General features: G+C 48.9%; 1 protein-coding gene and 1 long non-coding RNA gene across 9 annotated transcripts; both read right to left on the bottom strand.

Annotated features, from left to right (window-relative positions):
* Positions 1–22590: 22590 nt before the first annotated feature.
* Positions 22591–67748, bottom strand: LOC125721539 (NACHT, LRR and PYD domains-containing protein 3-like). 7 transcript variants are annotated; one of them, XM_048997469.1, is made up of 13 exons: positions 67580–67748; positions 63311–63429; positions 62709–62810; positions 62066–62179; positions 56659–56722; positions 56247–56475; positions 53615–55325; positions 42156–42329; positions 41741–41914; positions 41124–41297; positions 25005–25178; positions 24844–24890; positions 22591–23235 (listed from the first exon to the last, which is right to left on the bottom strand). In XM_048997469.1, the coding sequence occupies exons 3-13, from the start codon at positions 62768–62770 to the stop codon at positions 22718–22720; spliced, it is 3441 nt and encodes a 1146-aa protein (XP_048853426.1). In that variant the 5' UTR covers positions 62771–62810; positions 63311–63429; positions 67580–67748; the 3' UTR covers positions 22591–22717. The 7 variants fall into 7 exon arrangements, with proteins under 7 accessions (XP_048853426.1, XP_048853425.1, XP_048853427.1 ...); XM_048997468.1 differs by lacking the exon at positions 63311–63429; XM_048997470.1 differs by lacking the exons at positions 63311–63429; positions 67580–67748 and adding an exon at positions 66671–66918.
* On the bottom strand, positions 27561–29543 carry LOC125721567 (uncharacterized). 2 transcript variants are annotated; one of them, XR_007385827.1, is made up of 3 exons: positions 28741–29543; positions 27811–27934; positions 27561–27686 (listed from the first exon to the last, which is right to left on the bottom strand). It is a non-coding gene; the product is annotated as an uncharacterized LOC125721567 (long non-coding RNA). The 2 variants fall into 2 exon arrangements; XR_007385828.1 differs by having other exon boundaries at positions 27873–27934.
* Positions 67749–72089: the final 4341 nt, after the last annotated feature.

Genomic DNA, 72089 nt, shown 5'->3' with positions numbered 1-72089 from the left:
GGGGTGGGGGTGGCAAGGCTGCCTGGGCACCTGCCCGTTCTGTCCGAAGGGTCATAACCAAACCTTTTACAGTGGGGTGGGGGTGGCAAGGCTGCCTGGGCACCTGATCGTTCTTTCCGAAGGGGTAAAACCAGACTTTTTACAGTGCGGTGGGGGTGGCAAGGCTGCCTTTGCATCTGCCCGTTCTGTCTGACGGTGCATAAGTAGGCCTTTTACAGTGGGGTGGGGGTGGCCAGACTGCTTGGGCACCTGCCCGTTCTGTCCGGCGGAGCATAAGCAGACCTTTTACAGTGGGATGGGGGTGGCAAGGCTGCCTGGGCACCTGCCCGTTCTGTCCTAAGGGTCATAACCAGACCTTTTACAGTGGGGTGGGGGTGGCAAGGCTGCCTGGGCACCTGCCCGTTCTGTCCGACGGGAGCATAACCAGACCTTTTACAGTGGGGTGGGGGTGGCAAGGCTGCGTGGGCACCTGCCCGTTCTGTCCGACGGGGGCATAACCAGACCTTTTACAGTGGGGTGGGGGTGGCAAGGCTGCGTGGGCACCTGCCCGTTCTGTCCGAAGGGTCATAACCAGACCTTTTACAGTGGGGTGGGGGTGGCAAGGCTGCCTGGGCACCTGCCCGTTCTGTCCGACGGGGGCATAACCAGACCTTTTACAGTGGGGTGGGGGTGGCAAGGCTGCGTGGGCACCTGCCCGTTCTGTCCGACGGGGGCATAACCAGACCTTTTACAGTGGGGTGGGGGTGGCAAGGCTGCCTGGGCACCTGCCCGTTCTGTCCGACGGAGCATAAGTAGACCTTTTACAGTGGGATGGGGGTGGCAAGGCTGCCTGGGCACCTGCCCGTTCTGTCCGAAGGGTCATAACCAGACCTTTTACAGTGGGGTGGGGGTGGCAAGGCTGCGTGGGCACCTGCCCGTTCTGTCCGACGGGGGCATAACCAGACCTTTTACAGTGGGGAGGGGGTGGCAAGGCGGCCTGGGCACCTGCCCGTTCTGTCCGAAGGGTCATAACCAAACCTTTTACAGTGGGGTGGGGGTGGCAAGGCTGCCTGGGCACCTGACCGTTCTTTCCGAAGGGGTAAAACCAGACTTTTTACAGTGGGATGGGGGTGGCAAGGCTGCCTGGGCACCTGCCCGTTCTGTCCGAAGGGTCATAACCAGACCTTTTACAGTGGGGTGGGGGTGGCAAGGCTGCCTGGGCACCTGACCGTTCTTTCCGAAGGGGTAAAACCAGACTTTTTACAGTGCGGTGGGGGTGGCAAGGCTGCCTGGGCACCTGCCCGTTCTGTCCAACGGGGCATAAGTAGGCCTTTTACAGTGGGGTGGGGGTGGCAATACTGCCTGGGCACCTGCCCGTTCTGTCCGAAGGGTCATAAGCAAACCTTTTACAGTGGGGTGGGGGTGGCAAGGCTGCCTGGGCACCTGCCCGTTCTGTCCGACGGGGGCATAACCAGACCTTTTACAGTGGGGTGGGAGTGGCAAGGCTGCGTGGGCACCAGCCCGTTCTGTCCGACGGGGGCATAACCAGATCTTTTACAGTGGGGTGGGGCTGGCAAGGCTGCGTGGGCACCTTCCTGTTCTGTCCGACGGGGGCATAACCAGACCTTTTACAGTGGGGTGGGGGTGGCAAGGCTGCCTGGGCACCTGACCGTTCTGTCCGACGGGTGCATAACCAGACCTTTTACAGTGGGGTGGGGCTGGCAAGGCTGCGTGGGCACCTGCCTGTTCTGTCCGACGGGGGCATAACCAGACCTTTTACAGTGGGGTGGGGGTGGCAAGGCTGCCTGGGCACCTGACCGTTCTGTCCGACGGGTGCATAACCAGACCTTTTACAGTGAGGTGGGGCTGGCAAGGCTGCGTGGGCACCTGCCTGTTCTGTCCGACGGGGGCATAACCAGACTTTTTACAGTGCGGTGGGGGTGGCAAGGCTGCCTGGGCACCTGCCCGTTCTGTCCAACGGGGCATAATCAGACCTTTTACAGTGGGGTGGGGGTGGCAAGGCTGCGTGGGCACCTGCCCGTTCTTTCCGACGGGGGCATAACCAGACCTTTTACAGTGGGGTGGGGGTGGCAAGGCTGCCTGGGCACCTGCCCTTTCTGTCCGAAGGGTCATAACCAGACCTTTTACAGTGGGGTGGGGGTGGCAAGGCTGCCTGGGCACCTGACCGTTCTTTCCGAAGGGGTAAAACCAGACTTTTTACAGTGCGGTGGGGGTAGCAAGGCTGCCTGGGCACCTGCCCGTTCTGTCGGACGGGGGCATAACCAGACCTTTTACAGTGGGGTGGGGCTGACAAGGCTGCGTGGGGACCTGCCTGTTCTGTCCGACGGGGCATAATCAGACCTTTTACAGTGGGGTGGGGGTGGCAAGGCTGCGTGGGCACCTGCCCGTTCTGTCCGACGGGGGCATAACCAGACCTTTTACAGTGGGGTGGGGGTGGCAAGGCTGCCTGGGCACCTGCCCTTTCTGTCCGAAGGGTCATAACCAGACCTTTTACAGTGGGGTGGGGGTGGCAAGGCTGCGTGGGCACCTGCCCGTTCTGTCCGACGGGTGCATAACCAGACCTTTTACAGTGGGGTGGGGCTGACAAGGCTGCGTGGGCACCTGCCTGTTCTGTCCGACGGGGGCATAACCAGACCTTTTACAGTGGGGTGGGGGTGGCAAGGCTGCCTGGGCACCTGACCGTTCTTTCCGAAGGGGTAAAACCAGACTTTTTACAGTGCGGTGGGGGTGGCAAGGCTGCCTGGGCACCTGCCCGTTCTGTCCAACGGGGCATAAGTAGGCCTTTTACAGTGGGGTGGGGGTGGCAATACTGCCTGGGCACCTGCCCGTTCTGTCCGAAGGGTCATAAGCAAACCTTTTACAGTGGGGTGGGGGTGGCAAGGCTGCCTGGGCACCTGCCCGTTCTGTCCGACGGGGGCATAACCAGACCTTTTACAGTGGGGTGGGAGTGGCAAAGCTGTGTGGGCACCTACCCGTTCTGTCCGACGGGGGCATAACCAGATCTTTTACAGTGGGGTGGGGCTGGCAAGGCTGCGTGGGCACCTGCCTGTTCTGTCCGACGGGGGCATTACCAGACCTTTTACAGTGGGGTGGGGGTGGCAAGGCTGCCTGGGCACCTGACCGTTCTGTCCAACGGGGCATAAGTAGGCCTTTTACAGCGGGGTGGGGGTGGCAATACTGCCTGGGCACCTGCCCGTTCTGTCCGAAGGGTCATAAGCAAACCTTTTACAGTGGGGTGGGGGTGGCAAGGCTGCCTGGGCACCTGCCCGTTCTGTCCGACGGGGGCATAACCAGATCTTTTACAGTGGGGTGGGGCTGGCAAGGCTGCGTGGGCACCTGCCTGTTCTGTCCGACGGGGGCATAACCAGACCTTTTACAGTGGGGTGGGGGTGGCAAGGCTGCCTGGGCACCTGACCGTTCTGTCCGACGGGTGCATAACCAGACCTTTTACAGTGGGGTGGGGCTGGCAAGGCTGCGTGGGCACCTGCCTGTTCTGTCCGACGGGGCATAACCAGACCTTTTACAGTGGGGTGGGGGTGGCAAGGCTGCGTGGGCACCTGCCCGTTCTGTCCGACGGGGGCATAACCAGACCTTTTACAGTGGGGTGGGGGTGGCATGGCTGCGTGGGCACCTGCCCGTTCTGTCCGACGGGGGCATAACCCGACCTTTTACAGTGGGGTGGGGGTGGCAAGGCTCCGTGGGCACCTGCCCGTTCTGTCCGACGGGGGTATAACCAGACCTTTTACAGTGGGGTGGGGGTGGCAAGGCTGCCTGGGCACCTGCCCGTTCTGTCCGACGGAGCATAATCAGACCTTTTACAGTGGGGTGGGGGTGGCAAGGCTGCCTGGGCACCTGCCCGTTCTGTCTGACGGGGGCATAACCAGACCTTTTACAGTGGGGTGGGGGTGGCATGGCTGCGTGGGCACCTGCCCGTTCTGTCCGACGGGGGCATAACCCGACTTTTTACAGTGGGGTGGGGGTGGCAAGGCTCCGTGGGCACCTGCCCGTTCTGTCCGACGGGGGTATAACCAGACCTTTTACAGTGGGGTGGGGGTGGCAAGGCTGCCTGGGCACCTGCCCGTTCTGTCCGACGGAGCATAATCAGACCTTTTACAGTGGGGTGGGGGTGGCAAGGCTGCCTGGGCACCTGCCCGTTCTGTCTGACGGGGGCATAAGTAGGCCTTTTACAGTGGGGTGGGGGTGGCAAGACTGCATGGGCACCTGCCCGTTCTGTCCGACGGGGGCATAACCAGACCTTTTACAGTGGGGTGGGGGTGGCAAGGCTGCGTGGGCACCTGCCCGTTCTGTCCGACGGGGGCATAACCAGACCTTTTACAGTGGGGTGGGGGTGGCAAGGCTGCGTAGGCACCTGCCCGTTCTGTCCGAAGGGTCATAAGCAGACCTTTTACAGTGGGGTGGGGGTGGCAAGGCTGCGTGGGCACCTGCCCGTTCTGTCCGACGGGGGCATAACCAGACCTTTTACAGTGGGGTGGGGGTGGCAAGGCTGCCTGGGCACCTGCCCGTTCTGTCAGAAGAGTCATAATCAGACCTTTTACAGTGGGGTGGGGGTGGCAAGGCTGCCTGGGCACCTGACCATTCTTTCCGAAGGGGTAAAACCAGACTTATTACAGTGGGGTGGGGCTGGCAAGGCTGCGTGGGCACCTGCCCGTTCTGTCCGACGGAGCATAAGCAGACCTTTTACAGTGGGATGGGGGTGGCAAGGCTGCCTGGGCACCTGCCCGTTCTGTCCGAAGGGTCATAACCAGACCTTTTACAGTGGGGTGGGGGTGGTAAGGCTGCCTGGGCACCTGCCCGTTCTGTCCGACGGGGGCATAACCAGACCTTTTACAGTGGGGTGGGGGTGGCAAGGCTGCGTGGGCACCTGCCCGTTCTGTCGACGGAGGCATAACCGGACCTTTTACAGTGGGGTGGGGGTGGCAAAGCTGCCTGGGTAGCTGCCCGTTCTGTACGACGGGGTATAACCTGACCTTTTACTGTGGGGCAGGGGTGGCAAGGCTGCCTGGGCAACGCCCGTTCTCTCTGACGGGGGAGAAATCAAACCTTTTACAGTGGGCTGGGGCTGGCAAGGCTGCGTGGGCACCTGCCCGTTCTGTCCGAAGGGTCATAACCAGACCTTTTACAGTGGGGTGGGGGTGGCAAGGCTGCCTGGGCACCTGACCGTTCTTTCCGAAGGGGTAAAACCAGAATTTTTACAGTGCGGTGGGGGTGGCAAGGCTGCCTGGGCACCTGCCCGTTCTGTCCGACGGGGCATAAGTAGGCCATTTACAGTGGGGTGGGGGTGGCAAGACTGATTGGGCACCTGCCCGTTCTGTCCGACGTAGCATAAGCAGACCTTATACAGTGGGGTGGGGGTGGCAAGGCTGCCTGGGCACCTGCCCGTTCTGTCCGACGGGGGAATAAGTAGGCCTTTTACAGTGGGGTGGGGGTGGCAAGACTGCCTGGGCACCTGCCCGTTCTGTCCGACGGGGGCATAACCAGACCTTTTACAGTGGGGTGGGGGTGGCATGGCTGCGTGGGCACCTGCCCGTTCTGTCCGACGGGGGCATAACCCGACCTTTTACAGTGGGGTGGGGGTGGCAAGGCTCCGTGGGCACCTGCCCGTTCTGTCCGACGGGGGTATAACCAGACCTTTTACAGTGGGGTGGGGGTGGCAAGGCTGCCTGGGCACCTGCCCGTTCTGTCCGACGGAGCATAAGCAGACCTTTTACAGTGGGATGGGGGTGGCAAGGCTGCCTGGGCACCTGCCCGTTCTGTCCGACGGAGCATAATCAGACCTTTTACAGTGGGGTGGGGGTGGCAAGGCTGCCTGGGCACCTGCCCGTTCTGTCTGACGGGGGCATAAGTAGGCCTTTTACAGTGGGGTGGGGGTGGCAAGACTGCATGGGCACCTGCCCGTTCTGTCCGACGGGGGCATAACCAGACCTTTTACAGTGGGGTGGGGGTGGCAAGGCTGCGTGGGCACCTGCCCGTTCTGTCCGACGGGGGCATAACCAGACCTTTTACAGTGGGGTGGGGGTGGCAAGGCTGCGTAGGCACCTGCCCGTTCTGTCCGACGGGGGCATAACCAGACCTTTTACAGTGGGGTGGGGGTGGCAAGGCTGCCTGGGCACCTGCCCGTTCTGTCCGAAGGGTCATAACCAGACCTTTTACAGTGGGGTGGGGGTGGCAAGGCTGCGTGGGCACCTGCCCGTTCTGTCCGACGGGGGCATAACCAGACCTTTTACAGTGGGGTGGGGGTGGCAAGGCTGCCTGGGCACCTGCCCGTTCTGTCCGACGGGGGCATAACCAGACCTTTTACAGTGGGGTGGGGGTGGCAAGGCTGCCTGGGCACCTGCCCGTTCTGTCCGAGGGGTCATAACCAGACCTTATACAGTGGGGTGGGGGTGGCAAGGCTGCCTGGGCACCTGCCCGTTCTGTCCGACGGGGGAATAAGTAGGCCTTTTACAGTGGGGTGGGGGTGGCAAGACTGCCTGGGCACCTGCCCGTTCTGTCCGACGGAGCATAAGCAGACCTTTTACAGTGGGATGGGGGTGGCAAGGCTGCCTGGGCACCTGCCCGTTCTGTCCGAAGGGTCATAACCAGACCTTTTACAGTGGGGTGGGGTTAGCAAAGCTGCCTGGGCACCTGCCCGTTCTGTCCGAGGGGTCATAACCAGACCTTTTACAGTGGGGTGGGGGTGGCAAGGCTGCGTGGGCACCTGCCCGTTCTGTCCGACGGGGGCATAACCCGACCTTTTACAGTGGGGGTGGGGGTGGCAAGGCTCCGTGGGCACCTGCCCGTTCTGTCCGACGGGGGTATAACCAGACCTTTTACAGTGGGGTGGGGGTGGCAAGGCTGCCTGGGCACCTGCCCGTTCTGTCCGACGGAGCATAAGCAGACCTTTTACAGTGGGATGGGGGTGGCAAGGCTGCCTGGGCACCTGCCCGTTCTGTCCGACGGAGCATAATCAGACCTTTTACAGTGGGGTGGGGGTGGCAAGGCTGCCTGGGCACCTGCCCGTTCTGTCTGACGGGGGCATAAGTAGGCCTTTTACAGTGGGGTGTTGGTGGCAAGACTGCATGGGTACCTGCCCGTTCTGTCCGACGGGGGCATAACCAGACCTTTTACAGTGGGGTGGGGGTGGCAAGGCTGCGTGGGCACCTGCCCGTTCTGTCCGACGGGGGCATAACCAGACCTTTTACAGTGGGGTGGGGGTGGCAAGGCTGCGTAGGCACCTGCCCGTTCTGTCCGACGGGGGCATAACCAGACCTTTTACAGTGGGGTGGGGGTGGCAAGGCTGCCTGGGCACCTGCCCGTTCTGTCCGAAGGGTCATAAGCAGACCTTTTACAGTGGGGTGGGGGTGGCAAGGCTGCGTGGGCACCTGCCCGTTCTGTCCGACGGGGGCATAACCAGACCTTTTACAGTGGGGTGGGGGTGGCAAGGCTGCGTGGGCACCTGCCCGTTCTGTCCGACGGGGGCATAACCAGACCTTTTACAGTGGGGTGGGGGTGGCAAGGCTGCCTGGGCACCTGCCCGTTCTGTCCGAGGGGGCATAACCAGACCTTTTACAGTGGGGTGGGGGTGGCATGGCTGCGTGGGCACCTGCCCGTTCTGTCCGACGGGGGCATAACCAGACCTTTTACAGTGGGGTGGGGGTGGCAAGGCTGCCTGGGCACCTGCCCGTTCTGTCCGACGGGGGCATAACCAGACCTTTTACAGTGGGGTGGGGGTGGCAAGGCTGCCTGGGCACCTGCCCGTTCTGTCCGAGGGGTCATAACCAGACCTTATACAGTGGGGTGGGGGTGGCAAGGCTGCCTGGGCACCTGCCCGTTCTGTCCGACGGGGGAATAAGTAGGCCTTTTACAGTGGGGTGGGGGTGGCAAGACTGCCTGGGCACCTGCCCGTTCTGTCCGACGGAGCATAAGCAGACCTTTTACAGTGGGATGGGGGTGGCAAGGCTGCCTGGGCACCTGCCCGTTCTGTCCGAAGGGTCATAACCAGACCTTTTACAGTGGGGTGGGGTTAGCAAAGCTGCCTGGGCACCTGCCCGTTCTGTCCGAGGGGTCATAACCAGACCTTTTACAGTGGGGTGGGGGTGGCAAGGCTGCGTGGGCACCTGCCCGTTCTGTCCGACGGGGGCATAACCCGACCTTTTACAGTGGGGTGGGGGTGGCAAGGCTCCGTGGGCACCTGCCCGTTCTGTCCGACGGGGGTATAACCAGACCTTTTACAGTGGGGTGGGGGTGGCAAGGCTGCCTGGGCACCTGCCCGTTCTGTCCGACGGAGCATAAGCAGACCTTTTACAGTGGGATGGGGGTGGCAAGGCTGCCTGGGCACCTGCCCGTTCTGTCCGACGGAGCATAAGCAGACCTTTTACAGTGGGATGGGGGTGGCAAGGCTGCCTGGGCACCTGCCCGTTCTGTCCGACGGAGCATAATCAGACCTTTTACAGTGGGGTGGGGGTGGCAAGGCTGCCTGGGCACCTGCCCGTTCTGTCTTACGGGGGCATAAGTAGGCCTTTTACAGTGGGGTGTTGGTGGCAAGACTGCATGGGTACCTGCCCGTTCTGTCCGACGGGGGCCTAACCAGACCTTTTACAGTGGGGTGGGGGTGGCAAGGCTGCGTGGGCACCTGCCCGTTCTGTCCGACGGGGGCATAACCAGACCTTTTACAGTGGGGTGGGGGTGGCAAGGCTGCGTAGGCACCTGCCCGTTCTGTCCGACGGGGGCATAACCAGACCTTTTACAGTGGGGTGGGGGTGGCAAGGCTGCCTGGGCACCTGCCCGTTCTGTCCGAAGGGTCATAAGCAGACCTTTTACAGTGGGGTGGGGGTGGCAAGGCTGCGTGGGCACCTGCCCGTTCTGTCCGAAGGGGGCATAACCAGACCTTTTACAGTGGGGTGGGGGTGGCAAGGCTGCCTGGGCACCTGCCCGTTCTGTCCGAAGAGTCATAATCAGACCTTTTTCAGTGGGGTGGGGGTGGCAAGGCTGCCTGGGCACCTGACCATTCTTTCCGAAGGGGTAAAACCAGACTTATTACAGTGGGGAGGGGGCGGCAAGGCTGCGTGGGCACCTGCCCGTTCTGTCCGACGGGTGCATAACCAGACCTTTTACAGTGGGGTGGGGCTGGCAAGGCTGCGTGGGCACCTGCCCGTTCTGTCCGACGGGGGCATAACCAGACCTTTTACAGTGGGGTGGGGGTGGCAAGGCTGCGTGGGCACCTGCCCGTTCTGTCCGACGGGGGCATAACCAGACCTTTTACAGTGGGGTGGGGGTGGCAAGGCTGCCTGGGCACCTGCCCGTTCTGTCCGAGGGGTCATAACCAGACCTTTTACAGTGGGGTGGGGGTGGCAAGGCTGCCTGGGCACCTGCCCGTTCTGTCCGACGGGTGCATAACCAGACCTTTTACAGTGGGGTGGGGGTGGCAAGGCTGCGTGGGCACCTGCCCGTTCTGTCGACGGAGGCATAACCGGACTTTTTACAGTGGGGTGGGGGTGGCAAAGCTGCCTGGGTAGCTGCCCGTTCTGTACGACGGGGTATAAACTGACCTTTTACTGTGGGGTGGGGGTGGCAAGGCTGCCTGGGCAACGCCCGTTCTCTCTGACGGGGGAGCAATCAAACCTTTTACAGTGGGGTGGGGGTGGCAAGGCTGCCTGGGCACCTGCCATTTCTGTCCTACGTGGGAGTATCCAGGCCTTTTACAGTGTGATGTGGGGGGTCAGGGATCCTGGGCACCTTCCCGTTCTGTCCGACGGGGCATAACCAGACCTTTTACAGTGGGGTGGGGGTGGCAAGTGTAGGAATTATTAGCTCAGGTAAATTTTAATATCTCCACCAATATGTTTTGAAATTAATTAACTTTTAATTAATTATTATTTAATGCTGATTATTAACCAATTGTTATGCCGAATGGTCGGCTCCTCCAAACTCAATTGCGAATCCCCGATATCTGTTAATGTGAGACTTAAATGGGATTCATTAATAACCAGTATCGCTCAATAACCTGGGTTAGTAGGCTCGTCCAGCGAGCTGCGTCACCAGGTAATGTAAACGATCGGTAGCGAAGCTCCCCTCACGGCCGATGAGAGAGAGTCTCGCGATATTTCAGGCGAGTTTAGAGGTTTCAGAGCGTAGTAGCCAGATCGCACAGAGGCAGGGACTATTGTGAGCACTCAATGACGGAGGCTGAAGTTGTGTAAAAGACATGCATTTATTCCTACAACTAACAAAAGACAGACATTACACCTAACAAACAATAAACATGAAATAACGGAATAGACACAAACGATGTAATCATGAAAATGCAATGACCAGATTTAAAATGATTAACCTAAAAAGGGAAAAACTGTTCTGCACAGCAAGCAGTCTGTGGAAATACGACCCTCAAGGAATATAGCAGGTTAATAGGACAGTTTAGGTTATTAGAAATGAAAGGAAGTTGGTTTACTTGGATGCAGGAAAGGGGGGGGGGTCTTTACAGTTGGTTGCAGTGGCTGATGGGTGATGGCTCTCAGGGAGGCGCGGTGTCTGCAGCGGTTGTTGGAGTGGAGTCCCTCTGGTTCTTTCTTCTGGTGAAGCTTGGTCTGAGTTGCAGTTCTTTGGGTCTTCACCGACGGGCTTCAAGAACGCTGCTTGTTTCTCCGTTTTCTTCCCTGTTTCTCCCCTTTTCTCCGCTGCTTTGTTCTGAGGTGCCAGGTTTTATAGTATAAGGTTCGTGATTAGGAGTGACCAGGAATTTGAGTCCTGGAGAAATGGCTGACCATCCATTTGGCGGGCTTTCGGAAGGGGGTCGGTATCAGTCCTTTTGGGATTTATGACCAGACTGACTTCTCTGGTAATGGTGATTTTCATTAGGCTGGTGTAACTTTTGATATGTCCACTTTTGTGGTAACCACTGACCAGATTTGGAAACTGGAGTGATTTTCCTTCGGTTTGATACCAAACCTGCCGTACCAGCCTAGCGGTTCACACCAAATACCATCTGTGATGATTAATTAATGATTACTTATATTATGCTATTATGTTATGTTCTATTACTCACACCAGTATGTGGTATATATGGTATACAGTATAGGTTACACCTCAACAGATGTATACCCTTTATACAGACATTATATGACATTGTCTTGTCATCAGCACATCTTACCCTTGGATAGGTATGGTGAAATACAAAGATCAGATAAGGGTTGCTGAGGAATGTGGCAAAGCAAAAAGGGGGGGGGAAGGTTTGTCAGACAAAGGAAAAGAATCTTCGAAAGTTAGGGCACACTAAGATCCCTGGTTGGACTATTCAATTTCCAAGATTATTCTGGTATAACATATATGCAGTGGTAGCTATACCTATTTATTTATTCAAATTTATACAAGTACTTAAGTGTGAGGGGTAAAATAATAGACACGCTGTGAACATGGTTATAAGGGTGGCACACAAAACTGAGACTGTCTAAGGACACACACACACAAACATGATTTGCATATTGAGACATAAGCATCATACTACACAGGGTATACAAAACCAAACTTAACAGAAACTTTCTGTGGGGTGCTGGGTGAGTGGTATGTAAGGCAGGATGTCGGGGGATGGGGTTGTGTGCCAAGTCGAGGGGCCCCTGTCCCCTGGGGATCCACTGGGGATCCAGGTCATTAAACTTTGAGCAATAAAAGTTGGAGTGCTGGCCTCCCTGGTTATCTATGTGTGTGGGGTCACAAACCCCCCTTTGGGGCCTAGGTCGATGTGTGCCTTCTCGTACCAGGGTAGGCCTTGTCTCAGGCCACCTGGAATTTAAGCTTTGTGATATGTGCATGTGTGATCCTACATATCCCCCCTTTCGGCTGATGATGGCATTGCCATCATTCAGGCGACGGAAGTTGAAACAGGATCATCCACATGCAACGAGGCACATGAAAGTTCCCGTTGTTCGGCACTCTGGGTGGTACAGTGACTGGATGGACAGGGAGGAGGCGCAAGGGCTGGCCCCTGGCTTCTGGGACAGCAAGGAGTGGTGAACTCTCTGTTGAACAGGGTGCTGCAGCTCCCAGCAAGGCGTCCAGGCAGTCGATTGGACTCAGCTTGGTTCACGGTCATTGGGTAACTGCTCCATCATGTGGGTAGTGTCCACGGCAGCATGATGCATGGCATCCTGGGTCCATCGGACACCTGTCTCACTAGTTTGGCGTCTCTCATGGAGGTAATGGGCTCGGTCGACATCGTCAGACGAATACTCGCTGTATGTGGGTACAACAGTTAGTAATCAAGAGACCGGGCTGTTCCCGGAAGACAATGCCTGACGGAGGCCCAGGGGATGCCCTCTTGGACTGGGGCCTCACCCCTCCTGGCTGAGTAACGCTAGTAGCAGGGCAGCGTCATCCTAGTGGTAAGGGGATAGAAAATAAGTACCGGATTAGGAGTGAGGGGGTGAGTCAAGACTGATTCGGAGTGTGGTGCACCCTTGTGCAAAGGGGACAGGAAAAAGATATAGTGGCAACAATTCTCGGCCAGAGGACAATTGTAAAGAAACAAACGTGACAAGAAAATGCAAAACTGGATCCTCTTCAGTAATTTCCCGGGCACGCGTGAGCCACCCCAGGTCCTTACCAAAAACAACAACCAAAGAAAATGAGAAGTTATCAAAACAAACAAACAGATAAACAAAAACATCAAGATCACCCAGATATCAGTAGTCAAGCCCACCACATTGGTCTACCCAATCTGTGACCTTCTCTCCTTCCCTTCCTCTTTGTTCTTCTCTCTTGGGGGTTTTGGGGAGATTTGAACTGGAAAAGTTGTCCTTCTTTTGGTTGGAATTGGCAGCAGACCAGACATCCTTTCACATATTCCGTCACATCCTGTCGCATGTTAGGCCAGTAGGCTACTTGACTAAGTGCCTCATAGGTTGTTTTGGCATTGCGGTGGCCTGCACAGGGTGCGTCGTGGGCGTACAGTAGCATGACCCCCCTTTGTGCCTGAGGGACCACGAGCCGTGGTGAAGTGTGGGCATCAGGGACATGAAGAGGTACGCCTTCGGCAAGATGAAAAGAGGATAAAGCCGTCATCAGGTGATGGAGGTCAGGAAGGGATTCTTGGTCAGTTGTGGAGATCGAGTTCGCAGCGGAGTCGCGGAGGTGATCGAAGACCGTGCTGAGCACAGCATCAGTGGGCTGGAGGGAGACGATGTCAGAGTTGGAAACCTGAGGGAAAAGTTTCAACAGTGAAATCGTTGGCGGTGGGGCAGATGCTCGGCTGTGACTGCGGGTGACGATCTGGACAGCGTGGGTGGGTGGGAGGGGACAAAACTCCCATGAATCACCGTGCAGTGCTCCTGCTTTGGGAAGTGCATCCGTGTGGTCATGGTGTTTGACTGGCTTGTTCCCTGATGTCTTGAAGCCATTCTGTGTCCAGTGAGGGAGATAGCACATGAAGCTGAGACGTGTATAGCTGGAGTCTTTGCAGATCAGCAGGTTCTCTACTCCATGTTCGGAGGCCACCTCCCGGGCGATTAAGATTGTTGCCAGCTTCGCATACTGCGATGTGTGAGGACAGAGCTTGAGCTGTTGTGGTGGGACGAGGTCGTCATTGAGCCCCAGAATGCTTGCTCTAGCTTTCAGGGTCCCCTTTTGTTTGAATGCGCATCCATCTACATAAATGGTGATCATGTCTTGAGAGACATTCTCATCAACGTAGTGGTGTTGCGACGGTTCCATTGGCGTCGGCGTGTCCAAAATGCTGGGTGCTGCTGGTCCCTCCCGAGAATAGTAGTGGCAGCTGGGTGACTGTACTGTGTCAGGCTGGGCAGTTATAGATTGTCAGGTGTTGGTCACCAGCAAGCTCCATGTCACATACAGTCCCTTTTGTCACTGGATATTTTTCTACCCCCATGGTCATTACCACATCTGTGACTTCCATGCCTTGGAGCCATATGCCTTTCCTGATCTTGGGGCTGAAGGATCCTGAGGTAGGGTCCAGCCTACACAGGAAGGAGTCATGGTGCTGGCATGGGTCTCTCGTGTCACGATTCTGATCTCCAGCTGGGTACTCTCCATGGTGTGGAGTGAGGTTTGAGGATACAGCCAGGGTTTGACATTCCTGTGTGGCTGCGTCAGGTTTCCACAGTGGCAGTGGTTCTATAACTTGAGCCCAAATTTTCAGACGTTGGAAGTCTAACATCGGCTCGAACCGGTTCAGCAAATCTTTCCCAATGAGGAGAGGAATGGACTCAAGTTGGGAAATGTATACTGGGTGCATTACATTCATGGGACCAATGGACCAATTGAGGGGTATCATGTGATCCATCCTGATGCCCACTGGTGAATACGCCTGCACGTCCAAAGAGCATTTCCTCGGCTGGAGGGTTTTGTTCTTCTGGGCGGCTAGGTGCTGCACTTGGCAGAAAAGACTGGCTGACATTAGGCTGATGTCTGCTGCAGTGTCAATGAGGGCCTCCAGGGTGAGAACATCTTCCAGGGTGATGGAGAGGTAGAATTTCTTGGCTACCCCCTTTTCCACTAGATCTCCCAGGAGCTGTGGTACAAGGGCCTGGCCAGGAATTGGTGAGGCATCACCACAGTAGGGGTGGTGCTCTTCTGAGTCACGGCACACAACTAGGACAGCGTTGTCAGGTGCTGGTGGGGGCTCATCCCATTGATCGAGCTCTGTGTTGGTGATGGCAACATCAGGTGCTCTTACCAGGCCTGAGTCGGCAGCTTTTTCTAGTTGAGGTGGGACGTCTTCAGTTGTTCCAATATCTCTGGTAGGGAAGGCTGATGGCTGTTGAGTGTTACTTAGGGCTGACATCCAAGGGAGTCTGTGGGCATTGTCTGGTTTGGGTTCTGGTGAGGATTGTAGGGTCGTGCGTGTTTTGTGCATCCGTCCTAGTCATTTTGGATCTTTCTTCCGAAAGTCCTCTTGACCCTTGAGGGGATGCTGAGCAAAGAAATCACGCAGCAACTGGAGTAGAACCCACTCATCTTTCTCTGTGGTTTGTCCAGGCTTCGAGTCTGGTTCATAACTTTTTCTCCTGTCTTTCCAGTTCCGCGGTTGATTCCGTCGGGAACTTAGTGGAGAGCTAGGATTAGAGAACTGGCTTCCTAGCCGATCTCCCCGCTTATTCCAAGGCTCTGTGGGTCTTGGTTTCCGTTGGTTAAGAGAGCGCTGTGACTCCCACTGGTCTGGCTGGGTCTTCAACTGCTGTGGAGGCGGACCAGGGTAACGCTCACTGTGGCTTGCTGCTCTCCAACCTCGGTCATGGATTGGTGGTTGCGGATGAGGGTGGCCACCTTCCAATGCCAGGTTGGAGTCTGTAATGCCAAGATTTAGCACTGCCGTCGCTTTAGTTGCTTTCTCGGCTGCTGCTCTTTGTTTGTGGTATGCCTTGATTGCAAGGTCTCGCAGTTGTTGACTTGTCATGGTGTGGGGACAAGCCATGAGCCCAAGGTAGTGATTTAAGGTTGGGTGGAGATTCCGAAGGAAGAGAGCCTTGAAGGTTGCATCTTCTTCCATGTCTGCCTCATTTTTGGACCCAAAATATGCCCGACGAAGGCGATTGTAGTAGGCTTGGGGAGTCTCTTGTCTGCTCTGTTTGACATCCAAGGCGACACTGATACCTTGTTCCGACTCAGGATCAGCAAACTCTTGAATCAGTGCTTCGTGTAGCAGCTTGGAGTCGGCCTTGATTCGACTGGGCTGTCGATCCAGGAAGCTGTGGACCTCCAGGCTGGATGTGATCCTGATGAGGTAGACTCTGTCCTCATTGGTCACATTGTCCAGTCTTTGGAGGTGGAAGTCAATGTCTTGGAGGTAGGTATGAATGTCGTGGCCCCCCATGGGGTTAGGCGTAAACATGTCGATATTCCGAGCTACTTTATCAAGCTCCTTTGTGGTAACCCGGTGTTGGTATCGCTTCAGTAGACCTGTTTCATCTGGGGTGCCTTCTTTGAGAGAGACCTTCCAGGCGCTTGGTTCCTCAAGGTCCGGTGATGGGCAAGGAGGTAACTTGTCCCGATGAGAGGTCCCTTGAACGCGGTCTGAGTGCCTTGGGGGAAACAGCACTGTCGGAGAGGAAGTCGGTGCCATCACTGAATTGTAGGAGGCTCCAAATTCTGACTTCACCTCATATGCCTGTATTAGTTCTTGTCTCATCCGGTCAATTTCTTCTGTGTCAGCTCGATGTTTCGTTCTGGCATCGGTGAGCTGTTCTTGGGAGCTGATTAGCTGGTGATTCAGCTTGTGCAGGCATCTCTGTGCCTCAGCCAGATGGTTTTCCAGGGCCTGGATCCGAGCATCCTTGTTCTTGAGCTCTGTGTGGGCTCTGTCGAACAGTGTTTCGGCCTGGTCCAGTCTGGCTTCGAGGTTCTCTTTGGTGGCTCTGGCTTGCTGTTCTTGCTGGTCAGCTTCAGCTCTGAGCTCTTCCAAAGCCTGTTGAAGCTTTTTGCTTGTTTGAGGAATCTTGCCTTCTTCTGTCTCCTCTTCCTCATGGGACGGAGACCTTCTTTGTTGGAGTTCTTGCTCGAAGTTCTCAATGCGATGTTGGGCCTGGACTGCATGTCTCTGTGTCTCAGCCAGAAGTTGTTGGGTGTCTCTCTCCTGCTGTTGGAGTGCTTGCACCCTTTGCTGGAGACAGGACATTTTCTCTTCATTTGTCTTCAGCCTGGCTAGAAGTTTGTGTGTGAGGGAGCCGAGTACTTTGGTTAGCCTTTTACTCCCACATTTCTGAGTGGGTGGCATGGCCATTAGTTCAGTGATGTCGTCCTCAATTTTGTCAGCTGCTTTGGACCGTATGAGATCGGCATGACTGGGCAGGAATTCGGAAGTCACAACATCAGGCCAGGTACCCGAATCTTTCCACTTGTTGAGGGGGCTTTCCATGTAGATCATTGTGACTCGGTCAACTGCAGGGTGCAGGGTTACACTCAGGCTGGGTGTTGCCTAGGTGGGTGGCCTGACACCTAAATCTGGGTGAACAAATAAAACCAACAGAATGAAATAAAGTAGAACTGGGGCCTGTCACTGGGTAACTGGAAGGGTGTAGTGAACCACGGGAATAGTTACCCACGACAAAATAAACAAACAAAAATTGTTCCCTGGGAGAAGTTGTTGCAGGTTAGAACAGTGTGAGTTACTCTAGGGCTTGAGAGATGCCCTAGTCAGGGGTAAAGGATAAAACCTTGTCTTGGAAATTGTCGGTCTGTGACTACTGACAGTGTCAGAAGATGACAGGAGAAGTTGGGAATAGAAAGTGGGAAACAAGAGCTTCAAAAGCAATGGGACTGCATTCAAACTTAGCTTGCTGTTGCAGATCAGATTACCCCTTGGTTGGGCTCTGTTGAACAACTCCGCTTTGACCAGAAGGGGGACCACTAGCAGGTTCTGCTTTACTTGTCCCTATCCGAATTGTTGCGGTGTTAAGCTAGTGATGCAGGTAGAGAGGTTTGAACGCTGTCAGGTGTCCCTCCTGAACAGGGCACGTCCCACAAGCTCAATTCCAGCCAAGCAGGCCTGAGTCCGGCTCCCACTCCCCCGATCCCCAGCAATGTCAACTTGGAAGGGGGTGTTCTGTATGCACAACTGAGACAACCAAGGTGGGGCTCAGCTTATCGGCTGCACTACCTGAGACCTGACTTGACCAAGGCTGGCAAAATAGCCTTCAGGTATCACCCACCCTAGTGAGAGTCCAAGCTAGGGCCGTTCTCCGAACTCACCCTAGACGAGGTCCTGCTCAAAAGTTGTAATGACCGCCTGAGGTACCTGTCAGCCTTGCCCTTAATGAGTCAGTGGGTGCAGCCGGGCTGGCACGCTTTTGGGCGTCCAATTGCTGAGAACTCCCCTTTGGTTCTGACAAACTGTACGATCGCAAGCAGTGACAGCAGAGCCACAGACAAGCTCAACCAACAGAGAGCGAATGGTAAGCACCTAGCACAGGAAGAGCTCAACTGATCAGACCCAAACGACTCTCCGATGTGATTGTGTATGTTGACTGTTGTTAATAATGGTTGGACTTCTATGCAAGTACCCTTGTTGGGGGAGAGGGAGTGAATAAAAGCATAAAGTGAAATAAAACCTAAAATAAATCAAAAAGGTAAAACAGAAATCTAACCCAATGAGTTGTGTTTCTTATTCAATTGAAAACATCAATTAGTTATGCAGCAATAACCTAATTAGATGTTAATGTGTTGTAATCAAGTTGATTAAAAAGTTGATTAAGGCTTTCAGGCAAGAACCTGTGTGTCCGATTATGCGTGTTAGTATTACCGCAGATGACCACCAGAGACCCAACTCAGATGTTATTAACCTACTATGGCTGACCACTAGAGGTGCAATTTCAATGGAGTGGCACTGCTATGGCTTGCCACTAGAAGCGCAATTTCAAAATTGAGTGGTAGTTCTATGCCTGACCACTAGAGGCGCAATTTCTAAATGGAGTGGTAGTTCTATGACTGACCACTAGAGGCTCAATGGGGCGTTGCTCCCTTTGTGGGGGGTCCCAGGCCTAAGGGGTAGGGTCACTGGTGACCCAGAAAAAAAATTGGCGTCAGGCAGGCCTTCAGGGCTCTGACCTCTAAGTGGTTAGAGTGGCGTTCGCAGACTGCACTCGTAACCAAAGAGATAGCTAGGCGGTTGCCGAAGATCAATGAGTGTCACACACGTTTAATGCATGCACATGCCGCTTGCGGCCTTCTGTGCCTTGCGCAGTTTAACCCCTTAAAACAATTACTGGAGTGAGGAAGCGCTCGCGTTACGGCGACGGATCTAAATAGTGAGTGCACTATATCTCGTCGCAAATGATGCTGAAACCACGGCGGGTCTCAAGAACTGGAGACTCCCAATTTCCAAATTACACACACACTTGGCTCGCAGCGCAAAGTGGTGTTAAACACACACATATGAGTAAGATCCTGATAGGTAGCTAAGCTATCGGTCTTATCTCAGGGAGTCCAAGCGCAACAGAATTCAGGTTAGAACCTCGTAACAAGAATTCCTGTTCGCTAATAGAGAGATCTCTGCCAGGATATATGGAAACGGAGAAACTCGTCCGAATCGATCCTGGAAACAACGCGCTATATCTGAGAATCTCGTCAGACATAGGGTTAAGGTTTATTGCAGTTTTAACGAAATAAACTAAAATAAAATAACCAAAAATAAAACAAAATAATATAACTACTAATAACAGAAATAAAAATAACTATATTAAGCCCATATGTTCCCGCTTATATGCCTTCAGATTGCCCTGAGTGCGATTGATCCTCAACTTTTTGCAACCAGTTCACTGTAGCGCTTATTCAACTGTACGTTCGGTCGTAAAAAGTTTAAATTGTGTGCTCACAATAAGTTTAAACCTTGTGCCCACATTCTCCACCAATTATGTAGGAATTATTAGCTCAGGTAAATTTTAATATCTCTACCAATATGTTTTGAAATTAATTAACTTTTAATTAATTATTATTTAATGCTGATTATTAACCAATTGTTATGCCGAATGGTCGGCTCCTCCAAACTCAATTGCGAATCCCCGATATCTGTTAATGTGAGACTTAAATGGGATTCATTAATAACCAGTATCGCTTAATAACCTGGGTTAGTAGGCTCGTCCAGCAAGCTGCGTCACCAGGTAATGTAAACGATCGGTAGCGAAGCTCCCCTCACGGCCGATGAGAGAGAGTCTCGCGATATTTCAGGCGAGTTTAGAGGTTTCAGAGCGTAGTAGCCAGATCGCAGAGGCAGGGACTATTGTGAGCACTCAATGACGGAGGCTGAAGTTGTGTAAAAGACATGCATTTATTCCTACAACTAACATAAGACAGACAATACACCTAACAAACAATAAATATGAAATAACGGAAAAGACACAAACGATGTAATCATGAAAATGCAGTGACCAGATTTAAAATGATTAACCTGAAAAGGGAAAAACTGTTCTGCAAAGCAAGCAGTTTGTAGGAATATAAACCTAAAGGAATATAGCAGGTGAATAGGACAGTTTAGGTTGTTAGAAAGGAAAGGAAGTTGGTTTACTTGGATGCAGGAAAGAGGGAGGTCTTTGCAGTTGGTTGCAGTGGCTGATGAGCTGATGGGTGATGGCTCTCAGGGAGGCGCGGTGTTTGCAGCGGTTGTTGGAGTGGAGTCCCTCCGGTTCTTTCTTCTGGTGAAGCTTGGGCTGAGTTGCAGTTCTTTGGGTCTTCACCGACGGGCTTCAAGAACGCTGCTTGTTTCTCCTTTTTCTTCCCTTTTCTCTCTTCCCTTTTCCTCCGCCTCTTCTCCCTGGCTTTGTTCTGAGGTGCCAGGTTTTATAGTGTAAGGTTCGTGATTAGGAGTGACCAGGAATTCGAGTCCTGGACCAATGGCTGACCATCCATTTGGCTTCGGAAGGGGGTCGGTATCAGTCCTTTTGGGATTTATGACCAGACTGACTTCTCTGGTAATGATGATTTTCATTAGGCTGGTGTAACTTTTGATACGTCCACTTTTGTGGTAACCACCGACCAGATTTGGAAACTGGAGTGATTTTCCTTCGGTTTGATACCAAACATGCCGTACCAGCCTAGCGGTTCACACCAAATACCATCTGTGATGATTAATTAATGATTACTTATATTATGCTATTATGTTATGTTCTATTACTCACACCAGTGTGTGGTATATATGGTATACAGTATAGCTTACACCTCAACAGATGTATACCCTTTATACAGACATTATATGACATATTCTCATGTCATAAGCACATCTTACCCTTGGATAGGTATGGTGAAATACAAAGATCAGATAAGGGCTGCCGAGGAATGTGGCAAAGCAAAAAGGGGGGGGAAGGTTTGTCAGACAAAGGAAAAGAATCTTTGAAAGTTAGGGCACACTAAGATCCCTGGTTAGACTATTCAATTTCCAAGATTATTCTGGTATAACATATATGCAGTGGTAGCTGTACCTATTTATTTATTCAAATTTATACAAGTGTTTAAGTGTGAGGGGTAAAATAATAGACACGCTGTGAACATGGTTATAAGGGTGGCTCACAACCCTAAGACTGTCTAAGGACACACACACAAACATGACTTGCATATTGAGACATAAGCATCATACTATACAGGGTATACAAAAACCAAACTTAAAGGAAGCTTTCTGTGGGGTGTTGGGAGAGTGGTATGCAAGGCAGGATGTCGGGTGATGGGGTTGTGGGCCAAGTCGAGGGGCCCCTGAAATTGGGGATCCACTCTGCTATCTGTAGGTCGTTAAAACTTTGAGCAATAAAAGTTGGAGTGCTGGCCTCCCTTGTTATCTGTGTGTGGGGTCACGAACCCCCCTTTTGAGGCCTAGGCCGATGTGTGCCTTCTCGTACCAGGGTAGGCCTTGTCTCAGGCCACCTGGAATTTAAGCTTTGTGATATGTGCATGTGTGATCCTACAACATTGATTGAGTGTCATTGTGTCAGTTATGTTCAGCTGCAGTAATACAGTGAATTTAACTTAATCCAGCAGACTGTGGTTTCATTATGTTACTCAGTTATACTTTGGGTGTCGCTGAAGCAGGACATTAATAGGACAGAACAGAAAGCCTTTATTGTCACTGTACAGGGAGGGAATACAGTAAATGGACATAAATATATAATATATAAAATGTACATATACACTGTAGGGGGCGGCATGGTGGTGCAGTGGTTAGCACTGTTGCCTCACACCTCTGGGACCCGGGTTCGAGTCTCCGCCTGGGTCACATGTGTGTGGAGTTTGCATGTTCTCCCCATGTCGTCGTGGGGTTTCCTCTGGGTACTTCGGTTTCCCCCCACAGTCCAAAAACATGCTGAGGCTAATTGGAGTCGCTAAATTGCCCATAGGTGTGCATGTGTGAGTGAATGGTGTGTGAGTGTGCCCTGCGATGGGCTGGCCCCCCATCCTGGGTTGTTCCCTGCCTGGTGCCCATTGCTTCTGGGATAGGCTCCGGACCCCCCGCGACCCAACAGGAGAAGCTGGATATACACTGTATATGTGTGTTATACAGGAGGGGGGATAGCCCCCCCCCAAATCAGGATTACATTTAATTACATTTTAGTCAGAGAAAAAAACGTATTAAACTATATTTTTCATGTTATTCAGCTCACTGAACACAGTCATTTATTTTTTTGTCAAACATTCAGTCCTGTAAAGGCAGTCCAAAGAAATGTTTAAAGCTGTTTATCTGGGTAGCAAGTGTACTTTGGCTTAGAACAAAAAACACAATTTAACATTAGAACGTGTGCAAATTAAGAGTACCACAATAAAAACTAGTAATAATTTCTTCTGTTTTCTAAAAGGTTACTGATATCTAGTTGGATGGCTAGATGAACACCGCTTCAGTACACAAACTTCTCCTCAGGGGCACCTCAGCCGTTCCACGATATTGTTAAATTTCACCAACAGCTCAATTAAATAATTAAATATATTGATGTAAAAAGTCAGTGAGAGATTGACTAGCTGTATGAGGTCTGCTAGTGGCCAAGTCAAAAAATACATGGCTGCACTGGACGGTCGCTGCAAATACTAGGATGATTTTAGCAGAGGTTCTGAAATGGCGAAGCTGACACACTTTGACAGGCATCATATCATAGTTTTACACCAACAGGAGGATAATCTAAACATCATTTTCTTTGCCTGCCTAAGACTTTTGCACAGTACTGTACATTTCAGAGTAAAAAGGATTATGAAGGTTAAAAAGCAGAGATTTTACCTTTTTGCCAGGAGAACCAGCAACACGTCACAGTGACACTGAGGAGTTTCTATAAACCTGAAACCCTGGATAGAGGGACTCAGTGAATGAGGAGGTGAATCTGTGCAGGGGGGTCAGTCCATCATAGGAGACTCTGTAGAAGGACAGAGCACCATCCCCCCAGTCCAGATACACTCCTACTCTGCGGGAGCCTGAAGGCCGTATGGGTATGAGAGTCTGTTTATCATTGTGCTGGACAGAGTAACTGCTAGTATTACAGCACAGACTCCATGACTTGTCACTGTATCCAAACCCACAGTCACTCACTCCTTTCCTCCTGATTCCTTTATAAGTCACTCCTATCTCAGCTCCATCTCCATCCCACTCAGCCTCCCAGTAGCAGCGGCCAGTCAGACTCTCTCTGCACAGAACTTGGGGGCAGCTGTCAAATCTCTCTGGATGATCAGGATATGGCTGCTCTGCCCCCCATGTCACCTTCCTGTTCCCCCCCGAAAGAGACAGGAATCTGTGTGCTGTGTTGGGGTCCAGCGTCAGGTGGCAGGAGTCTGTAGGCAGGAGGAAGAATTATTAATCCCATCAGGCCGCCTGTACTTTATGTTTCTGTACGATATAAAAACAGCACAGCTTCCCCTAACGAAGCGGGAACTGAAGCTTATGAAAAAGCTTAGGAAATGTTGGAGGGAAGCGAGCTAAACTAACAGCTTAATTACGGGTAAATAAAATTACAAAGCAGCGACATTCATCAGACATATTCATCACAAGCATATTTACCACAAAACGACACCAGAGATCAATACTAAAGTCAGTGTCTTTCCTTCTAACCGCTAATTCCGGAGCGTGAGGCCTGAAAATGGCGATCAATAACAGAATATTTAAGTAATATTATTACATGTTTAAAGTGATATTTAATAAACATTTGGACCTGGATTCTGATATAAACGTTGATTCCGGCACAAATCGTGCATCATAAAAAACAGGAAGGTTCTCATTAATTCAGAAAAATATTGCTATGAAAAACGGATTATCTCATTAATTCGGAAAAACAAAATTGATTTTTTTTCCCCAGATGAATGCAATACGCTTCCATAGAGAACCGCTTACCGCGCGCATGACTGTAGATGCTGCGCCGCTGCCGCGAGGCGTGAGCCCCGCATCTCGCGCACGCACGCGGCCGCTCTAATCTGTTAACATGGGCGCCGAAATGAAATTTGATATTTTCCGCCGCACATCCAGTGTGTCCCGGGCGCTAATTTCTTTTAGCGCCGTGGATCAGGAGAACTTTTTAATATTCACGAGTGAAGCCCTACACGATTGGCTGGCTGATTAATATTTATGAGAGGGGCACTACCTCATTGGCCAGTTAACATCGACTTGTGCTGCCTTTTTCTTATACCTAAAGCAGGGGTGTCCAAATCCAGTCCTGGGGGGGCGGTGCCCTGTGTAGCAAAGTTCTTTCCCTGTTCCACCATAAATAATTCAGCTCAAGAGCTGTGTGGTTATTAGCACAAGGAGATGAATCAGGTGTGTTAAATGAAGGAAGACCCAAAAATGTGCAGGACTCTGACCCTCCAGGACTGGATTTGGGCTCCCCTGGTTTAAGGGATTCAGTGACCAATCAGTAATATTCTTTCATGACTATTAAGGAGTGTTCCAGAACCACCGTGTAAAAATGCAAATTCACATTTTGCACTTGAGGAGAGAGTCCGGTCTCACTGCCTACAGGTGCCTCCTTAGGACGATACTAACGAATCTCACACAGAAAACACATACACACACGGCATCCGCAAAAAGAACAAATGCAAAGGATTCTTTTTTTTGTGAAATTAAAGATGTATAACTACATCAGAATAAATTTTAACCATTCTACTCTCCCACACAAACACAAATACAATACAAGCAGCTATAAAGCATTTGTAAAAAATATTTTTAAAAACGATTAAATGAATTGATAGAGTTTTTGGTGATGATTCTGATTTTTTGTTTCTCGTTTGGATGTTTGTCTAAAATGACATGAAACTCACCTAAACACAAACATGGAAATCCATCTACACACAGTGCAAAAAGCCACACTTATCACAACAATTGTGTGAATACAACCATAACATACAGTAGTATTCATGGTATTATTAATAAAAACATGCAAACACACTTACATTTCTGTAAGCCTGGTCTGGTCCTGCACTCTCCACCGTGATCCACACTATAGGAGAAGCAGAATGACATAGTACTGCTGTATCCATTTATTTATTGGTGCCTCTTCTTCACATACATGCATAAGTATCTGTAGCGTGTCAGACACACACTCTGTACTCACTGCAGCTTCTCCAGTTTACAGCTGGGATCCTCCAGTACAGCAGAGAGCAGCTTCACTCCTGAGTCTCCTGGGTGATTGTAGCTCAGGTCCAGCTCTCTCAGGTGTGAGGGGTTTGACCTCAGAGCTGAAGCCAGGGAAGAACAGCCTTCTTCTGTGACTCTACAGCCTGACAGTCTGCAGAAAGATGGAAAAAAAATCCACAATAAATAAGATCACCTGACCATTACAAGCATTACTTTTAAGCAAAAGTGACTCCTCTAATAAATATTTCAATAATCGCGCAAAATTAACAATATCTTTTGAACATTTTATAAGAACCTATACTTCTCAGAACAAGAACCAGATCCAGTTGTTATAGAATCATTTAAAAATAATCTAGACTTACCCATATTAACCAATGAAACAGCAAATGCCCTTGATGCCAGAGGTGGAGATTTCAAGTCCAGAGAGTACAAATCCAGACCAAGATTTTGTTTCAACAAACCAGTTGAATATAAAGAGTCACAGTCACAGATACTCAACTGGTTTGTTGAAACAAAATCTTGGCCTGGATTTGTACTCCCTACACCTGAACTCTCCACCTCTGCTTGATGCACCATTAACATCAGAAGAACTCCATAAGGTCCTCAACCAAATGCCTAACAACCAATCGCCAGACCGGATGGTTATCCTGCAGAAATCTATACACATTTTTGGGACATATTATCTCCACTCTTCAATAGACTGGTAAGAGAAATTAAACATGCATCACAAATCCCATCAAATATGAGCGCAGCGACCATTACAGTGTTATTGAGACCTGATAAAGATCAAACACAACCCTCCAGTTACCGGCCATTACAGTGTTATTGAGACCTGATAAAGACCCAACACAGCCCTCCAGATACCCACCACTCTCACTAATGAATACAAACTTGAAAATCATTACAAAAGCTCTCGCCACTCAGTTACAAATAGTCATTCCTACTATCATCCATCCTGATCAGACAGATTTCATCAAGACAAGACATGCCTCGGACAACATCCATAGATTATTTAATTTAGTCAGTACTGCTCAGCATACCCATACTAAAACCATGATTACATCATTAGATGCAGAAACGGCATCTGACAGTCAGTTGGACATTCCTCTTTAATACATTGCATAGATTTGGCTTCGGAGAGTCGTTCACCCACTGGGTTAAAATACTGTACATCTCACCCAAAGCTACAGTGTCACAGATGGGATCACATCACCTGCACTCACACTCCGGCGGGGAAGACGGCCTGCATGCCCACTCTCTCCTTCACTGTTTGCCATCTTCATAGAAACAATTGTGGCAGCAATACGACAGAACAGTGAAATAAATGGAATTCATACTAATAAGTCAACACAAAATTAATCTCTATGCAGATGATATCTTGCTGTTTTTATGAAACCCTCAATACAGTATATGAAATTGAAATTTTATTAATACCTTTTCAAAATATATAAAACTACACAATAAACAGGAAAAAAAACCCATAATATTCTCACTGTCTGAAGATGCCTGGGATTCAGCCGATCAGGATGGTCCATTTCACACTGGAAATATCCGGTACTTGGGTATCTACATCTCCCACAGGCTGTCTGACTTGGTTACCCCCAACTACACCCCCTTACTCAAAGCAATAGATGAGTCTCCCACTTCAATCAATAAAAATAAAATTACTCGTCCAGAATAATTTCAGAAAATTCTTTCAAACTCATTAATGTCACATTTTTGCTGGAAAAACAAAAACACAAAATCAAACATTCCACATTACAGAAAAATAAATCTCAAGGTGGATTACAAGCTCATTTTTCTTAATTATTACTTAGCAAATCAACTGCAAGACTTAACTAAATGGTCACACTACAGCAGTAACAGCAGCTCATGGTTACAGCAGGAGCAGCTGTACTGTAAAAATCTCAGACATGCAGACTTACTCAAAATGTCATTAAAGAAACAAAACTGCTTTAACAACACAGTGCTGCCATTTCCACAGCACTGACAGCCCAATGGAAAGCCAGTAAAATCACTAACTGTACTCTCAGAGCCTGTAAATACACGCCAATCTGGAATAATCTGGACTTCCTACTTCACAATATCACTATTCACTATCACTCACGGGGACAGAAAGGGATTACACATCTCCACCTCCTTTTCAGTAACAGTCATTTCATGACATTCGAAGACTTAATCCATAAATAGGAGTTGAGAATATGCAATTTTCCTAATATTTACTAACTGAATCCAGCATCAAAACCAAAATGAACCTCACATAATACACTGAATCCTCCTCAGATGAGAACATTCTGCAAATTAAAAATAAAAAGAAACCTCTAGAATATATAATCCTCCATCTGCGACATACACATTGATATTTGTACCAAAAATTAATTGGAATAAGGACCTTATCTTTTCCCCCAGCTCTGATTTCTGGATGGACGTCTGCAACAACATATTCACAGTGACAAATACTGGCCTTCAGTTCAGTACAAAGTAATTCACATAAAACATGTGACTCAATATACAAATAGTAGGCAGTACTGATACCTGCTCACAGTGTACAAGGGGTGTCACAGATAATTATCTGCATGCTCTGTGGGCCTGTATACCTGCTCACAGTGTACAATGGGTGTCACAGATAATTATCTGCATGCTCTGTTGGCCTGTATACCTGGTCACAGTGTACAATGGGTGTCACAGGTAATTATCTGCATGCTCTGTTGGCCTGTATACCTACTCACAGTGTACAATGGCTGTCACGGGTAATTATCTGCATGCTCTGTTGGCCTGTATACCTGCTCACAGTGCACCATGGGTGTCACAGGTAATTATCTGCATGCTCTGTTGGCCTGTATACCTGCTCACAGTGCACCATGGGTGTCACAGATAATTATCTGCATGCTCTGTGGGCCTGTATACCTGCTCACAGTGTACAATGGGTGTCACAGATAATTATCTGCATGCTCTGTGTGCCTGTATACCTGCTCACAGTGCACCATGGGTGTCACAGGTAATTATCTGCATGCTCTGTTGGCCTGTATACCTGCTCACAGTGCACCATGGGTGTCACAGGTAATTATCTGCAGGCTCCGTTGGCCTGTATACCTGCTCACAGTGCACCATGGGTGTCACAGGTAATTATCTGCAGGCTCCGTTGGCCTGTATACCTGCTCACAGTGCACCATGGGTGTCTCAGATAATTATCTGCATGCTCCGTTGGCCTGTATACCTGCTCACAGTGCACCATGGGTGTCACAGATAATTATCTGCATGCTCTGTGGGCCTGTATACCTGCTCACAGTGTACAAGGGGTGTCACAGATAATTATCTGCATGCTCTGTGGGCCTGTATACCTGCTCACAGTGCACCATGGGTGTCACAGATAATTATCTGCATGCTCTGTGGGCCTGTATACCTGCTCACAGTGTACAAGGGGTGTCACAGATAATTATCTGCATGCTCTGTGGGCCTGTATACCTGCTCACAGTGCACCATGGGTGTCTCAGATAATTATCTGCATGCTCCGTTGGCCTGTATACCTGCTCACAGTGCACCATGGGTGTCACAGGTAATTATCTGCAGGCTCCGTTGGCCTGTATACCTGCTCACAGTGCACCATGGGTGTCACAGGTAATTATCTGCAGGCTCCGTTGGCCTGTATACCTGCTCACAGTGCACCATGGGTGTCACAGATAATTACCTGCATGCTCTGTGGGCCTGTCTACCTGCTCACAGTGTACAATGGGTGTTACAGATAATTATCTGCATGCTCTGTTGGCCTGTATACCTGCTCACAGTGCACCATGGGTGTCACAGGTAATTACTGTATGTTCTCTATAGGTGAAAGATCTGGACTGCAGACAGGCCAATTCAGCAGCCGGACTCTTCTCCCACGAAGCCATGCTGTTGTAGTATCTGCAGTATGTGGTTTTGCATTGTCCTGCTGAAATACACAAGGCCTTCCCTGAAACAGACGTCCTCTGGAGGGGAGCATGTGTTGCTCTAAAACCTTTATATACCTTTCAACATTCATAGCTCCTTCCAAAACATGCAAGCTGCCCATACCGTATGCACTTATGCACCCCCATACCATCAGAGATGCTGGCTTTTGAACTGAACGCTGATAACACGCTGGAAGGTCTCCCTCCTCTTTAGCCCGGAGGACAGGGCGCCCTTGATTACCAACAAGAATGTCACATTTGGACTCGTCTGACCATAGAACACTTTCCCACTTTGAAACAGTCCATTTCAAATGAGTCCTGGCCCACAGGACACGACGGCGCTTCTGGACCATGTTCAGATATGGCTTCCTTTTTGCATGATAGAGCTTTAGCTGGCATCTGCAGATGGCACGGCGGATTGTGTTTACCGACTGTGCTTTCTGGAAGTATTCCTGGGCCCATTTAGTAATGTCATTGACACAATCATGCCGATGAGTGATGCAGAGTCGTCTGAGGGCCCGAAGACCACGGGCATCCAATACAGGTCTTCGGCCTTGTCCCTTTCGCACAGAGATATCTCCTGTTTCTCTCAATTTTTTTGATAGATGATGAGATTTGCAAATCCTTTGAATTTCACGTTGAGGAACATTGTTTTTAAAGTATTCCACAATCTTTTTATTCACTCTTACACAGATTGGAGAGCCTCTGCCCATCTTTACTTCTGAGAGACTCTGCCTCTCTGACATCCCTTTTAATGCTGATCAGGTTACAGACCTGATATCAATTAACTTAATTAGTTGCTAGATGTTCTCCCAGCTGAATCTTTTTAAACTTTCTTGCTTTTTCAGCCATTTGTTGTCCCTGTACAGACTTCTTTAGGACATGTAGCAGGCATCAAATTTGAAATGAGCTCATTTACTGGATAAAGGTCTACAATTTCCCAGTTTGAACATTTGTAATATTATCTATGTTCTGTTGTGAATAAAATATAGGCTCATGTGATTTGAAAGTGTTTTATTTGTTATTTCATTCAAATATAAAGAACTTTTCTAGAATTCTGGTTGTTTGTATGTTTGCTGGGGGTGGCATGGTGGTGCAGTGGTTAGCACTGTTGCCTAACACCTCTGGGACGTGGGTTCGAGTCTCCGCCTGGGTCACATGTGTGTGGAGTTTGCATGTTCTCCCCATGTCGTCGTGGGGTTTCCTCCGGGTACTCCAGTTTCCCCCCACAGTCCAAAAACATGCTGAGGCTAATTGGAGTTGCTAAATTGCCCATAGGTGTGTATGTGTGAGTGACTGGTGTGTGAATGTGCCCTGCGGTGGGTTGGCCCCCCATCCTGGGTTGTTCACTGCCCATTGCTTCCGGGATAGGCTCCGGACCCCCTGCGACCCAGTAGGATAAGCGGTTTGGAAAATGGATGTATGTTTGCAGCAAACTATTTTGTGGATAAAAGCTACGTCAATGTCCGCCCCCCCCCCCCCCTTACTTTTTTGCTGTTATTTTTATTAATTATTATTATTACTGTTTGATTCATGTATTGTATGTTTCAATCATTACAGATATGTATGAAAGTGTGTCTGTGTATGTATGGACATTCATATCTATGTATTAATATACACTGCTCAAAAAAATTGAAGGAACACTTTTTAATCAGAGTATAACATCAAGTATATTAAACTTCTGGGATATTGATCAGGTCAGTTAAGTAGCGGAGGGGGTTGTTAATCAGGTTCAGCTGCTTTGGTGTTAATGAAATTATCAGCAGGTGAACTAGAGGGGCAACAATGAGACGACCCCCAAAACTGGAATGGTTTAACAGGTGGAGGCCACTGGCATTTTTCCTTCCTCATCTTTTCTGACAGTTTTTTCACTAATTTTGCATTTGGCGACGGTCAGTGTCACTACTGGTAGCATGAGGCGATACCTGGACCCTACAGAGGTTACACAGGTAGTCCAACTCCTCCAGGATGGCGCATCAATACGTGCCATTGCCAGAAGGTTTGCTGTGTCTCCCAGCACAGTCTCAAGGGCATGGAGGAGATTCCAGGAGACATGCAGATACTCAAGGAGAGCTGACAGGGCTGTAGAAGGTCCTTAACCCATCCGCAGGACCGGTATCTGCTCCTTTGTGCAAGGAGGAACAGGATGAACACTGCTGAAGCCCTACAAAATGACCTCCATCAGGCCACTGGTGTGAATGTTTCTGATTGTGTTCTCAGAGACAGACTTCATGAGGTTGGCTTGAGGGTCAAACGTCCTCTAGTGGACCCTGTGCTGACTGCCCAGCACCATGGAGCTCGACTGGCATTTGCCATAGAATACTAGAATTTGCAGGTCTACCACTGGCACCCTGTGCTTTTCACAGATGAGAGCAGGTTCACCCTGAGCACATGTGACAGACATGAAAGGGTCTGGAGAAGCCATGGAGAACGTTATGCTGCCTGCAGCATTGTTCAGTATGACCGGTTTGGTGGGGGGTCAGTGATGGTCTGGGGAGGCATATCCATGGAGGGACGCACAGTCCTCTACAGGCTAGACAACGGCACCTTGACTGCCATTAGGTATCAGGATGAAATCCTTGAACCCATTGTCAGACCCAATGCTGGTGCAGTGGGTCCTTGGTTTCTCCTGGTGCACGACAATGCCCGGCCTCATGTGGCAAGAGCATGTAGGCAGTTCCTGGAGGATGAAGGAATTGATACCATTGACTGCCCCCCACGCTCGCCTGACCTATAGACCAATAGAACACCTCTGGGACATTATGTTTCGTCCATTCGATGCCACCAGGTTGCACCTCAGACTGTCCAAAAGCTCAGTGATACCCTGGTCCAGATCTGAGAGGAGATCCCCCAGGACACCATCCGTGGTCTCATTAGGACCATGCCCCGACATTGTCAGGCATGCATACAACCACGTGGGGGCCATACAAACTACTGAGTATGATACTGTTACTGTAATGAAATTTCAGCAAAATGGACTAGCCTGCCACATCATTTTTCACTTTGATTTTCGGGGTGTCTTTGAATTCAGCCCTCTGTAGGTTGATAATTTCATTTCCATTAAACGATGTGGCAGTCTTTCATTCCTAACACATTACCCAGTCTACATCAGTATAGATATCCAGCATGATTTTTTTCCCCATTGATATCTGATGTGTTTTCAGTGTTCCTTTAATTTTTTTGAGCAGTGTATATGTGTAATAAGTTACTTACTTACTAATTTCTTTTTGACAATTACGGCTCCTATCATCCACAACCATCATATATAAATACAATCCTGTCTTCGTTTTTTTTTCCTTCTTTGCATTTCTCTCCTTTTCTTTTCCTCTCCCCTCTACGACTCCTCACATTAAATACTGACTTCACTCGCCCCCCATTCCTGCCACTTCCACTAGCCCCTAGTTTGGGGGAGTGGTTCTTTTCGCCTCTGCCTCTGTGTGGGGCAGGTCACCTAATGCACTGGGGGTGGGGTGTCACAGACACGTACCCTGTCACAGACACTCTCACACACACATACTCTGTCGCAGACACTCTCACACACGCGTACCCTGTCGCAGACACTCTCACACACGCGTACCCTGCCGCAGACACTCTCACACACGCGTACCTTGCCGCAGACACTCTCACACACACGTACCCTGTCACAGACACTCTCATACACACGTATCCTACCACACACTCTCACACACACGTACCCTGTCGCAGACACTCTCACACACACGTACCCTGCCGCAGACACTCTCACACACACGTACCCTGCCGCAGACACTCTCATACACACGTATCCTACCACACACTCTCACACACACGTATCCTGCCGCAGACACTCTCACACACGCGTACCCTGCCGCAGGCACTCACACACACACGTACCCTGCCGCAGACACTCTCACACACACGTACCCTGTCACAGACACTCTCATACACACGTATCCTACCACACACTCTCACACACACGTACCCTGTCGCAGACACTCTCACACACACGTACCCTGCCGCAGACACTCACACACACACGTATCCTGCCGCAGACACTCTCACACACGCGTACCCTGCCGCAGGCACTCACACACACACGTACCCTGCCGCAGACACTCTCACACACACGTACCCTGTCGCAGACACTCTCACACACACGTACCCTGCCGCAGACACTCTCACACACACGTACCCTGCCGCAGACACTCTCACACACGCGTACCCTGTCGCAGACACTCTCACACACGCGTACCCTGCCGCAGACACTCTCACACACGCATACCCTGCCGCAGACACTCTCACACACGCGTACCCTGCCGCAGACACTCTCACACACGCGTACCTTGCCGCAGACACTCTCACACACACGTACCCTGTCGCAGACACTCTCATACACACGTATCCTACCACACACTCTCACACACACGTATCCTACCACACACTCTCACACACACATACCCTGCCGCAGACACTCTCACACACGCGTACCCTGTCGCAGACACTCTCACACACGCGTACCCAGTCACAGACACTCTCACACACGCGTACACTGTCACAGACACTCTCACACACGCGTACCCAGTCACAGACACTCTCACACACATGTACCCTGTCGCAGACACTCTCACACACGCGTACCCTGCCGCAGAAACTCTCACACACGCATACCCTGCCGCAGACACTCTCACACACGCGTAGCCTGTCGCAGACACTCTCACACACCCGCACCCTGCCGCAGACACTCTCACACACACGTACCCTGTCGCAGACACTCTCACACACACGTACCCTGCCGCAGACACTCTCACATACACGTACCCTGTCACAGACACTCTCACAGACACGTACCCTGTCGCAGACACTCTCACACACATGTACCCTGCCGCAGACACTCTTACACACACGTACCCTGCCGCAGACACTCTCACACACACGTACCCTGTCACAGACACTCTCACACACACTCCATTATATGCGAGTCCGCTATATCCGATGCTTTTTCTCCATATTCTTAAAGGTGCACAGCTGGAAGACCTCGTCCATTATAGACGATATTCCATTATAATGAGATTATACTGCACCTCCAACTCCACCTAGCAGACATACCTATGAGGAGATTGAGGTATGGACTGATTCTGATCATGTATGGACTAAACACCCCGGGATTCAAATACATCGTCCACCGTGATTCACCCACATTATTGTTGTGCCATAGGTGAACTGCACAAACATGTTTTTCACTGATCACTTATATAACTTGTTTCTCACAGAAAGAGCTAGAACACCTATCTTGCCTTTCCCAGCGGAAAGGGACGCTTATCTTTTCTCTCCCAGGGGAAAAGGGAAAGCCTTGCTCAAAATGCTTCGTAACCACAAGCGCAAACTGCCTCACCTGGACAGGAATTGGAGAATAAAGAGCACAGTCCCTGAGGGGAGGGGTGACCCTGGCCAGCTCGCCCCCTGTCCGCACGCGTACTGCTCCAGAGTTAGTATAAAGGAAGGGGGAGAGCTCAGCACTGACTGGAGATCAGCCGTGGGATAGAGCGCGCATCGCCCGACACTTCTCAGGAATCACGTGTTGGTTTCCTGCCAGGACTGAAAGGGGCTCCCCAGTCCGTGTGTGAAGGTGGGTGATTATAGCACGTCCGAGTGTAGATGGCTTGTGGCTTCTTTTTCATTTTATTAATTAGTGGGATTACCTATCATCCATCCATCCATCCATTTTCCAAACCACTTATCCTACTGGGTCGCGGGGGGTCCGGAGCCTATCCCGGAAGCAATGGGCACGAGGCAGGGAACAACCCAGGATGGGGGGCCAGCCCATCGCAGGGCACATTCACACACCATGCACTCACACACGCATTACTATGGGCAATTTAGCAAGTCCAATTAGCCTCAGCATGTTTTTGGACTGTGGGGGGAAACCGGAGTACCCGGAGGAAACCACACGATGACATGGGGAGAACATGCAAACTCCACACACATGAGACCCAGGCTGAGACTCGAACCCGGGTGTGAGGCAGAGTGCTAACCACTGCACCACCATGCTGCCCCCGATTACCTATCAATGCTTATAAAATATATCATAATTTTGTATATATTTTAAAAAATATTTCTAAACTGACCAAAGCGAACCTGATTGTTCCTTCGACAGCCCTATATCCCCCTCTCACATTAAAACAATATTCTAGGTGGGGTCTTACCAAGGAATTGTATAATCTTAGCATCACCTCATTTAAATTAAACTCCACACACCTAGAGATGTAACCCAACATCCTATTGGCCTTTTTAATTGCTTCCCCACACTGGCGAGAGTGGGACATGGAAGCATCAACATACATACTGAGGTCTTTCTCATAAATCAGCTTTCAGTGGAACCCGTAAAAAATCGGTACCTTATATTTCTGCTCCCTGCATGGATTAGCTTACATTTATCTACGTTAAATTTAATCTGCCAGCTATCAGCCCAGTCGCTAATTAAATCAAGATCCCGTTGTAGCCTCTCTGCTGCTGGATCAGTATTTGCTACATCATCCACCTTGGTGTCGTCTGCAAATTTAACTAGTTTACTGTATGTATTGTTGTCAATATCATTAATGTAAATTAGGAACAATAGTGGTCCTAAAATTGAACCCTGAGGTACCCCACTATGAACGCAGGCCCACTGTGACATTGTGCCTCTAATAACTACCTGCTGCTTCCTGTCTGTTAACCAGTTTTCAATCCAAGTTACTACAGTTCCTAAAATCCCTGCAACTTTGAGCTTAAGCAAGACCCATTTGAGGGGGACAACATCAAAGGCCTTCTGCAAATCTAAGTATATTTTGTGACCAGTTTCTATTTTTGCTTCCTCAAAGAACTCAAGTAAATTAGTTAAACAGGATCTACTTCTCCTAAATCCAGGTTGGTTACCCCTCAGAATGTTATTTGTATCCAGGTTATTTGTATCCATAACTTTTCCAGTTATGCAAGTTAAAGTAATTGGCCTATAGTTTGCTGGATTACATCTATCCCCTTTTTTGAATATGGGTGTTATATTAGCATACTTCCAATCATAAGGTACCACACGTGCAAATAAGGATTTCGGAAACAGTAAAGTTAAAGGCTGGCTAATAATAACCCTCATTTATTTTAAAACTATAGGTAAGATGCCATCAGGACCCTGTGATTTATTTATTTTGAGCTTAGCTAGGCTTTGTACCACATCAGCCTCAGTAATAAATACATGCCCTCCGCAATTATTGGCAGCCCTTTGTACAAGAAAAAATCCACCTTCTGGTGAAGTAGCCTCATCTCACACGGAAAAAATGAGAAAAATCCAATCTTTACTTGAAATCAATTTATTTGAAGAAAAATCAAATCTTTCATCAAGAAATAATTATTTTTAACAAAAACACATGAGCCACGATTATTGGCAGCCCTGCAAATTATAGTGAACACAATGTAACTGAAGCATGTTTCCCATGTAAATCATACATATTTGAGTTGATTTGAGTGAATAGGAACCTTCAAGCTGTAATCCATGACTTCCTGAGTAACTGGGGTACAAACATGAGGAGACACAGAGACCAAATTCCCTTAGTCATCCATCAACATGGGAAAGATAAGAGACACACAGACCAAAACAGTTCAACTGGAACTGTTAGAAACTTGCCTGAAAGAGGACCCAAGTTTATTTTGCCCCCACATACAGTGAGGAGGATTGTAAGAGAGACAAAAAATCCCCAAAGATGACTGTTAGTCAATTACCAGACAAAGTAAAATCTTGGGGTACCACGTCTCCAAAAAACCATCAGATGACATAGTCTCTCCAGCGTGTCCTGGGTCTTCCCCGGGGTCTCCTCCCAGTGGGACATGCCCGGAACACCTCCCCAGGGAGGCGTCCCGGAGGCATCCTAATCAGATGCCCGAGCCACCTCATCTGGCTCCTCTCGATGCGGAGGAGCAGCGGCTCTACTCTGAGTCCCTCCCGAATGACTGAACTCCCGAATGAGCCACCCTGCGGAGGAAACTCATTTCGGCCGCTTGCACCCGCGATCTCGTTCTTTCGGTCACTACCCATAGCTCATGACCATAGGTGAGGGTAGGAACGTAGATTGACTGGTAAATCGAGAGCTTCACCTTTTGGCTCAGCTCTCTCTTCACCATGACAGACCGATGCAGCGCCCGCATGACTGCTGACGCCGCACCGATCCGCCTGTCGACCTCCCGTTCCATCGTTCCCCCACTCGTGAACAAGATCCCAAGATACTTAAACTCCTCCACTTGGGGAGGACCCCATCCCCAACCCCGAGAGAGCATTCTACCCTTTTCCAGCTGAGAACCATGGTCTCGGATTTGCAGGTGCTGATTCTCATCCCAGCCGCTTCACACTTGGCTGCGAATTGCTCCAGTGAGAGCTGAAGGTCACGGTCCGATGAAGCCAAAAGAACCACATCATCTGCAAAAAGCAGAGCCCTAATTCTGAGGTCACCGAACCGGACACCCTCAATGCCCTGGCTGCGCCAAGAAATTATGTCCATTAAAGCTATGAACAGAATCGGTGACAAAGGGCAGCCCTGACGGAGTCCAACCCTCACCGGAAACAAGTCCGACTTATTGCCGCCCATGCAGACCAGGCTCTGGCACCGGTCATACAGGGGCCGAACCGCCCTTAAAAGGGGGCCCGGTACCCCATACTCCCAGAGCACTCCCCACAGGACTCCCCGAGGGACACGGTCGAATGCCCTCTCCAAGTCCACAAAACACATGTAGACTGGTCAGGCAAACTCCCATGAACCCTCCAAAACCCTGCTGAGAGTATAGAGCTGGTCCACTGTTCCACGGCCAGGGCGAAAACCACACTGCTCCTCCTGAATCCGAGGTTCGACGATCTGGCGGACCCTCCTCTCCAGGACCCTCGAATAGATCTTACCAGGGAGGCTGAGGAGTGTGATCCCCCTATAGTTGGAGCACACCCTCTGGTCCCCTTTCTTAAAGAGGGGGACCACCACCCCGGTCTGCCAGTCCAGAGGCACTGCCCCCGATGTCCACGTGATGCCGCAGATGCATGTCAGCCAGGACAGCCCCACAGCATCCAGAGCCTTGAGGAACTCCGGGCGAATCTCATCCACCCCCGGGGCCCGGCCACCGAGGAGCTTTTTGACCACCTCAGCGACCTCCACCCCCGAGATAGGCGAGTCCACCCCCAAGTCCCCACACTCTGCTTCCATATCGGAAGGCATGTCGGTGGGATTGAGGAGGTCTTCCAAGTATTCCTTCCACCGACCCAAAACGTCCTGAGTTGAGGTCAGCAGCGCACCATCCCCACCATAAATAGTGTTGATGCTGCACCGCTTTCCCGCCCGGAGCCGCCGGATGGTGGACCAGAATCTCCTCGAAGCCTTCCGGAAGTCATTCTCCATGGCCTCGCCAAACTCCTCCCACACCCGAGTTTTTGCCTCAGCAACCGCCAAAGCCGCATCCCGCTTGGCCTGCCGGTAGCTGTCAGCTGCGTCTGGAGTCCCACAGGCTAAAAAAGCCCGATAGGACTTCTTCAGCTTGACGGCATCCCTTACCACCGCTGTCCACCAGCGGGTTCGGGGATTGCCGCCGCGACAGGCACCGACCACCTTACGGCCGCAGCTCCGGTCACCCGCCTCCACAATGGAGGCATGGAACATGGCCCATTCGGACTCAATGTCCCCCGCCTCCCCCAGGATATGGGAGAAGTTCTGCCAGAGGCAGGAGTTGAAACTCTCCCTGACAGGGGGTTCTGCCAGACGTTCCCAGCAGACCCTCACTATATGCTTGGGCCTGCCAGGCCTGGCCAGCTTCCTCCCCCACCAGCGGAGCCAACCCACCACCAGGTAGTGATCAGTTGACAGCTCCGCCCCTCTCTTCACCCGAGTGTCCAAGACATGCGGCCGCAAGTCCGACGACACGACTACAAAGTCGATCATCGAATTGCGGCCTAGGGTGTCCTGGTGCCAAGTGCACATATGGACACCCTTACGCTTCCCGATGACGAGCACAGAAGTCCAATAACAAAACACCGCCCGGGTTCAGATCGGGTTCAGAGCCGTTGCTCCCAATCATGCCCCTCCAGGTCTCACTGTCGTTGCCCATGTGAGCATTGAAGTCCCCCAGCAGAACAAGAGAGTCCCCAGGACGAGCGCTCTCCAACACCCCTTCCAAGAACTCCAAAAAGGGTGGGTATTCTGAACTGCCGTTTGGCGCATAAGCGCAAACAACAGTCAGAACCCGTCCCCCCACCCGAAGGCGAAGGGAGGCTAAACCCCAATGTGCGGGCACCCAGCCTGGGGGCAATAAGTATGCCCACGCCCGCTCGGCGCCTCTCCCCGCTAGCAACTTCAGAGTGGAAAAGGGTCCAACCCCCCTCAAGGAGACTGGTTCCAGAGCCCAAGCCGTGCGTCGAGGTGAGTCCGACTATATCTAGCCGGAACTTCACAACCTCGCGCACCAGCTCAGGCTCCTTCCCCATCAGAGAGGTGACATTCCATGTCCCTAGAGCTAGCTTCTGTAGCCGAGGATCGGACCGCCAAGGTCCCTGCCTTTGGCCGCCGCCCAGATCACATCGCACCCGACCCCAATGGCCCCTCCCATGGGTGGTGAGCCCATTGGAAGGGGGACCCACGTGCCTTGTTCGGGCTGTGCCCGACCAGACCCCATGGGTGTAGGCCTGGCCACCAGGCGCTCGCCATCGAGCCCCACCCCCAGGCCTGGCTCCAGCGTCCGGGCAAAGGAGACCATGGTTCCAAGCTTGTTTCTTGTCAGTTACTTAAAATGTTAGTGCCAGGAGTTTGCAAAACCTTATACAACTTTGACTGGAATCAAATTCAACTGTCTGATGAAACAAAAATGCTTTTTGGCAATAAACATTCAATGTCGGTTTAGCATAAAAAGAAGGATGGCTATAATGAAATGAACCTTATCCCAGCTGTAAGATATGGTGGAGGTTCTGTGATGTTGTGCAGCTGTTTTTCCTCCAAAAACCCTGGAAACCTCATTAGGGTACATGGTACTATGGGGTCCATGAAATACCAGGACATTTTATATCAAAATTTGGCTGCTGCTGCCAGGAAACAAAAGCTGGGCCTTCATTGGATCTTCCAGCAGGACGGTGATCCTAAGCACATGTCCAAATCAACATTAAAATGGTCAGCTGACCGCAGAATCAAGCTTCTGCCATGGCCACCTCAGTCCCCTGACCTGAACCCCACTGAAAACCTGTGGGCGGAGCTGAAGAGGAGAGTGAACAAGAGAGGGCTGAGGACCCTGGGTGATCTGGAGAGATTCTGTAAAGAGGAATGGTCTCAGATGCCCTGCTCTGTATTCTCCAACCTTATAAAATGTTATAGGAGACTCAGTGCTGTTATACTGGCAAAGGGAGGCTGTACAAAGTATTAAAAGCAGGGCTGCCAATAATCGTGGCACATGTGTTTTTGTTGAAAATAATTATTTCTTGATGAAGGATTTGTTTTTCTTTGAATAAATTTATTTCAATGAAAGGTTGGATTTTTCAGATTTTTTCAGTGTGAGATGAAGCTACTTCGCCAAAAGGTGGATTTTTTTCTAACCCTTTTTACAAATCTTTACAAGGGGGGGCAATAACTGTGGAGAGAGTGTATATTGTTTATATACGACACTGTATTTGTACTAAATGGCGGTAAGTCATGTCCTCTACTGTGAACACCCGTGTAAAATAATCATTAAACTCATTTACTATATCAATTTTCATTTTCAGTTATAAGGCCCTTACTATCCTGCAGATGAGTGATTTCAGCTTTTACAGCTCTTTTGGAGTTAAAATATTGGAAGAAACTTTTAATGTCATCCTTAACCTCCAATGCAATCTTCCTTTCGACATTCCACTTACTGTAACGAGTCTAATGTTATTTTTTAAATCAACCTGTAGACTTAGATTCTCCTGCTTTATTTTGAAATAATTAGCTATGTTCCACCTTATAATCTCCAGCGTACAGTGTGAAATACCCAGTAATACTCACCTCACTACCCACAGTTTACAATGTGAAATACCCTGTAATACTCACCTCACTACCCACAGTTTACAGTGTGGAATACCCAGTCAGACTGACCTCAGTATCTCCAGTTTACAGTGTGGAATACCCAGTCAGACTGATCTCAGTATCTCCAGTTTACAGTGTGGAATACCCAGTCAGACTGACCTCAGTATCTCCAGTTTACAGTGTAAGTCCCCCAGTCCAGCAGAGAGCAGCTTCACTCCTGAGTCCTGCAGGTCATTGTCATTCAGGTCCAGCTCTCTCAGGGGTGAGGAGTTTGATCTGAGAGCTGAAGCCAGTGCCTTACAGCATTTCTCTGTGAGTTCACACCGGCCCACCCTTAAAAAATTAAACACTTTTAAATCCACTTTTTACACTGCAGCACTGTATTCAAATGAGAATAGGGACCATGACATAATGGAATTTCAGAAAACAATTAAATTATTAAAAATCATTTTAACAATCATTCCGATTCTGTTTGGTGTCCATTATTTTTTTGTCCATAACACGTTAAAGTCAACATGTTTATCTGTAACAGTGCCGTTAACTTTGCTAACCAACACAAATGTTTTGCATGGATTATATGGTTGAATGGATATTTCCTGCTTCACTGCTTAATTATTTCTAGCATGGATCGAGGGCTGATAAGATTGTGGGATATAAGGAAGTAGGAGAAGAAAACAGAAGCTGTTTGTGTTTGTTTATTATGTAACTGCTGAAAGGCATTGTGGGTTTTCTTGATGTCCAGTTACTTTTGTGTAAAATGCATATTCTGTACTCACTGCAGCTTCTCCAGTTTACAGCTGAGATCCTCCAGTACAGCAGAGAGCAGCTTCACTCCTGAGTCTCCTGGGTGATTGTAGCTCAGGTCCAGCTCTCTCAGGTGTGAGGGGTTTGATCTCAGAGATGAAGCCAGGGAAGAACAGCCTTCTTCTGTGACTCTACAGCCTGACAGCCTGCAGAGAAAGATAGAAACTCCCCAGTAAATAATATCACCTCACCATTATAATTATTAAATAAATGTGATGCTCTAATACATAATTCAAGAATTACAGTTTAGTGTCTAAGACAAGGCAGGTCCCCTTCTCTCTTTCCCTTAGCTAAATGCTCACTGTCTCCTCTTTATAGTGTGGAATACACTGTAATACTGGCCTCATTACCCCCAGTTTACAGTGTGGAATACCCAGTAATACTGACCTCAGTATCTCCAGTTTACAGTGTAAATCCCCCAGTGCAGCAGAGAGCAGCTTCACTCCTGAATCCTTCAGGTTATTGTCACTCAGGTCCAGCTCTCTCAGGGGGGAAGAGTTTGATCTGAGAGCTGAAGACAGCACTTCACAGTGTTTATCTATGAGATCACAGCTGTTCAGCCTGAAACAGAAAACACTTTAAGACACAGACATACACACATCCTACACATTAGTAAAATACAAAGCATTACAATAAGCATTTGTTTTCAGTATAATTAGCAGCACAGCTTACACTTCAAAATGAATTATAGTCTGCAGAGTGTTCTGTGCGTCCTGACAATCTGCTGCAGTCATATGATCACTAATTGTGAGTCAGTGCACCTTTGCTCAAAACTAGAGGTAAAAACATTAAGTAGAAGCTACAACCAAAAATCACAGAATATACAGGAATATATAGGAACACAACAGCAAGATGGACGTGAACCCTCCCATAACAGTCAGACCAGTGCTTCCAGTGCAGTCCTTAGCCATCTTTCTGCCAGGTGTCCCTATACTCGACACGTATCACTGAAAGGAGGAGATGTGAACATTCCCAGCAGCTAATGCAGCAGCAACTGGCACTTGGATTCCTGATCCCATGAGTAAAATCTTTTTCTCCCTGTATTGTTATACCTGGGAACATGTCAAATCACCAATTACGTCTGGGTGATATGACGATATTATCGGTAATGAGCGTAATCAGACAAGTATCTTGGTGTCGATATCTGACAGTGAGCTATTGTGATCTTTTTAAAAGACGTTTCCATGGTTGATGACCTCATAGAAAGTGGTCTCAACATTAAAGATGAATTCCTACAGATATTGCCTTTATCAAGCCCGTCAAAAAAAGTTGTTTTATCTAATGTTCCCCCATTTATTAGAAATGAACTACTGTCCAACATTCTGGGCGCTACGGGAAGCTGGTGACCCCGATTAGGATGATTCCTGTCTTTTAGGCGGCAAACATTTATGATTCTTAACACGCCGCAGGAGGTCCTGGACGTGTCTGTTAAGATCACAGTGGAGGGAAAAGTTTGTATGATTTTAACAGCTCCGAGAGTGTGAAGTGTTTTGTGTGCGGTGGTTTTGGGCATGTGCGGCAGGCCTACCCGCGAAGGGACCCCCCCGGGGGGAGCGCGAGGAGGGGCGCGAGGCCCCAGCGCTGGTGCGGGACACCGAGCACCGCGGGGGCGCCGATACTGTAGTAACGGACCTGGACTCAGACCATGGGGACCGGGAGGATGAGCTGACCCCCCCGCGTGTAGTCACTGCCCCCCGCTCCCGAGCCACGCCGGGACGGCGGGCTGGCAGAGGAGCCCGGCCCGGACGCAGCAGGGCCTGTTGACTGCAGCGCGGTGAGTGACTCCGCTCCCGCTGAGACAGCGGGCTGACAAAGGAGCCCGGCCCGGTCGCACTCCCACTGAGCCCGGCGCTGACCCATCTGTAGACACACCGCAGCGGAACATCCCGAGCCTGAGCTGGACATGTACTTACTGGATTTTGATAAAGATTATGAGGACGTAGAGAGTTTGGCTGATGACTTGGAGGACTCACAGGCCTCCATGGACTCCAGCACCCCTGTAGGTAGGACCAAGGTTTACTCTCTTGAGCAGATCTGTTTCTTTCTGGACAGCATTAAAGGGCAGAGAAAACCTAAGATAGAGTCCTATTTCCCTGATTTGAAACTGTTCTTAGCTTCATGTACGATGGCGATGAGGAAATGTACTTTGGACGAGCTTGATAAACAGAAGCGGTACAGCTTAAAGAAGCTGATGAGCACTGTTAGGAGTGTGTTACGCCACCACTAGCAGTACAGTGGGTTTATGTTCTATGTTTTTTTGTCCTTTATCAGCTCTTTTTACCAGTTTTATGGTTTTGTTGATTTTTGACTCGCTAAATATTAACGGGTGTCGCAATGCTACTAAAAGAGCTGCGTTGTTTGATTATATTGCTGTAAAAAAGGTAGATGTTGTGTTTTTACAAGAGACTCACAGTGATGAGGGGAACCAGGCACAGTGGCGGGCTGACTGGGGCGGCCAGGTTGTTTTTAGTCATGGCTCTTCTGTCAGTGCTGGGGTCGCTCTGCTGTTCTCACAGAGGGTCCCAGTCCTGCGACCGGTGGTTACAGAAGTTGTACCTGGGAGGCTCCTGCGTGTTCAGTTTTACCTGCATGACCTGTTGTGTATGAACCAAATGCAGGCTCAGAACGGGTGGCCTTTTTTACAGATTTACATATGTTCTTAGAGACACTGTCACAGGAGAGCGTTGTTGTTCTGGCTGGTGATTTTAATTCTACTCTGGAGCACGTGCTCGACAGGAATCGCGAGGAGCCTCACCCTGGTTCAGCTTCTGTTCTGCGATCTGTTATTGACTACCATGGTCTGATTGATGTGTGGAGAGACCATTTCCCAAAGTGCAGACAGTATACCTGGGTGAAGGTGAACTCTAACATGGTGTCTGCTGCTCGGCTGGACAGCTTTTATATAAACTATCGGAATAAGGGCAGGTTTTTAAGCTGTGGCATCGCTCCCTTCCCTCTCTCCGATCATCATTTTGTTTCTGTCAGTTTCTCTTGCACTGATTTCTCCTCGCAACATTGTTACTGCCGTTTTAGTAATAAATTAGTTCAGGACCACAACTTTGTACAATCTTTCTCCTTCTGGGAGGTGTGGAGGGAGAAAAAAATCACAATTCAAGTCCGTCAGTCAATGGTAGGATGTCGGAAAAGTGCTAATTAAGCTCTTCTGCTAGAACTATGCTGCATATTTCCAGACTGAACTACAGAACCAGTTTAAAAGACTGGAGGATGAGATCTTGCGGCTGTGCACAGGAGCAGAGCCTGGCAGGGTGGGAGATGCTGAGGCCCTGCAGAGGAACCGACTCCTGTTGAAAGACCTTCTGGTGGAGAGAGGGGCTGGAGCGTTGGCCCGGGCCGCTATACGAAGGAGACTGATATGGACGCTCCCATCACGTATTTCTTTGGATTGGAGAAGCACAGGGAAGAGAGAAAGACCTTTCGGCACTTGATCCTCCCCGATGGGCGTAGTACGTTTGACAAGCACGAGATTTTACAACATTCAATAGCCTTTTATGAGACCCTGTTCTCTGCTGAGGCCTGTCATCAGACAGTGGCTGATCAGTTTCTTTGGGACTTACCAAGTCTTTCAGTCGCAAACAGACATGAGCTGGAAGAGCCTTTGACTCTGACAGAACTTACTGCTGCTGTCCATGAGCAGTCAGTCGGGAAAGCACCAGGCCTGGACGGACTGACCGCGGAATTTTATAAATGTTTCTGGCCCCTGATTGGTGAAGACTTGTTCTGTGTTTTTCAAGAAAGTGTTGATATGGGCCTTCTTCCATCCAGCTGCCGGAGGGCTGTTCTAACGCTGCTGCCCAAGAAGGGGGATCTGGGACTTCTGAAGAACTGGCGGCCGGTCTCGCTTCTCGGTGTGGATTATAAGATCTTGTCCAAAGCTCTGACTATCCGGCTGAAAACATGTGTTTCAACAATCATTCACTGGGATCGATCTTACTGTGTACCAGGGCGTTCAATTTTTGATAACCTTTTTTTAGCTAGAGATCTTTTGTCCTTTGTGTCAGAACGAGGTTTGGACGCAGGTCTGGTCTCTTTAGATCAGGAAAAGGCATTTGACAGAGTGGACCACACCTTTCTGTTTAAGACCCTTCAAGCTTTTGGTTTTGGTCCAAAGATTGTTTCTTACATTAGACTCTAGTACACCAATGTGTGTAGCCTCCTGAACATTAATGGCTCTCTCACCAGGCCTTTTCCTGTCACCAGAGGGATACGGCAGGGCTGTGGGTTGTCTGGGCTGCTGTACTCACTGGCGGTGGAGCCGCTGCTTCAGGCTTTTCGAAGGCGTCTCCAGGGAGCACCGGTACCTGGCATCAGCCTTGGGGGAGGAGCGACTGTTACACTTACTGCTTATGCAGATGACGTCACTGTTTACAGCACTTCTTGGTGATTTCCAGCGTGCCTCTTCCGCTCGTGTCAACTGAAGCAAAAGCGCCAAGTACCTGCTGGGCCAGTGGTCCGGGCGGGGCCCTCCTCAGCTGCCACAGCAGTGTGTATGGGGCAAGGATGGCATCAGAATACTGGGTCTTTACCTGGGAACTGAACGCTTCATGGACAAGAATTGGAGCGGATTGTTTGACAGGATTGCTGGACGACTTCAGCGTTGGAGGTGGATTTCGCCCCAGCTCTCATATCAAGGGAGAGTGCTGGTGATTAACAGTTTGGCTGCCTCCATGATGTGGTACCGACTCATGGTGCCGGATCCTCCGATGGACCTGCTGCATCAGGTCCAGAAGGGGTTCATTGATTTTTCCTGGAATGGGCACCACTGGCTCCCTTCAGGGATTCTTCATTTGCCAGTGTCTGAGGGAGGGCAGGGCCTGGTTCTTCTGCTGAGCGAGGTCAGGGGGATGAGGCTCCAGTGTGCACAGACACTGCTTTACAGCACCGAACACCTGCTGTAGATGCATGTGGCCCTCGCCCTGCTCCGCAGCTGCGGAGGCCTTGCATATGATAAACAAATGTTTTTACTTCCTGGAGATGCACTTCAGCTTATTGGAGTGAGTGGTTTTTATGCTGCGGTGCTGAACGCTTGGCGCTTGTTCCGGGTGGCACGGATGGAGAATGACCACTATGGCCTTGAGGAACCATTGTTTAATGATTCCTTTGTTTCCTCGCAGCTGACACTTACAAATTCAGTCGATAAGATACTTGTGGAGTTGGGGGTCACAAGGGTAAAACATATTTTATATGCTGAGTCTGGACACTTTTTGTCACCTGACTCACTTGCTACCCAAGTGGGGTTCCGGTCAGTTGGGCTGCTTGGGAACCTTTACATGCACTTGAAGGTTTTTCCCACCAACCTTTCAGGAATATTTACAGTGGGTTCCGGGTCGAGGTGCGACCTGCCCTTCCTTCCCAGAACTGTGTGTTACCCCATTGGTAGCTGTTTATCACAGTGACACTGGTCACATACTTTCCTTCCGGTACTTGCTGAATATCCGGTTCTCCCTGGCAGGGAGGAAACTCCTGTACCATGTTGCCGTTAAGTCTTTTTTCTTTCATGACCTGAAAGGGAGGCCAGATACGAAGTGGAGGCCCATTTGCTGCTCCAGGGGAGTTTTTGCCATCATGGAGGCTCCTCTATAAGAGACCACTTCCCAAACGTTCAGGGGACCTCCAGTGGAGAATCCTGCACTGCATAATGCCCACCAACAGTTTTGTGTCTCGGTTTAATGCTGCTGTTGTGTCTCAGTGTTTGTACTGTAGTGAGCGTGACACTGTTTTCCATACCTTCTGTCATTGTGTCAGACTGGCACCACTGAGTGGGCTGCTGGGTCACTGGTCTGGGGATCATACTCACTGATGCTGTGTCTCAGTGTTTGTACTGTAGTGAGCGTGACACTGTTCTCCATACCTTCTGTCATTGTGTCAGACTGGCACCTCTGATTGGCTGCTGGGTCACTGGTCTGGGGATCATACTCACTGATGCTGTGTCTCAGTGTTTGTACTGTAGTGAGCGTGACACTGTTCTCCATACCTTCTGTCATTGTGTCAGACTGGCACCTCTGATTGGCTGCTGGGTCACTGGTCTGGGGATCATACTCACTGATGCTGTGTCTCAGTGTTTGTACTGTAGTGAGCGTGACACTGTTTTCCATACCTTCTGTCATTGTGTCAGACTGGCACCACTGAGTGGGCTGCTGGCTCACTGGTCTGGGGATCATACTCACTGATGCTGTTTTTATTTTTGGTTGTAAATGTTCCAAACCTCGAATGGATAAATGTTGTCCACTTGGAAGACTCTACGTCTGCGTCAGGAAGGTCAGGACATTGACGTGTTGGACTTGTTTAAGACCCTGGTGGAGTCACGTGTTCATGTGGACTTTGTGTTTCATCAGGTGACGGACAATTTGGCTGTTTTTCGGAAAAAATTGGTTTACGACAAGTGACCTGTGATTATTTCTGCTGCTGGAGTTTTGGTTGTTGCCTGGTGATTCACGCTGAGTTATTGTTCGGGCTGTGATTAGGATTGGCTGCTAACTGTTTAATAAAGGTGGTTAAAAGTAAAAAAAAAAAAAAAAAGTCTCTTTCTCTCTCTCTCTCTTTCTCTCATCTATCTATCTGAATCAATCAATCCATCATTATTTATATAGTGTGTTTTAACCACAGTATTTATAAAGTGTTTTGCAAAAATTTCAAAAGAAGAAAAAGAAATTCAAATAAGCTCAGAATAAACGACAATAAGCGAAAAAAAATAAAAGTAGAGTAAACATGTTTTAGTAAAATAAAATAAAAAATAAAAAAATACCATCATAAAGGACTTTAACCACCCATGTCCTCTGTAGGGGCCCCTCCCTCAAAGGGGCCTCTAGCCCCTATGTCTTCTGGGGGAAGCGGCCGCCCCCCCACAATTACTGATATTAATAAAAGCATAAAATAATAAAACTGATTATCATAGATTATTATATGCGGTGTTGAAAAGATGCCTTTTCAGCCTAGTTTTGAAAGTACTGAGACATTCAGTAGCTCTCAGGTTTTCTGGGAGAGAGTTCCAGAGTTTGGGCCCACAGTGACTAAAAGCTGCCCCCTCCCTCCCCAGCCGGGTTTTAGGAATAATCAGTAAATTACTGCCGGATGATCTGACTGATCTGCCTGGGACATACCTTACAGTCATGTTACTGAGGCAGGACAGAGCTAAACAACGTAAATATTTACAAATTAGCAAATGAACTTTAAAACCAATCCTATAAGCCAGAGGAAGCCAGTGCAGGGATGTGAGAGCAGGTGTGATGTGATCCCTGTAATGGGGGCATGTTAACACTCCGCCAGCGGCATTCTGGGCCAGTTGTAGATGTGATCCCTGTGACTGGTGCGTGTTAACACTCCGCCAGCGGCATTCTGGGCCAGTTGTAGATGTGACCCCTGTGACTGGTGCGTGTTAACACTCCGCCAGCGGCATTCTGGGCCCGTTGTAGATGTGATCCCTGTGACTGGTGCGTGTTGACACTCCGCCAGCGGCATTCTGGGCCCGTTGTAGATGTGATCCCTGTGACTGGTGCGTGTTAACACTCCGCCAGCGGCATTCTGGGTCCGTTGTAGATGTGATCCCTGTGACTGGTGCGTGTTAACACTCCGCCAGCAGCATTCTGGGCCAGTTGTAGATGTGATCCCTGTGACTGGTGCGTGTTAACACTCCGCCAGCAGCATTCTGGGCCAGTTGTAGATGTGATCCCTGTGACTGGTGCGTGTTAACACTCCGCCAGCGGCATTCTGGGCCAGTTGTAGATGTGACCCCTGTGACTGGTGCGTGTTAACACTCCGCCAGCGGCATTCTGGGCCAGTTGTAGATGTGATCCCTGTGACTGGTGCGTGTTAACACTCCGCCAGCGGCATTCTGGGCCAGTTGTAGATGTGACCCCTGTGACTGGTGCGTGTTAACACTCCGCCAGCGGCATTCTGGGCCCGTTGTAGATGTGATCCCTGTGACTGGTGCGTGTTGACACTCCGCCAGCGGCATTCTGGGCCCGTTGTAGATGTGATCCCTGTGACTGGTGCGTGTTAACACTCCGCCAGCGGCATTCTGGGTCCGTTGTAGATGTGATCCCTGTGACTGGTGCGTGTTAACACTCCGCCAGCAGCATTCTGGGCCAGTTGTAGATGTGATCCCTGTGACTGGTGCGTGTTAACACTCCGCCAGCGGCATTCTGGGCCAGTTGTAGATGTGACCCCTGTGACTGGTGCGTGTTAACACTCCGCCAGCGGCATTCTGGGCCAGTTGTAGATGTGATCCCTGTGACTGGTGCGTGTTAACACTCCGCCAGCGGCATTCTGGGCCCGTTGTAGATGTGATCCCTGTGACTGGTGCGTGTTAACACTCCGCCAGCAGCATTCTGGGCCAGTTGTAGATGTGATCCCTGTGACTGGTGCGTGTTAACACTCCGCCAGCGGCATTCTGGGCCAGTTGTAGATGTGACCCCTGTGACTGGTGCGTGTTAACACTCCGCCAGCGGCATTCTGGGCCCGTTGTAGATGTGACCCCTGTGACTGGTGCGTGTTAACACTCCGCCAGCGGCATTCTGGGCCAGTTGTAGATGTGATCCCTGTGACTGGTGCGTGTTAACACTCCGCCAGCGGCATTCTGGGCCCGTTGTAGATGTGATCCCTGTGACTGGTGCGTGTTGACACTCCGCCAGCGGCATTCTGGGCCCGTTGTAGATGTGATCCCTGTGACTGGTGCGTGTTAACACTCCGCCAGCGGCATTCTGGGTCCGTTGTAGATGTGACCCCTGTGACTGGTGCGTGTTAACACTCCGCCAGCGGCATTCTGGGTCCGTTGTAGATGTGAAACAGTAGATGTGAAACAGACAAGAGGGCATTACAGTAATTTATTCTACTAGAAACAAAAACAGGTATTATTTAATACTACCAAGACCCCCTCCACTCTGCAAACAAGTAAACCAACTTCCTTTCTTTTTAACAACCTTAGCAGTTCTGTTAGCCTGCTTTATGACTTTAGGGTCATGTTTCCACAAACTGTTGCTTGCTTTGCAGAACAGTATTTCCCTTTTAAGGTTACCCATTTTAAATCTGGTGTAGGATCACACATGCACATATCACAAAGCTTAAATTCCAGGTGGCCTGAGACAAGGCCTACCCTGGTACGAGAGGCACACATTGGCCTAGGCCTCAAAGGGGGGTTTGTGACCCCACACACACAGACACACTTAAACACACACAGATAACAAGAGAGGCCAGCACTCTAACTTTTATTGCTCAAAGTTTTAACGACCTACAGACAGCAGAGTGGACCCCAAGGACAGGGGTCCCTCGACTTGGCACACAACCCCCTCCCCATACATCCTGCCTTACATACCAGTCACCCAACACCCTAAAGAAAGTTTCTTTTAAGTTTGGCTGTTGTATATCTGTATATTTATTTATTTACGATTTAAGATTCTTTTTCTTTGACTGACTAACCTTCCCCCCCTTTTCTTTTCCACATTCCTCAGCAGCCCTTATCTGATCCTTGTGGCCGTTAGTAAGCTCTTTGTATTCTACCACGCCTATCTAAGGGTAAGATGTGCTGTTGGAATGAGAATATATCATATAATGTCTGTATAAAGGGTAACCTCTGATTGAGGTGCAACCTAGACCACTTAGACCAGGTACTGGTGTGAGTAATATAACATAATAACATAATATAAGTAATCATTAATTAATCATTACAGATGGTATTCGGTGTGAACCGCTAGGCTGGTATGGCATGTTTGGTATCAAACCGATGGAAAATCACTCCAGTTTTACACCACTTCAGCCTCTGTTCATTGAGTGCTCACAATAGTCCCTGCCTCTGTGCGATTTGGCTACTAAGCTCTAAAACCTCAAACTCGACTGAAATATTGTGAGACTCCCTCTCATTGGCCGTGAGAGGAGCTTCGCTACCGATCGTTTACATTACCTGGTGATGCAGTAACACCTTTATAACTTCCAGGCTGGATACTGTAATGCCTTCCTTTCTGGGTGCCCATCTGGATCCTCACATAAACGTCAGCTGGTACAAAATGCAGCAGCCAGAGTTCATACAAACACTAAAAAGATTGATTATATTAGCCCTGTTCTATGCTCCCCCTGGGCTGTGCTGCCTGGAGACCCCACATTTTCAAGATATCCTGCCTACCCTGCTGCCTGTGACGTCTCCACTATCTGTGACGTCCTTCTGGCCTGCTGCTGCCCCTGGAGGATGGGCTCCCCCTTTCAGTCTGGTTAGGGTTAGGGCTTCCTCTGCTGCCCCCTGGAGGATGGGCTCCCCTTTGAGTATGGTTAGGGTTAGGACTTCCTCTGCTGCCCCCTGGAGGATGGGCTCCCCCTTTGAGTCTGGTTAGGGTTAGGGCTTCCTCTGCTGCCCCCTGGAGGATGGGCTCCCCCTTTGAGTCTGGTTAGGGTTAGGGCTTCCCCTGCTGCCCACTGGAGGATGGGCTCCCCCTTTGAGTCTGGTTAGGGTTAGGGCTTCCTCTGCTGCCCCCTGGAGGATGGGCTCCCCCTTTGTATCTGGTTCCTCCCAAGGTTTCTTTCTTCTAGGGAGCTTTTCCTTGCCACTGTCCCCTCTGACTTGCTCACTGGGGGCTTTGGGCAGGGATGCTGCAAAGTGCTTTGAGATTATGTAATGTTGTGAAAATACACTATACAAATAAAACTGAACTGAACTGAAATTGCACTCAGTGTTTAGGGGGAGGGGGGAGACTCAAAATGATTGTTTATTGCGATATTTTTATACTAAATGACATACACATTTTTTTACTTATCACCCAGCCCTAATCAACAATACACTAATCAGAGAGCTATCAGTCCTGTGAAATAGGCTTTTAGGAAAATTGTTTTTTGAATGATTTATGAATAATGATACTTCATTCACCCCCATGGGGAAATTGTCTTTTCGCCCCTCCCATCTTGCTCTCCAAGAGACACACTGACACATATACAGGTGAGAGGAAGTTTGGGGGTCGCAGCGCAGGATCGGCCAGCATCCAGCACCCCTGCAGCTCAAGAGCTTAGCGATGACATCACTCTGCCGGCCAGGAGATCTGAGCCAGTGACCTTCCGCTCATGGACACAGAGTCCGAACCCAAAGAGTCACGCACCACACCCAGTATTTACAGAAATGCTTCCTACAGCATCCAAAACTGAAACAAATATGAGTGGTTTTCCCATTATTAATGAAAACTGGACCATTCTGTATGATGCTGTATCTTTGGTTATTTGTTACACAAAGAATGGTCATGGAAATCTTGTCTTTTTTGTTTTTACTACATCACTACCTTCAGTTAATATAAACTAGATTAAAAAGGAACCTTGTTGATAAAAGAGGGGAAATAAATTACATGTATACATATTCATTTTATATTTTAAACAATGTTTATCTATTTCTGCCGGACTAGATGTGTCGTCACATCCTCAGCAAGGTGCAGCTGAGGCCAGCAGAGGGCGCCAGTGAGCATCCAGAGACAGCAGTCATACGGAAGCTCCCAGCTCTGGGCTCCATCACATGAACACGCCTGCTGGCAATAACACTCACATACCACTGATACACCTTGTGGATAAAGAGCCCTCACTGTTTCTATAGCAGGTTAGGATGCTGTGCTGTGATCAGAAGGCAAACTGGATGGGAATGGAAACGTAGTAACAAACAAAAAGTGACATCACTACCTTCAGTCATTATAAAGGCTGTGGTCAAGATTAGCTACTGCTATACAAACAGCTATAGCTGTGATTATCAAAATAAAACCCACTTATTAATCCATGAGGAGAAATATATAATATATATTACACATTTCAAACAATATCCATGTATTACTGCCAGACCAGACATGATTTCCCATCCCCACGTCACTTACAGAGCCGTCCTGGAGTTCTTGACCACAGGCAGCAGCCTGCAGTGCTGTTTATCTGATCTGATGTATTTCTTCAGGTCAAACACATCCAGCTCCTCATCTGACATCAGCATCACAAAGGCCAGAGCTGAGTACTGTGCAGGTGAGAGGTCATCTGCTGAAATGTTTCCTGAATTCAGGTATCTTTGTACTTCCTCTACTAGAGAATTGTCACCCAGTTCAGTCAGACAGTGGAACAGGTTGATGGTCCTTTCTGGAGATAAATTCTCCTGTATTTTCTCCTTGATGTACTGGGCTGTATCTTTAATGGTATGTGAGCTGATTCTTGTCGGCCTCAGTAGTCTTTGTAACAGAGTCTTACTGGAGTCTGTTGAGAGGCCCAGGAGGAAGCGGAGGTAGATGTCCAAGTGTCCATTCTTGCTCTCTAATGCCTGATCCACTGCAGTCTCCAGCAAGTCAGCTGATGAGTTTGACAGAAACACATATAAAGCAGCAAGATACTCCTGGATGCTCAGATGCACAAAGCAGTACACCTTCTCCTGGTACAACCCATACTCCTCTTTAAAGACTTCTGTGCACACTCCAGAGTAAACTGGATCTTCACTGACATCAATGCCATTCTCTGTCAGATCTTGCTCATAAAATATGAGATTTCCTTTCTCAAGGTTGTCAAAAGCAAGTTTGCCAAGTGTCAAAAGAAATTCCTTGCTGTATTCCTTAAGCTTAGTTTCATGGTTTTTCATATACTTGTCATTTTTTAAACTTGTCTGAAAGATCAGGAAGTGTGTGTACATTTCAGTCAGAGTCCTTGGAATTTCTCCCCTGTCAGTCTCACTAATAAGCCTCTTAAGCACAGTGGCTGAAATCCAGCAGAACACAGGTATGTGGCACATGATGAAGAGGCTCCTTGATGATTTCACATGTGCGATAATCCTGCTGGCCAGGCTCTGATCATTAAATCTCTTCTTGAAATACTTCTCCTTCTGGGCATCACTGAACCCTCGTATTTCTGTCACCTGGTGGACACACTTAGCAGGTATCTGATTGGCTGCTGCTGGCCGGGAGGTTATCCAGAGGAGAGCGGATGGGAGCAGATTCCCCTTAATGAGGTTAGTCAACAGCACATCCAGTGACGTTTTCTTTGTTACATCAAACCAGCTGTCATTGTTCTGAAAATCCAGAGGAAGGCGACACTCATCCAGACCATCAAAGATGAACAAGACTTTGGAGCTAAACAGGTCAGTGGATTGAAATGATTTCAGTTCTGGGACAAAGTGGTGAAGCAGTTCAATCAGACTGTATTCACCCTTAATCAAATTCAGGTCCCGGAAAGGAAGAGCAAATATGAAGTGAACATCCTGGTTTGCTTTTCCTTCTGCCCAGTCGAGAATGAATTTCTGCACAGAGACTGTTTTCCCGATACCTGCCACCCCTTTAGTGAGTACAGTTCTGATAGGTGTCACACGCCCACATAAGGGTTTAAATATATCATTGCACTTGACTGTAGTATCTTCTGTTTGCCTTTTCTTGGATGCTGTTTCAATCTGTCTCACTTCATGTTCATCATTGACTGCTCCAGTCCCACCTTCAGTTATGTAGAGTTCTGTGTAAATCTCACTGAGAAGTGTTGGCTGTCCTTCCTTAGCTTTCCCTTCAAATACACACTCAAATTGCTTCTTAAGTTTAGCTTTGATTTCCTGTAGCATGAGCTTTCCTGAAAAGAAATGAGATAAAAATGCACTAATTCTCACCGTGATCCTGACCAGTATGAGGAAGAATATTTTCCAAAAACACACTTTTTTACACATACATATCCAGATATTTCCCTGTGACTGTGAATGTGAAACTGAAAGTTTTATCATGTGTATTTTACTGGAACACCGCATACAGGACCGTGAATAAGCCTTAGGCAGCCAAAGGAAATGTTTAAAGCCATTTATCTGGGTAGTAAGTGTATATCTGCTCAGAACCAAAAAAAACACAAAACCCCTTTTCATTTCCCAAACCTCTCCTCAGGGGCACCATGTCATGACCCGGCTCGTCGGCTCCTCATGTGTGCCACGCCCCCTGATTACCCACGTGTGCTTCCCTGATTGTTTCCAGCCCTGTCTGATTACTTTGCTTAGTCTTGTCCTATTTAAGTCCTGGTCTGACCCGTTCCCCTTGTCCGTCATTGTGGATTCGGTGTGGTGTGTGTTTCAAGCCCCTGTCCCGTCGTAAATAGACCCCAGTTTAGCCCTGATCACTGCCTGCCTGCCTCTCCTTACCTGCCGACCCGCACGATCGCCGCTTCCCGCGAACACGATCGTGACACACCACAGCCAGTCCATGTATTTGTTAAATTTCACCACCAGCTCACTTCATTAATTAATTAAATTAGTTTAAAACTCAAGAAGATACTGATCAGCCACATGAGGTGTGTTAGTGGTCAAGTAAAAAAATACGTGGATATACTGCACGATTTCTGCAAATATTAGGGTGATTTTGGGAGAGGTTCTGAAATGGCAAACACACTTTGACATACATATTATAGTAGTTCTACCCCAACATGAAGACCATTTAAACATACTTTTCTCTGCCTGCCTAAGGCTTTTGCACAATATTGTACATGTACATAATGTTATAAAGCTCTTACTCTTGTCCAGCAGGTCAGCAAGATCATTTTGCTTCATGGTCCTCAGGATGTACAGTGTGATCTTCAGAGCTACCTCTCTAACACTGGTCTTCTGCATCTGACCATCACAGTCCAAGTCATTGTCCTCCTCCAGCTGAGGCTCAGAGCATTCTGGGTAATTCTGATCTAGGTACCTCACAAACGTCTTCAGTTCCTCCTTTAGGAACTTCATGGCTTTTTCCTCTAGCAACTAAAATAAACAGTCAGAGTTAATTATTGCTACTTACACCAAACCTTTTCAGAGTTTCACTTGTGAATCATAGATTAAAACATATTTTCTTTAAGATGATGAATTTCTTATTATACAGCTGTATAAAATATAAGCTAATTCACATAACAGCCAAGAAAATATATATCAGCAATAAATACAAACCTTCAATATGGATGATAAACCCGATTTATCATGTAGATCTGAACTGCATTCTTCCATTTGGTCTCTGTGAATTAGGCAGAAACATAAAGACCTCAATTCATCTACAGAAATGTAACAGAAAGACTGAAAAGTTCCCCATTAAAATTGCTGTTACTGCAGATAAAGAATAACATTGTGGTATATTACAACACCTATTCCAAAAAGTTGGGACATTGTGCAAATTGTAAATAAAAATAGAATGCAATGATATGGAAATCTCATAAACCTGTATTATATTCACAACAAAGTATAGAAAACATATCAGATGTTTAAACTGAGACATTTTGCTATTTCATGAAAAATATTGGCTCATTTTGAATTTCATGACAGCAACACGTCTCAAAAAAGTTGGGATCAGGGCAATAGGAGGCTGGAAAAGTTAGTGGTACAAAAACCCATCAGCTGGAGCAACAATTTGCAAATAATTAGGTCAGTTGGCAACAGGTGAGTAACATGACTGGGTATAAAAAGAGCATCTTAGAGCTGCAGTGTCTCTCTGAAGTAAAGATGGGCAGAGGGTCACAATCCCCCTAATACTGCACTGACAAATAGTGGAGCAATTTCAGAAAGAAGTTCCTCAGTATAAAACTGCAAAGAGGTGAATATTTCATCATCTACAGCGCATAATGTAATCAAAAGAATCTGAGAATCTGGAGAAATCTCTGTGAAAAACTAGATGCCTGTGATATTTTGGCCCTTAGGCAGCACTGCATCACAAACAGGCATGATTCTGTAATGGAATCACTAAATAGGCTCAGGAATATTTCCCAAAAACATTGTCAGTGAACACAATTCGCGCTGCCATGCACAGATGCCAGTTAAAACTCTATCATCCAAAGAAGAAGCCGTATATGAAGATGATCCAGAATCACCGACGTCGTCTCTGGGCCAAAGCTCATTTAAAATGGACTGTGGCTGAGTGGAAAACTGTTCTGTGGTCAGTCGAATCTAAATTTGAGATTCTTTTTGGAAACCAGGGACACCATGTCATTCGGACTAAAGAGGAGAAGGACCACCCAGCATATTATCAGCACTCAGTTCAAAAGGCAGCATCTCTGATGGTGTGGGGGTGCATTAGTACATATGGCAGGGGCAGCCTGCATATCTGGAAAGGCACCATCAATGCTGAAAGGTATATCCAGGTTCTGGAGCAACAGATGCTCCCATCCAGACGACGTCTCTTTCAGTGAAGACCTTGCATTTTCCAACATGACAATGCCAAACCACACACTGCATCAATTACAACATGATGGATTCGTAGAAGAAGGGTCCGGGTACTGAACTGGCCTGCCACCGGTCCACATCTTCCAGCCACTGAGAACATTTGGATGCTCCATAAAATGAAAAATATGACACAGAAGATCTAGGACAGTTGAGCAACTAGAATCCTGTATCAGACAAGAATGGGACAACATTCCTCTCCCAAAACTCAAACAACTGACCTCCTCAGTCCTCAGACATTTACAGACTGTTGTTAAAAGAAGAGAAGATGCCACACAGTGGTAAACATGGCCTTGGCCCAACTTTTGTGAGATGTGTTGCTGCTGCGACATTCAAAATTTTTCCTTACAATGATGCATTTTCTCAGTTTAAACACTTGATATGTTTTCTGTTCTGTTATGAATAAAATATAGGTTTATGAGATTTCCATATCATTGCATTCTGATTTTATTTACAATTTGCAGAACGTCCCAACATTTTTGGAATTGGGGCTGTAGTTTGGAAAGATGTATCTGCCATGTTAAGCTTTATTCACTGGGGCGGCTTCCTGATTCTCTCATGACAGCAGAAGAGAACCAGTGACATCAGGCTCCAGCACACAGAGACACAGCAGGGAGGAAGTGAGAGTGGGTGAGAAGGGGAGCGAGCAGTATGAGCGGAGGCAGGCCTCTCAGCTTACACCACCCAGCTGTCGGGGCCCAGCGCCCCCCGGTGTCCATTACCACAGGCGCAGCCCAAGACAGACACAGTATCTGCCGGTGCTATAGAGAGATCAGCACAAGTCATACACACTGTGACGAGCTACAACACAGGCGGTAACTCTGCCAGGGGCTGATCTGGGCAGCTAGAGGCACATCGGGGAGGAACAAAGGAAGGGGGGCAGTTTGACTTCCTCCTGACGTGGCAGGGCAGAGTCTGGCAGAGGAATTCACCCAACCTCTTATCTGCAGCTGCATAACTGGCCCAGCTGCGCATGCAGGGCAGACAGCCTGAGAGCTGACAGGGCCTGGCGGGGCAGAGTCTGGCAGAGGAACACACCTGACCTCTTATCTGCAGCCGCAAAACTGGCCCAGCTGCGCATGCAGGGCAGGCAGCCTGAGAGCTGACAGGGCCTGGCGGGGCAGAGTCTGGCAGAGGAACACACCTGACCTCTTATCTGCAGCCGCAAAACTGGCCCAGCTGCGCATGCAGGGCAGGCAGCCTGAGAGCTGACAGGGCCTGGCGGGGCAGAGTCTGGCAGAGGAACACACCTGACCTCTTATCTGCAGCCGCATAACTGGCCCAGCTGCGCATGCAGGGCAGGCAGCCTGAAAGCTGACAGGGTCTGGCAGGGCTGCGCGCTTTAGGAGCTCGATGACTACCTCCAGGTCAGAGTTCCGACTCTTGCAGCCCCCTCCATCCGCTTAATCGGATCGGATGCTAGTGAGCAGCAGCACAGCCTCAGTCGGAACACTCTGGGTCGCCCTCCGCGGCCGTAACGCTCTGGGTCGCCCTCCGCGGCCGTAACGCTCTGGGTCGCCCTCCGCGGCCGTAACGCTCTGGGTCGCCCTCCGCGGCCGTAACGCTCTGGGTCGCCCTCCGCGGCCGTAACGCTCTGGGTCGCCCTCCGCGGCCGTAAGGCTCTGGGTCGCCCTGCGCGGCCGTAACGCTCTGGGTCGCCCTGCGCGGCCGTAACGCTCTGGGTCGCCCTGCGCGGCCGTAACGCTCTGGGTCGCCCTGCGCGGCCATAACGCTCTGGGTCGCCCTCCGCGGCCATAACGCTCTGGGTCGCCCTCCGCGGCAGTAACGCTCCGGGTCGCCCTCCGCGGCAGTAACGCTCCGGGTCGCCCTCCGCGGCCGTAACGCTCCGGGTCGCCCTCCGCGGCAGTAACGCTCCGGGTCGCCCTCCGCGGCCGTAACGCTCCGGGTCGCCCTCCGCGGCCGTAACGCTCCGGGTCGCCCTCCGCGGCAGTAACGCTCTGGGTCGCCCTCCGCGGCCGTAACGCTCCGGGTCGCCCTCCGTAACGCTTAAAAATTAATCCCTGCTGAGCTGCCATGGTAACTTAGGTGAGTGATCAAGTTTGGTCCGGACCAGGTGAACTGTCTCGCTTAGTTAAACGCTGTCTCAAAGAACGTCCGACGTGTGGGAACAGATTCCCAAAAGATTGTTTCGTTGGACGAGATCATTGGCTTCCGCAAAACGTTAAAAAACAGGGCGCAATTTTTCACGCAATCCGAGCAGGACCTTTTATTAGAGGGTATGACGAATTCAGTGATTTAATATGTACTAAAGGAAACGCATCAAAAGCGACCCAAACCAGAAAAGACGGCTGGCAAAAAGTTTCCGACAAATTAAACGTGTAAGTAGTTTTTAGTTATTGTATTTATCACTTGAATGTAATATTATGGTTCCAATGTTTCTTTATTCTTTTATTATCAAAATTACAGATCGAATAGAAGCACAATCATGCAGGATATGGGAACAAGTTAAAGTGAAGTACAAACATGACATTTCATTCATATATATATATATATATATATATATATGTTTGTATGTATGAGTTTGTGTGTGTATGTATGTGTTTGTTGATTTTATGCATATGAATGGCGAGGCCATGACTGACTGGATTTCCATGCACGGACACTGATTAAGTCTGCGAGCTAATCCTTGTTTACGCAGAACAAACCGGCTCTGAGCAGGTCTGAGGATTTGGATGTGCTGCTATGACAACACATCCAGCAAGACTTTCGAAAAACCGCGCCAAGTGCCCCAGGCGGCTGGCGTGTGCCAAGTGTCCCAGGTGGCTGGCATGTACCAACTACCCCAGGCGGCCGGCGTGTGCCAAGTGCCCCAGGTGGCTGGCATGTACCAACTACCCCAGGCGGCCGGCGTGTACCAACTACCCCAGGCGGCTGGCGTGTGCCAAGTGTCCCAGGTGGCTGGCATGTACCAACTACCCCAGGCGGCCGGCGTGTACCAACTACCCCAGGCGGCTGGCGTGTACCAACTACCCCAGGCGGCAGGCGTCTGCCAAGTGTCGCAAGCGGCTGGCGTGTACCAACTACCCCAGGCGGCTGGCGTGTGCCAAGTGCCCTATGGCCTGACTATAGACCCAGAGAGACATGCATGCTAGTGGGCTGTAACACTGTTACCTCTCAGGGCTCTTTCTGTTACACCCCACAGGGGGGCGCATTTCATGACTTGCACTATAAATGTTGCCACTCACAGCTTCTAATATCCTGAGGCCCCAGGGCACTGGCCCCACTGGCCCGGTCCATAACCCAGCCGAGGCTCCAGGGGGCGCTATCTTGGGGCACCTTCAGCCACCGGCTCATTCCCCCACCGTGAGCTAAGAAGCGCTACTGGGGATCTTTCCTGCCTGCTGCCGTTAGACACCACAATGCCTGCTGTCGATGTGCAGCCCCCACAGCCAGCCTTAACGTCCCATTTTTAACTATTTAAAGTTTTTTATTTATATTTATTTATTGAACTATATGGTATTTTCAGGATTTTTTCTGTGTGTTCTGTGTACTTTTTAAACTTGTTATCCTACAGAAATTTCATTTACTTCTAAAAATCTTTAATTATATTTGCACTGAATCAGCAAAATTTAATTGTCACCTTTGGCAAACAAACCAATAGTCTTTCTCTTTTTTTTGATGATCCTGCCTCATTATTAAGCCACATTGTTCCATTAAACATGTTAAACTAAAGCCTTCGTCTGAGCATAATCTAATGGATTCATGAGAGTGAAATGATTTATTAACACAGAAGCATCCGTCTCACGAGACGACAATCTATTGTCGAGTCATTCTTTAATGGACATGCGGGGGGGGGGGGGGGGGGGGGGTAACAGGCAAACCAGGTTTTTCCAGCTCTGTGCTGTGGACTGAAATTTAAAATCCACTTTGCGATTAAATAACTTCCAATTCCAGCTCACAGAAAGTCAGGTTTTACAGTAATCCTCATCCATTTACCTCAGATGTTATTTATATAGAATACAGACAAAACTTTTGTTTAAATTCTCAAGGTGAAGGAATCTGTTAAAGGTAAAAATTGGTGCATTCATTATAAATATGTTATTTCCTCATAGCTTGTATGTGTCTCTGTGCCATTTGACTGAGAGTCTGATTGTCATTAACAGTGTTTGTTTAAATGCACATTTACCTTTGATCTGTAGGGAAAGGTCCCTCTCTGAAGGCATGTGGAGGCTCCATTGACCAGTCACTCTTCATGGAAACACAGCTGGGTACAGGGGAGTCTGCTCTCTTCATCAGGACACTGTGGGCAGCGAGAGGAAACAAACCCTCATGGTATAAATATAATTCATACAATGGGGACGGCATCACACTGCTGTTTAGCCTTCTGCTCTGCCTTCATGTACTTTGATATGCTGTGAAGATCTTGCTGTAAACAGACTTATTTACAGTCAGCTTTTAAGGAAATTGTCTCATCTAAAATTAAAATATTATATGAAACTTTTAGTATGACCGTTAAAAACCTCCATAACTAGACTTGACTGATGTTCCTTTTTACCTGTTTATATATGTTTTTGTTTGTTTGTTTAGTTTTGTTATGTGGCCATTTTGTATAGGAGGGATGGTCTGTTACTCGCCTCTAGTATAAAAGAACTGGCTGATTGTGGAAGAAGACGGTGAAGACAGAAGATGGCGAGGTCTTTTTATTAAGCTACACATATTAAAGTGCTGCCCACTGACCAGCCCTAGCTAGGAGCCCAGTTTACTTTTATGTTATGGTCTGACTATAGACCCAGAGAGACATGCATACTAGTGGGCTGTAACACTGTTACCTCTCAGGGCTCTTTCTGTTACACCCCACAGGGGGGCGCATTTCAGAAGCAGATCCATCCATTTTTATGCTGATCCAGACCAGATGATTCCTGCTGGGGCCTCTGTTAACATGAATGGTAAGTAGATACATAGATAAATACACAATATCGAGTACTCAGCATTTTTACATCAAACTGATGAATTGTGTCTCCATTCTGTTATGTTCAATGTGTAGAATTACACATAGTAAAGAGGTTTAATGCAAACTTTCAATGCCACATTTTTTATAATTATATGTATAAACATCCCCTCCTGGAGCCGACACCTTATGGTGGTGGAGGGGTTTGCGTGTTCCAGTGATCCCAGGAGCTAAGCTGCCCGGGGCTTTATGCCCCTGGTAGGGTCACCGAAGGCAAACAGGTCCTGGGTGAGGAACCAGACGAACTGCAGCTCATTAGACCCCTTATGATGAGGAAAAACATAGATTTACGTTTTCCCTCCCCCGGATGTGGGTCACCGGGCCCTCCCTTCCCCCCCCCCACAGCCAGGCCTGCACCCATGGGGCCTGGTCGGGCACAGCCTGAAGAAGGCACGTAGGCTCCCCCTCCAGTGGGCTCATCACCTGTAGGAGGGGCCAAAGGGGTCGGGTGCAGTGTGAATTGGGCAGTGGTCGAAGGCGGGGACTTTCACTGGGATCCTCAGCTGCAGAAGTTGGCTCTAGGGACATGGAATGTCATCTCTCTGGTGGAGAAGAAGCCTGAGCTGGTGTGTGAGGTTGTGAGGTTCTGACTAGACTTTTATGGATGGAATTTCTAGGCACAGCCAGGGCACTGAGGGTTTGGTGACCTCAGGATTGGGTCTCTGCTTTTTGCAGATGATGTGGTTCAGTTGGCTTCACTGGACTGTGACCTTCGGCTCTCACTGGAGCAGTTCGCAGCCAAGTGTGAAGCGGCTGGGATGAGGATCAGCACCTCCAAATCCGAGAACATGGTCCTCAGCCGGAAAAGGGTGGAGTGCTCTCTGGGTCGCGGAGGAGGTATTTCTCCAACTGGAGGAGATTAAGTATCTCGGGGGCTTGTTCATGAGTGTGGGAAGGATGGAGCAGGAGATCGACAGGCAGATCAGTGCAGAGTTAGCAGTGATGCGGGCACTGCATCGGTCCGTCATGGTGAAAAAGGAGTTGAACCAAAAGGCATAGCTCTCGATTTACCAGTCAATTTACTTTCCTACCCTCACCTGTGGTCATGAGCTGTGGGTAGTGACTGAAAGAACGAGGTCGCGAATACAAGTGGCTGAAATGGGTTTCCTCTGTAGGATGGCTGGGCTCTCCCTTAGAGACAGGGTGAGGAGCTCAGTCATTCGGAGGGGACTCAGAGTAGAGCCGCTGCTCCTCTGCATTGAGAGATGACTGCAGTGGGTGCATGTATACAGCAGTGATATTCCAGCAGACCAGGGGAGGGCAGATGTACTTAAACAAAGTACATCTACACAGTACAGTACAAAAACAATGGCCTCCATCACAGCTATCACCCCCCTACCCTCCCCCCTGGAACTCAGAATACACGAAGCGGATGTGAGCCGGCTGTTCCAGAAACAGAAATCCAAGAAGCCCCCAGACCAGATGGTGTCTCCCCCTCCTGCCTCAGAACCTGTGCTGATCAGCTGGTTCCCATCTTCACCCGCATCTTCAATAGATCCCTGGAGCTGTGTGAAGTTCCCTCCTGCTTCAAACGCTCCACCATTATCCCGTCCCCAAGAAACCCACCATCACAGGACTGAATGACTACAGACCTGTCGCCTTGACGTCTGTGGTCATGAAATCCTTTGAACGTCTGGTTTTAGCTCATCTGAAGGACATTACAGGACAGGTTGGTGGATGATGCAATGAATATGGGGCTGCATTATATCCTGCAACATCTCGACCGTCCAGGAACTTATGCCAGGATCCTGTTTGTGGACTTTAGTTCGGCTTTTGACACCATTGTGCCTAATCTCCTCTCCTCCAAACTCTCCCAGCTCAGCGTGTCACCAGCTACCTGCCAGTGGATCACCAGCTTCCTGACAGACAGGAAGCAGCAAGTAAGGCTGGGGGGGTCACTTCTGAAACACGGTCCCTCAGTATCGGTGCCCCTGAAGGATGTGTCCTCTCCCCACTGCTCTTCTCCCTCTACACCAATGACTGCACCTCCAGGAACTCAGCTGTAAAACTCCTGAAGTTTGCAGACGACACCATCATTGGACTCATTCAGGATGGTGATGAGTCTGCATACCGGCAGGAAGTTGAGCGGCTGGTACTCTGGTGCAGTCAGCACAACCTGGAGCTGAACACACACAAGACTGTAGAGATGACAGTGGACTTCAGGAGACGTCCGTCATCACTGTCCCCCCTCACCATATCAGACAGCCCAGTGTCTACTGTGGAGTTTTTCAAGTTCGTGGGTACCACCATCTCCCAGGACCTGAAGTGGGAGACCAACATCTCCTCCATCCTCAAAAAGGCCCAGCAGAGGATGTACTTCCTGAGACAACTGAGGAAGTACAGTCTTCCACAGGAGCTGCTGATCCAGTTCTACACTGCAGTCACTGAGTCTGTCCTCTGCTCCTCCATCACAGTCTGGTATGGAGCAGCTGCCAAACAGGACAGGAAGAGACTGCAGCGGACCGTACAGTCAGCAGAAAAGATCATCGGTGCCCCCCTGCCCTCCATCACAGTCTGGTATGGAGCAGCCACCAAACAGGACAGGAAGAGACTGCAGCGGACCGTACAGACAGCAGAAAGATCATCGGTGCCCCCCTGCCCTCCGTCCAGGACCTGTCTCTCTCAAGATCCAGGAAAAGGGCAGGAAAATAATCACAGATCCCACACAGCCTGGACACAGACTTTCTGAGCTGCTGCCCTCTGGCAGACGATATAGAAGCCTGCAGACCAGGACACCCGACACAGGAACAGCTTCTCTCCCCTCGCCATCTCCCTCCTAAACAGCTGAACTGTCACACTGCTAAACACCTACAGCACTGCAACTGCACTCCTGATTCTGATACTGACAAAGGCTGATTTCCAAGGGACCTAAAAGTATGACAAGTTCGGGGATAGAATTCAATGCTTTATTTCCAGTAGGTTGTGTATGTTTGTAACATTACAAAGTGTTTTTACAAAAATGAATTTTATCATAATTTGAAAACCATATCAAACACTGTACACCAGGGGTCTCCATCTCCGGTCCTGGAGAGCTACTGTCCAGTAAGTTTTTCTATCCGATCTGGCTATTTACCTGAGAACAGGTGTGACTCATCAGAAGCCAAGAAGTCACGTGATCTCGTACAGGACGACCGCTTAGAGTCTTGCTCAGCTCCCAACTATTTAATTTCTCCACCATTTAACCCCCCAAATCACTATTACAATATACTTTAACCTTGTCGAAGTTACAGAGATTTTCCATTTTTTTCCTCAACTCGTTCTCACACTGATAAGAAAAAAAAATGAAAATTGGTTCGACGAGTATTCGCTAGTCAGGAAGACGATGACTCCCATTCTAGTGCGGGAGGTGCCGATTCTGTACTGGACCGAATTTTGGCTCGTATCGATGGTATTGAAAAATCCCAAGACGCCTTGGACGATATAAAATCATCAATCTCCTCCATTGAGAGATCTCTTTCTAACTTATTACTGTTAATGATTTGTTGTGATTGTTCGGCTCCACTACTCACGGTTTGGCAGTGTGGCCCCCGCCCCCAGTAGACATACGAGTAGAATGTGAGGTGATTGAGGTATGGATTGATTCTGATCGTATATGGACTAATCATCCGGAGATTCAAATACGTCGTCCTTGATTCACCCATAATATTATTGTGCTATGGTTGAACTGCCCAAACATGTTTTTCATTGTTCACGTATATAACTTGTTTTTCACGAATAACTTCTCACGGAAAGAGTTGGAAAACCTGTCTTGTCTTGTCTTTCTCTGGGGAAAGGGACGCTTACCTTGCTTCTTCCAGGGGAAAAGGAGAAACGTTGCTCAAAATGCTTCGTTACCACAAGCGCAAACCCGCCGTCTGTGTAAAAGTGAAGTTTGTGTCTCTAAAATCACACCGTGTGTTCATTTTCCGGTACAATGTGTGACCCCCTCTCCCTCCGTATTTACTCCGCTCGGTGTCCGCGATGTGTGATTCATTCCTGCTTGATGGCTCTGCTGCGCCCTTTTCGGGACTGATAATAAAGAGCTCACACTTATACACACACACACACACAACACAATTAACCCCGTGTGTGTGTGTGTGTGTAATACACACATACACCACCTTCTGTCATTCAGCTGCGCTGTGGGTTGCGTTTGACTTAATCTTTACCGATTATTAAAATCAGATTGCGTACTATTTGCATTAAACAGTTTAAATACGACTGCAAAGCCAGTCAATTAATCAGAACATTTCAGATTGGAGAACACAGAACAGATCCGTGGTAAAACCTTTGATTTAATAAAATGTTAAGCCTTATGTTTAACACTAGCATATTAATCCCCAACACTTTAAAAAAGAAAAACTTAATATAGCTTCAAAATATTACAATGTTTACGCAGCACAGTATATTAGGCGAACTCATGGCTGAGCGTACTGTAAGTAATTAAATATTATTGATGTTAATTCGAAAACTCTTCTGATACACGTACAGTAACCTACTGTGCTGTACGGGCGTATATTTAATGTTTAATTATATTGAACACTCAAATTTCTCATTACATTTGGAATAAGAAGCCAAGGATTAAGTATTCTGTTCTCACCAGACCGAAAAACCGTGACATTGTCTCTTTTTGCCAAATCTGCTGTTTTATTTTAAATCCCGCTATATATGTAGGCTGTGTAAAACATATGCATTTTATTATTATAGTCTTACCTTGAAACATAGAATATCTTTAAATTATTCCAGAATCTTGATAAAGTATTTCTTGACAAACTTTCGACTCTGCCTTTAAAATCTCGACACTTAATTTCACTTTCGTTTACAGGCAGGAAATGATCAGCTCCGTTTCATGCAAAAAATGGACACGGACTCTGCGGCACATCGTAGGGTTTTGGGGGGATATTATCTATGTGACTTAATTAGTAATGTAATAAGTGTAGCGAACTAAAACGCCTATGTCCGCTACAACTTAAGCGGGTCCACTGGTAACCACTGCCACCACCTTTCTTTATAATTTATCTGGGGAGGTCCAGACACCGAAGCCAAGAGTATAAATAGAATATTACTTTATTTCATGTAATAGCCGGGGATCACAATCCTTCCCAGAGGGCAACACATCACACGTGTTGACTCCACAACATCAGATCACACCACAAAATCCATAATTATAAATACACAAATCTAGTGAGGGAAAAAGCACTGCACTCCGTATACCACCCAAATCACCCCCATCAGTCTCCTTCCCCACCCTCAACAACTGTACTACCAACCCCGGCTAAAATCAACACACAACCACACACATTCATACGAAAAGACAGAAACCTTTAAAAGGACGGTTACTTCTAAGGGGAGAGGCAACACAGCCCCCCGTCCTTCCCCCGAAGAAGGAAGAGGCTCTACTCCCAAAGCGCACTTCGCTCCGCGGCTCCTTATCACCCACACATCGCTAACTTCCCTACACATTCATCCCCCCACCTCACTCTTACCTACTTATCTTCGCCCGCGGCCGATCTAACATCAGCGACGGACACACCACATTTTCCCCAACATTAACCGCGGACAGCCAAGGGATTCCCCTCCCTCCCGAACCACACCGGTCCTTTCTCCACCAAACCAAACCAAACATAGAACAACCCCTCAATCTATTCCACCCCCCTTTAAAAAGACATTCCTCCCCCCCAGCTGTAACCCATTAACATTCACCACAGTAACAATAACCGTAATTCGATTATAACGCACATTCAGGAGGATCATGCATGTAAAAAGCGGTACTGCAGTAACACTTAACAGTGGCGATTTGAGAAATTTAGAAATGGAGGGATCAAACCGATTTGGGGGTGGTGGACCGTCAGACAAAACTTTGTAATTTTATAATTTCATCAAAATATATTAATTGGTGCAGCAAAGTAAAAGTCAAACTAAACAATTGAATCACACTTTATTTCCAATGCTCAACATGTACAGGTAACATTTTACAGACAGAATATTAAACAAAACAAGAACAAACAGATATTCAGAAAGAGTTATTACAAAGTAAAAGATTACCATCTCACTACCAAATATGACAGAACATTTTAGCACTATATCTATACATCAGGTAAAAAAGGGATCAAATCAGGATACAGTTCTGATTGTTTTTTTTTATTTAGACTTTCTGATTAGATTAATATAATTTATTAGGTCTAATTTGTGAACAGGGTAAAATAGGTTGGATTTATTGTATTTACATTTACGAATATAAAATTAATAGTATTAAATTTATCTGCATTGTCACGCTCGTGCCACGCCCCCCTCGTTAACGTCGGGGTTCCACGTGAGGTTGTTTCTTGTTGTGTTATTCAGTCCTGTGTATTTAAGTCCAAGTCAGAGTACGTATCCCCAGGTCCGTCATTGACGTCGTGCTCCGTGTTTCGCCTGGTCTGTTTGTTCTACCTAAGCCGGAGTTCCTGATTCTCCGCTCCCTGCTCGCCAGACGGCGATCGTGACATGTATTCTTCCAGTCACAAAAAACCCGCAAAAAAAACATTTTTACAAGAAAACTGAAAATTATAAAACACATTTGTTTGTATCATGTTAAGCATATCAGAGCATAATTTTTCAACAAAAGGGCAAGACCAATATAAACGAACATTAGTTTTGCAGTCACATTCACAGAAAGAACAGCTAGATTGAAAATATTTGGACGGATACACTTTGTGTCAATTTAAAGGTGACTTCTACTCTATTTGTTGATAAAAACTTAGAAGGTAAAGTCCACACCTTTTTCCAAGGTATATTATCCACTATGCCATTCCAGTATGAAACATGTGGAACGGAGGTGTAGTTTTGGGTAAAGAATGTCCTGATTTTTTTTTATTATTTCTTGAAAAGCATGTATAGAAAAACACACCTTACCAACAGCAGATTCAACAGGATCCATAGATGGAACAGTCGGATTTCCCCAATTATGCAGGTTTGTGACTCGACTATACTGGGTACCAGGTATAAGAAACAGCTCACAACAGAAGTATAGCAATAAGCCTTTATTACCAGGATTCCACAATTCAGCGTCCCTGACCCAATAAGTAAATGGAGCACCCAGGCAGCACCGCAACCCCCCCACACAATGATCTCAGCACAGCAATCTCTAAAAAACACTTCACACTCAGCTAAAACACCCGGCTAAAGTTCACACGTGGACAATAAAAAGGCCTGGGCAGCTCACATCAACACAAGGGCCATGAATCACATGTGGTTCCTCCTAAATAACACATAAAGGAGATCAATTCATATCAAACAATATTATTTAAATTAACTAGTCGGGGGAAGACAGCCCAATCCCCCGAAAACAAAACCCACAACACAAATAATGATCCCGCTCCTAGAAGGAACCACAAACCTTTCCTGTGGCGCCTGAAATCCACGTCGCTGCCACCAATCGCAGACCGGCAATTTATGTTGTTCCTACTTCCCCCTCACAGGTGTTTCCTATTAACCCTTATCAGCATCACAATCCCCACCTACATCCAACCCCTCTTTTTTTTTTTTTTAAATGGGGCCTCACATTTACGCCACCATAACCTTTATTCCCGATACCTCTGGGGCACCAACCCTCGTGTCGCCCGCAAAGATCGCCGCACAGGCAATGGCCCTGTTCCTCCGCTGATCTCTGGATTGGAGGTAAAATCTGTTCTTGCTCTGAGGGCCCACAGGGCCCCTGGAGTACCTCCATTCCCCATGACCCAATGGTAGGCCCACCAGTCCCTCCAGTCACTGGTCACTGCTGGCCTCTCAACCTCCGTTTCCTCCGCTACGGTGGTTGGATCCGGGTCATCAAACCTACAGGGACTCAGATTTCGGTGCAACACCCGTTCTTCTCCATTACCAGAAGATCTCACCACATACACTGGCAATTCCACATTAGGTTGCAACACAACAACATAGGCTTTAACCTCCCACCTATTCCTCAATTTCCCTGGTCCACGGGCCCGCCTGTTCAACACCAGCACTCTCTGTCCCGGTACCAAAGGTTCTGCTTTTACCTTTCGGTCAAAACCCCTTTTCTGCATTGCACTTGATTTTTGAATCTGATGTTGAGCATGTGTATAAGCAGCCACTAACCCCTTATGGTGCTGATACACCCAGCTGTTCACCGTCCCTGAAAAACCGTCTCCACCACCTACCAACATGTCAAAAGGTAATTTAGCATGATGTCCAAACATTAAGAAATAGGGGCTGTAGCCTGTAGAGGAATGAGGTGTGTTATTATAAGCCTGCACCATCTCGGGCACATACTTATCCCATTCCTCTTTTTGGCCTTCTGCAAGTGTCCCCAACATGTCCAATAATGTCCGATTAAACCGCTCACATCGTCCATTCCCTGAGGGGTGATATGGGGTCGTGTGCGTCGTCTTTATTCCATACAACTCACAGAGTTCTCGAATAACCCCTGCTTCAAAATTTGGACCCTAATCGGAGTGCAATTGATCAAACCCCCCAAATGGCTGAATAAAATGGGTCCATAAAGCCTGTGCCGTTGTCACCGCCGTCTGGTCCAGAGTGGCCACTGCAACCGCATACCGTGTAAAATGGTCCACTATGACCAGCACATTACACATTCCACTTCTTCATGCCTCCAGGCTCAAAAAGTCCACCGACACCATCTGAAGGGGATACATTGATTTAATTGGGACCAACAGGGCACATACTTTAGCGGTTGGCGTCTTCCTTAAGCCACACCGTTCGCACTTTTGGCAATACTCCTTCAATTGCTTATACATCCCTGGCCAAATAAATCGTCTCCATGCGACTCCACCCACCTTCTCCGCAGCCAAATGGCCCGCTCCATCATGCACCCACTCCATCACACCCACCTTCTCCGCAGCCAAATGGCCCGCTCCATCATGCACCCACTCCATCACTCGCTTCCGCAAAGAGGAGGGCACCAAAATCTGTTTTACCTCCTCCCTTGTCTTGGGGTCCACCACCTCCCTACAAAGCAGTCCTTGGTGAACACAAAGTCGACCCCACTGACATAGCAGTGTGCGGACCTGTCCATCTTCAGACACCCTTTCTCTCGGGGTAGGTTCTTCTCCTCTGTCCACATATAGCCACACTCGTGCCATTGCTGTATCCTCTCTTTGGGCTGCCATCCACTCCTCCACCATCCCTGCTCCCAGTACCTCCCTGTCTCCTTCTGGGCATTAACACTTACCCTCACTGGTAACTGGCTGTCTGGCGGGGC

This window comes from Brienomyrus brachyistius, unplaced genomic scaffold (assembly GCF_023856365.1).
Source record: "Brienomyrus brachyistius isolate T26 unplaced genomic scaffold, BBRACH_0.4 scaffold34, whole genome shotgun sequence".
In the NCBI taxonomy this organism is placed as follows: domain Eukaryota; kingdom Metazoa; phylum Chordata; class Actinopteri; order Osteoglossiformes; family Mormyridae; genus Brienomyrus; species Brienomyrus brachyistius.
This window is presented reverse-complemented; position numbering and strand designations above follow the sequence as displayed.

What these genes read in the sequence shown, in the direction of transcription:
- LOC125721539 (XM_048997469.1), bottom strand. Translation starts at nt 62,770, where the DNA reads ATGGATGGATCTGCTTCTGAAATGCGCCCCCCTGTGGGGTGTAACAGA. An exon ending in AACAGAAAGAGCCCTGAGAG is followed by an intron (nt 62,180 to 62,708) that starts GTAACAGTGTTA and finishes CGCTGCCCACAG; the next exon opens with TGTCCTGATGAAGAGAGCAG. An exon ending in TGCTGACCTGCTGGACAAGA is followed by an intron (nt 55,326 to 56,246) that starts GTAAGAGCTTTA and finishes ATTTCTTTTCAG; the next exon opens with GAAAGCTCATGCTACAGGAA.